This window comes from Paramormyrops kingsleyae, chromosome 6 (assembly GCF_048594095.1).
Source record: "Paramormyrops kingsleyae isolate MSU_618 chromosome 6, PKINGS_0.4, whole genome shotgun sequence".
Taxonomy (NCBI): domain Eukaryota; kingdom Metazoa; phylum Chordata; class Actinopteri; order Osteoglossiformes; family Mormyridae; genus Paramormyrops; species Paramormyrops kingsleyae.
The window spans coordinates 14,584,575-14,652,039 of NC_132802.1; the positions used below are offsets into that span (position 1 = coordinate 14,584,575).

The 67,465-nt window shown below is 42.7% G+C and overlaps 3 protein-coding genes across 9 annotated transcripts in view; all 3 read left to right on the top strand.

Annotated features, from left to right (window-relative positions):
- Positions 1-8,415, top strand: part of c6h21orf91 (chromosome 6 C21orf91 homolog) — a 15,944-nt gene extending 7,529 nt beyond the window's left edge. For all 5 annotated transcript variants that reach the window (XM_023832935.2, XM_023832938.2, XM_023832936.2 and 2 more), the window contains 3 exons: positions 4,355-4,888; positions 4,990-5,052; positions 5,353-8,415. In XM_023832935.2, coding sequence (XP_023688703.1) covers positions 4,355-4,888; positions 4,990-5,052; positions 5,353-5,519 — 764 coding nt within the window. In that variant the 3' untranslated portion in view covers positions 5,520-8,415. The remainder of the gene's footprint in view (positions 1-4,354; positions 4,889-4,989; positions 5,053-5,352) is intronic.
- A 7,080-nt stretch (positions 8,416-15,495) lies between these two features.
- btg3 (B-cell translocation gene 3) lies at positions 15,496-22,786 on the top strand. 2 transcript variants are annotated; one of them, XM_023832920.2, is made up of 5 exons: positions 15,496-15,652; positions 16,869-17,076; positions 17,405-17,542; positions 18,270-18,471; positions 21,720-22,786. In XM_023832920.2, exons 1-5 carry the CDS (start codon positions 15,625-15,627, stop codon positions 21,924-21,926), a joined length of 783 nt encoding a protein of 260 aa, XP_023688688.1. In that variant the 5' UTR covers positions 15,496-15,624; the 3' UTR covers positions 21,927-22,786. The 2 variants fall into 2 exon arrangements, with proteins under 2 accessions (XP_023688688.1, XP_023688689.1); XM_023832921.2 differs by lacking the exon at positions 15,496-15,652 and adding an exon at positions 15,932-16,706.
- Positions 22,787-25,432: 2,646 nt separating this feature from the next.
- cxadr (CXADR Ig-like cell adhesion molecule) lies at positions 25,433-60,460 on the top strand. Of its 2 annotated transcripts, XM_072713728.1 has the most exons (8): positions 25,577-25,691; positions 34,836-34,939; positions 52,042-52,211; positions 55,153-55,357; positions 56,692-56,847; positions 57,061-57,183; positions 57,274-57,412; positions 57,976-60,460. In XM_072713728.1, exons 2-8 carry the CDS (start codon positions 34,933-34,935, stop codon positions 58,250-58,252), a joined length of 1,077 nt encoding a protein of 358 aa, XP_072569829.1. In that variant the 5' UTR covers positions 25,577-25,691; positions 34,836-34,932; the 3' UTR covers positions 58,253-60,460. The 2 variants fall into 2 exon arrangements, with proteins under 2 accessions (XP_023688909.1, XP_072569829.1); XM_023833141.2 differs by lacking the exon at positions 34,836-34,939 and having other exon boundaries at positions 25,433-25,691.
- The last annotated feature ends 7,005 nt before the right edge of the window (positions 60,461-67,465 follow it).

Below are 67,465 nucleotides of genomic sequence, written 5' to 3' on the forward strand. Positions count from 1 at the left end.
TCCAGGCTTAGGCTCAGCAGGGCACTCAAGGAAAGTGGACCACTTCTGTTGGCGTGCCCATTACATAAACCCTCTCGTCGCTGTGAGCCGCTGCATTGTCCGGGCTTTCTGGTTCCCTAATGAGCCCCCAGATTGTGCTCTGAAATGGAAATCTCCTCATCTGTCCTTTGGCGTCGGAAGGTGGAGGGGAAACAGCCTGTGCGTGGCACTAATTGCAAATCGTGGCGAGGTGCAGAAGATGAATTGCCAAGCAGATAAAACAGGAGCGCTGAGCACCAGTGGAAGTGGTGGGCTTTGATGTTTCCGGGCCCTCCAGCCAGCGCCTAAGCCCCTCATCCCAGCATGACAAAAGGATCTCGTTAGGCTTTCTCCTTGATTAACATGCCAGCTAACAGAAGCTTACACGGTTGGCTCAGCCACATGCTGGCCTGGCTTTAGGGTACCCAGAATCCCTAGCAACCCTGGCACTTTGCTCTGCTGTCCTGCAATTTCATTGAACGATTAGCACATAATTTGCCTTCATTTGAATGTTCCCTATGTATAGGACATGCAGGTATTCTAAATAGATGGATGAATTTTCCCTTTCTTACTCTAAACTCAGCCCGTGTAATTTGACATTGCAGTCATACTAAAAGTTTTGAAGCGATGGCACTTCCCTGGACTGCCAGTGTGCTTAGCCCATTCATCATGGCTGACGACTGCTGATAAGGATGAATGTGGAATAAGACCCTGCAGGTGGCTTTCAGACTTACTCCCTGTGTGTCCTCTGACTGCTAGAAACGACCAAAGTGCTCAAAGTCAGGCACAAACACCAAAATCAGCAAGAGGTACTCTTGGAAAGATGAATAATAGACCATTCAAGAGAACCGTTAACATGAAAGTTGGATGCTGTTTGCAAGCATAGGCAGTCTCCTGAGTAAGGAAGTTGTAACTTACTAATGCGTGGTCTCGTGTCTCGTCAAATATGGTTTCGGTTGCAGTCAAGGCTCATGGGTATTGTTTGCTCCTCTGTCTTTAAATGACCAGCTTCACTGATGCATGAGCGCTGTCAGCCACCTCTGGAGTAGTTTTTTCATGGCACTAAACAAGTGGAAATTCTGCTGAACACTAGTGCTAGCAGTATAGAGCAGCTGGTGTGCTCAAGGGATACCTATGGTCCTGGGAACACCCCAGGAAACGGGCCTGTTTGGGGCCTCTGCCAGTGTAAAGTTGGGGTCTTTTGATTAGCACAGGTGGCTAGAACATTGTTTATGAACTTTTCTCCTCATGGTAAACAGAGAGGGTTTTCATCAATATTGTCATCTCTAGTCAAGCTGTAGCACTGGGCCGAGAGCCCCATCAGCAGGAATCAAGAAATGCTGACTCTGCCGCTGAGAAGCTTAGGCTTTGTAAATGATTGGAACCCTCTTCTATTCTAGCATTCCAGTGACCACAGCTAATGCTGTTAGCAGATATAGCTGCTGTTGCAAGTTATACATCTGTTTTAGCACACCATTGCTCAGGAGAACTGTTATTTTGGAAAATCTGAATTTGTAGTGTAGAGAGTAAATGACTACTTTGTTTATGGTGCAGAATTAGTATCATACAGACACATACAGTTTTGGCTGTAAGGGGTTCTCAACTACTCATACCATTAAATCACAATTTCCCCAAACGACAGGCAAAACTTTGTGTAAAGATTGCTGACGGTGGGTGAAGTAGCAGGTTGCTTTCACTTCCAGTGGAAATGGATCATTCTCAAGTTTACTGGGGCAAAAAGATCAAGGGTCTGTACTGTTGCAGTGCTTGCCGTTTGAAAAACCCATTGCCTTATTGCTGTACAGACGGGAGGGCAGATCTCACACAAATGTATGAAGGGATACCGAACATCTTGGCCAATTAAATATCTTCATATCTTGTTACACTTGGCAAATGAGTCAGCGGTGTCCTGCCACAGTCTCTGTGGGTATTGACTTGATTGCTGTCTGTAGAGTGGCTGTTAACCAGCAGTTATTACTGATCACCTTATGTCATCACAGCTGGGCATAATGACTTTCTGAACAATTTACCAGAATTGTAAATATTAAATTGGTTATGATTTTCTTAGTGAAATTACAGCCTAACCTATGCTTGTTCTGGGTCATATATTCCCCGATGTTCCCATGGCCAGGTCTAGACAAATGAAAGTTAAGAATGAAGACCATGCTTAAACTGACTTAACTCCACTCTTTATAGCAACTAGTAAATTAGATATAATTATATAGTATTCCATGGATCTTTTGGATAATCAGTGTGGAATCCATGCACAAATCTTTGACCTGTTATGATGGAAGTTATATGTAAATCATTATTGATCCTTGATTGCTATTTTGTTTTCAGAAGACCATTTTGTTTATATTCACTGTTTTACACAATCTATTATGCACAGTTAATCCTATCATGTGTCTAGCTCAAAGCAAGGTCACCCTGTCTGATTTTCTGTCGTAATGCTAGGCTAGTTTTCTAGATAAATTTCTTAAATTTATTTTAACGTGAACCCAGATGATGGAAATGCATTGAACCTGGTGACATAGGAACAAAAAGCAAGGTGTGGATATTTCCAGCAAGTCAGCCTGCTGAATCCCTCCCCCTCCCCCAAGGAGTTTAGTGTACAAATGTGCGGTCAGTTGACATCACTGAGTGACTCACGGTGTTTCAGAAATTAGTTTCACATCCAGCTTGGCATCCTGTGCAGCCTCCTGCCTATTCTGTCTGTGAAGCCATTCAAGGCTTTCTTAGTTTTTGTCTGTAAAATTGCTCAAACATAGCTATACATTTCCTTTGAATCTAACACAGGCAGTGAGAGGAAATGGGGCCCACATGGGCTAACTAGACGAAAGCCTTTGTTTGAAGTTTTGCTGTTGGCAGAAATCTGGAAGCTCCTGTTCTGCCATGTGCCTGCCAGCATGAAGTTAAAGGCAACAGTCATTATGCGACCAACCATACAGAAGCTTGTTGCTCATTTATCCTTCTGTGGCTCCGCGGTGCTGGAAGCAGTGTCACTATTTTATTAGTTTTAATTAAAAGATATCATGCTGTTTGATTTCTGTGTGTTTTCCAGTATGCAACTGGTAGTTCTAAAAAAAAAAAAAGTACTGTGACATTCCTGCCAAGAATCTGATGGTGTTGATTCATATACTGGCAGTTTATGGTGGCAGAGCCATACTTGCTCCATATGCCCTGGTTTGTCCATATGCGCTTGCTGAAATTGCCCTAAATGTGAAAGCATCTAGTCGTGAGATTGGTTTTACCCAAACAGTGCTTTGTTGGGCTTTCTTAATGCCGAACCCCCTTCTTTTCTCACTTGTAGGTTAGTGAGATAATAGCACCTTGGCACAATCTGCAGGGTTTAAAAACTTTCAACAACCTGTTTATTTGTCCCACAGCAAGGTGACACGAGCCTCCCACCTCATCGTGCCCCGTTTTTGTTCTCCAGTAATTCATTTTTCATCCGCTGCCTTGTTGAACTGGCCGCAGGCCTCGCCAGAATGACGTATTTCATTTATGTCAAGTGAGGACAGGGGCCCTGCGGGGAGGGAGGCACAGATTACTAATGTGGAACAGTTGGCATTGAACTTGAATCCCTTATGTAGGAGATACACCTTCATTTAGCTGCACCACTTAGGAGGCTCCTGCTGTTATGAATTGTGGGCGTGTTTGTCTTTTTCTTGCAATGTGTTTTTGTTATAGGAAATATGAGATCAGTTCTTTACTAATGTTGAATCCTTTTATAACTATATTGCACCAAAATTTTGAACTGGAAAATATTAAATATGAATAATTTATCCAACTTTGTTGATGAATCTCCCCCCAAATTTTTCAGGAATGTTAAATATTGTTTGTCAGACTTTGAACCAACATTGAAGTTTTGCAATCAATTTAGCAGTTTTGCAACTCTTTCCTAGCCTCTTTGAGCTTGAGCTAGGGTGACTGTGATAAGCCCTTGTGTATGCAGTAAGGGGTCACTGAGGAGGAAGGCACAACATGGCTTGGTTCAAATACCATCCCATAACACTTGGAGGTATTAGTGGTAGCTGGGTGGGCTGATGCACCATTGCAGTAGACATTTTGAAGTACGTTAGCTGTACTGTTGTGTGTGTTCAAGTTTTAAGATGTTTTCTTCATGATTTTTGGATGGGTATATGTGCCAATAGGTTTTTCCATTTATGGTTTTGGGGAAGTGATCCTCTTTTAAAGCAGCTTTTGTGGAGTGATCAGGATGTCTGCTTGGCCTCACTGTTTGGATTTTGAACACTGTAGTTTGCGTGCATCTATATTTATCAAAAGTCTCAGTTGAAAGCTTTATCAAAGTCTCAGTTGTCCTTCCCTTTTGCAGGTGTGACCAGCTCTGCCCTTTTACACTCCAAGTCCCTGCGTGGTCACAGAGACTGCTTCGAGAAGTACCATCTCATCGCCAACCAGAAGTTGTCCCGGACCAAAGTATCCCGCAGCACTTATGAGGGTGTGAAGAATGTTCTGAGCCAAAAGATAAGCCGTATTATCCAATATGCTCAGAACAAGGATGGTTCGGCAGATGCAAGCCGCCGTGGGGTCAAGCACCAGCTCCTTTGCTGCAGCCAGCAGGGTGACCGCAAGCTGGTGCCCCGGACAAGCTCACATGTACCCCGCTATGCCCCCCGCTGGGAGGAGGGAGCAGCCTCAGGGGTCCCGGACCACTCCCAGGGCATTCTCAGATGTCACTCTGCGAAACAGCTGGGACTGAGTGTCCTGGAAGATGAAGGCGCCCCGTTCCACCCCGGGGCTGGCCTGTGGCCAATGGGCAAGAATGGTGTACATCGGGCTCAGCAACAGGGCAGCGAGCCAGCTGGGGTTCGACAACGCAAGCCTCAGGGCCATAGCCAGGAAGAGTGTGAGTTTGATTTCTGTGCCTCCATTCTATATAGGTTAAGAGCACTCGTTTAGTGGACTGGGTGCTAACTGTACAGACCCTTTCTCTGTCTTTCATACCAGTGAACAGAATGAGTGTTGATGAGCTCTGTCAGCTGAAGGGACAGCTGCGACTGCAACTTCAAAGTAAGTAATTCAGATGTCTCTCGCGTGACCATCCGCCCCAATTCACACCATTCTTGCGAACAGATGCTGACCGGTTTCGCTTTTCATTTATTGCAAGGACGCTTTAAAATGGACATCTTTTCACACAGTGAAACTAGATATAAATTATGCATAAGGAATTGTGGTTCAAATCTTTAAGCTGTCCCGGCAGAATAATTATAATAACTCTGTGTGGCATGTTTGCTGTTCTCTTTATGACTTGCATTCTCATTGCTTGCATGTAATTGACTCTTTTTTTTTTTTTGCCTTGCATCTCCACAGAGGTGTTTGAGGAACTGACGACGGCCGTCCAGGAGAAGGACTCCTTGACCTCAGAGCTGCATGTCCGTCACATTGCAATTGAGCAACTCTTCAAGAACTGCGGCAAGCTCCCCTGGCTGCAGGTTGGCAGGGCAGGGGTCAAGGCGAGCAACACGCCAACGGAGTGACCGCTTGGCTTGGGACGTTGTCTCACCCCATCCACCTCATTGGCTTCTGAACCACCTGACTGGACTGCTCCAGCCACTTTTTTTAACCCAAGAAAAATATCTGGTTCTGTTTCAAAGTATTATTTTATTACATTTGGATAGATAAGGTTTATAGGTGTGTGTGTGTGTGGTGTGCGCGCGCGCGTGCAGGCATGTAAGGTTACCATGTATGGGTGAAATCATGATTCGGGTAAACCAGGTGATCTGTGAGGCAAGCAGAGACTAGGGCTGAATGTATAACCTTCAGCATTGATCTGAGATGTCCGCAGAGAACATGCTTCATCTATGCAGAAACAAGAATGAATTCTGTGGTTCTCATTTAAGAGCACACCTATTTGTGCTTTTTTAAAATATGCTTTAAATGTACACCGAAACAGGAAGTACATGTTTAATATTAATTTGCCGTTTTTAGTCTGTTTTATGTTATAACCATTACATTTTTGTCCAGATTCACACTTGATGGTATTTATTCTGACGTTTTCTATTTATTGCGCTAGCAGTGTGGCTCTGATGCAACATCTGTCTTGTGGTCAGATCTTTTTAGCACCTCTGAGATTTCTGTTCTGGTAACAGTACAGTGCTTTCACCAAGCACATCAGCAGTGGTTTATGGTATTTGGTCCCCTGAACTGGGTTTACAGTTTGGCTTTTGGATGTGGTTTTGCATCTCTTGGCTTATCGTTTCCGCCCGGTTGACAGTTTCCTTGTTGCTGTGGTAACTTGCAGTAGGGAGGTGTATCAGTGCAATGGAAGTTCTTAATTGGAGCTGAGGGAACCATGCCAACAATGCCATCTTTTGATGGAATAAAAAGTGGCTTCGTTTTCACGTAGCCAGTGTGAAAATGCACAGTGAAATTTCATAGGCTGTTTAAAAATGTCACCCCCATGTTGTACGCCAGTGAGGTTTGTAAGATTTTGAGTCTATTTGAAATGCATACCACTATAGACTATATATCATTTTAAATTTATTGTAGTTGGTTTTTATTCTGCTGTCATTCTGATCAGATGTGCAGCTACATGTCATTGGCACACAGATTCTACCGTCTTGACTTGGTTCATGCTCATCAAAAGGTGTTTTCTGTTTGAACTTTGTTGTCCGTTTTAGTTGCATTATCATAGTACAGATGTGATAAGTAATTGAGGTGTTAGGTTTAGCTGATGTTTTTAGTTCATTGATGTTTTTATGATTATGCATTTCAAATAGGAAGCATAGCTCCTCCTGCTCTTTGGTTTTTGGTATGACAATCTTTTTGTGCTTTTGAGTGAAACATAAAGTGTGCCTGCCCCCTGCTGGCCATTCAAGGTGTATAGGACCCAAATACATATACAGTGGTACCTCAGTTCTCGAACTCATTAGAACTCAAATTTCTTAAGTCGAACCAACCAGTTCGGAAAAAAATTGCCTAGAACTCGATCTGAATCTCAGAAGTCAAACCAACCTAAGACAATTTGTATGCGCGGGGAAATGAGTCACACCGGCACGTCTCTCAGCAGAAACAAAGGGTAAAGCTTCAGTCTCAGCCTCGCATTCGATGTGATAGCATCGTGCATGTTTACACTAGCGGAATATGTATTTAAACAGTAAAAATACATTTAGACAATGATAGACAGTAACAGTAATTATCATTACATAATAAAATACATTTAAAAATAAAGATTTCTTATTTTAATATTAATAATAAACCATTAATACATTTATAATAATATTGTCGTGCCAAGCTGGGACGGAACGGAGACAAAGGCGCAGACGTCAGGGTATCGGGGAATACGGGGTTTAATTACAGGTAAGGCAGGCAAAACGCAGACGGACAATACAATGACCGGACTGGGGAAACAAACTGAAACGCAGACGAAATACAGAGGACTAATGACAAGAACCAGAAACAGCTGATCACAAGGGGATTCCACACGGGGTTAACGAGGGGGCGTGGCACACGGAAGGCGTGGACGATTGGGGCAGGACACATTGTTTGGATACATTTTTCTTACTTTACACATTAGTGTTTTGATAAATGTGCTTAGATGTGTTTAGTACAGTATATGCTCTTCTTGTTTTATCCAGTTCATTTTGTGTTTAAATGCTTAAAAAAACACATTTAGGTGTAATTTTTTTGGGGCCGGGAACCAATTAATTGGTTTTTCATTATTTCTTTTGGGGGAAAATTCAATCAGAACTCGAACTTTTTAGGATTTGATGTGGAGTTCTGAACGGATTAAGTTCGAGAACTGAGGTACCACTGTATATATATATACTGTATATTTTTTTTGTGCACTGCTGATTGCTGGAACACAAGAAGTAATGAATCATTGTTTGTTTTTCTCCCTTCAGACCATGCTATTGCAATAAGACTGCTTTGCTTTTATTTGGATGCCCCAAATATTCTTTCTCTTTATAAGAGCAGTATTTGCCCCTACTGGGGTTTTAAGGGAAGGTTTTTCAAACTGAAATAGATCTGACCTTAGTTTGGTTTTTGGTGTGCAGCTCAAGCATGCTTTTGATTTAACCGAGTGATGCTTTACTAGACATTGTATCCGAGGTGTTGGGTTCAAGGTTGCCCACGGTGAGATGTTACCTTAACTAATGACTACTTGTTTGAACTGATGCCTTGCTGCCTTACAGGAAATGTGCTCTATCACAGATTTCTGTACGTTCACAGTAAGTTTGTGTGTGTTTATCTGTGCTGGGACACCTGCAACCCACATCTGGCATTTATAAATATGTGTAGCCCTGTGGGCTACTTATTGTGATACGTACATGGAGAAAAATGCAATAACTTTCAGCTCACTGCATTTGTGAATTGCCTGTCCTGTGATTTGTATTTTTACAAAAAATTAAAATATTTTCTTATCTATTCTAACAGTTTGTTTTGATTGGCAAATAGAATGAGTGTGTATATGTGGAAAATGAATGCCTACTACACAAAGGTAAAACTAAATGCAAGCAAGAAGCTCATTGTACTGTAGTCTGCAACTACATTTTTCCATTTTGTGGGATCATATCAAATTTGAACACATGACATACAGTACAACAATGTAGGCAAAACAACGTATGTCCTTTTGATTCTGCATCCAAATATACCTAAACTACACACTAAAAATGTCACTCCAACATCCAGAAGAATTCTCATGTCATGCTACAGAGAGTGTTCATGCTACTTAATGTCACATTTCCACAGATTATAGTCCATCAAAGTTTTTACCATAATCATTATGTTGTCATCACTTTATCCTGCTTTAAGGTGATTGGCAGTCAATATGTTGGTTCACCTACATTTATTGCGCGCTCTCTACTTCTCAAATTGATTTAAAATTAAGAGAATTAACATTTAACTGGTTGCAAAATTAAAATTCTGCATGAAACCAGACACCTGCATCTCCTGCCATCTCTGAAATTCATTCTTAATCTTCATTATTTGGGGGGGGGATATCATTTTCAGGTCGTATTGACCCAGAGAATTTGAATATTCTCAAGAGTCACATCAAACTTTGTTTAGACTTTAAATAGCACAGCATTTATTTCAAATATTGTGTTTGACAATGGCTGATTTGAATAGAAGGTGACAGGTTTCCTTTAATAATTCTGTCTTTTGTAACTGTTCAATCACCTTAAGGTGTGCACAGTCAGGCAATTCCAGAAATCCCTGCAGTTGTCTAAGCCCTTGGCCCTTTTGAATGGGGTGGACCTCTTGTCTTCCTTTCACTCACTTTACACTCCACACAATGGGCAGGATACTTGAAAGGACAACGCATTAATGGAACAAGATGTCCATCTGCTGGAAAACAAAGGCCTACATTGTACGTGAGGAGTCTCATGTGTGGGATCCCCATCTCTTTATCTCTGATTGCAGACATCTCGTCTCTTTCCCATGGCTGATATTACAGTTATCTAAACAAATCACCCTAAACTATTCCTGTGGTATTCTTACTGGAAGAAAAATTCTTTTTACTTTTTGTGTTCCAGACACTGGCAATTGCCTCATCTTCTGATCTCTGAACTCCACCAAACTGCAACAAACCAATATATGCAAGTATATGCCTAATTTCCTGAAACTTGGCTGAATCCGACACAATCTTCTCTGTCGCTTGAGGTATAAATGATTTAAATGCAGATTGTGCATCAAGTATTTCTGTGGCTGTAAGATCCTGGTACAATTTTGATTACACTGGAAGCTGCCGGGTTTGCCTATTTTTTTTTTTTTCTCCAATTTTTGGATTTTCATTTTCCTACTTTTGGATTAGAAATTTTATCTGACCGTTTTCACAAGATATGTGCGCTCACATAATTATTATATATTCTCGGTCGGAATCACTGATCTCTTCTGTCTGGAACCTCCTGCCCAAAATCAGGATTGATACTTTATTAACTCTGAATCTTCTGGATCTGTCTGCATTCATTCAGCAATAAGCAATGCACATCCAATTTTACACATTAAGATATTCATACAAGTACAATTTGACATGCTACAATTTGAATAACAATACTGTTTCAAAGATGCTTTTTTTATTTTTGAAAATATTTTCCAGCACATAAGGTGGCATGAATGAGTTCATGGCCTCAAACTAAAAATTCATTTAATAATAATGAGAAACGAAGAGCCAAGTTAATACTGCTGCCAGTTTAAAGATTGGCATGGGTCAAGTGAAGTGAAAACATGCCGAAATGGATACATATCTTCCTCATCAATTTGAATGAACATCTTGCAAATTAATGTAAATGTAAGCCGCTGTTGAATGACAGCAATGACGCCTCTTCATGGCTCAGCAAGACAGCCTACCTGTGCCTACCTTTATTCTGCTGGCAAAAAATACACCCAAGGAGTAATTAATAACTAAATGGTTATCAGCTGAGGTGGCCCCGGGCCAGGGGTGGTTTGGTTGTTTCTGTAACCCTACTCAAAAAGTCCCTGATTCTGGCCAATATAGGGCCCCAAAAAAGTGGTTTGAGTGGTAGTAAATACCACTTAAGTGGTTGAAGGATCAAATCTAGCCCTGACTTTTGTATATATGTGTGTGTGTGTGTGTGTGCGTGTGTGATTCCTGGGATAGGCTACCTGAAACCCTATACCAGATACTGGATATTGTTAGTGACAACCTCAAGTAGTAGGTTATCACTATCTACAAAGGGGGGCAATGCTCTGACTGACAGACCTATACACTGGAGAAAACCATGCTTAACCTTTAGACCACAGCTCATTCAATACAAACGTCTACACATAATGCACGACCCACAACGGTATCTCCATTGGAGAGGATGAATCACAGAGTAAGTGAATAACTTCTAGGGTTACCAGATGCATGCACACGATTTGACACTGACCTCTCGTGAGCCCCTTCTAGGGACGAGGTAACTTGCAATCATCATGAATTTTTGTTGATCCCATATATCACTGGCCTCCATCTTTTTGGGGGAACTCATTTTGCACCATTCGTAGACACTTGACAAAACTAAACACTACAGTTTTCTGTATTGTTGACAAAAATGTCTTAAAACCCCCTAGGCAGAGTTTGATGTTTGCATTTGGGGGAGGGGGGGGCAAGAAATTGCATCTTGCTTACTTTAATGCACATATCTGATGCATATCCATCCATCTTCCGAAATTACTTGCAGGGTCGCGGGGAGGTCCAGAGCCTGTCCAAGAGATTACGGGCACAAGGCAGGGAACAACCCAGGATGAGGTGCCAACCCATCGCAGGGCACACTCACACGCTATCACTCACCCAAGCACACCTATGGACAATCTGGTAACTCCAATCAGCCTTGGCATGTTTTTGGACTGTGGAGGGGAACCAGAGTACCCAGAGGAAACCCCACGATGACACAGGGAGAACATGCAGACTCCACACACAGAACCGAGGCAGAGACTTGAAGCCAGATCTCAGAGGTGGGAGTGCTGACCACTGCACCAACATGCCACCCCCTCTGATGCACATATAACCTATTATGTTGTCTACCTATATGCAGCGCTTAAGTTGTGCAGGAGCCTGGCACCTCTCAGGTGTGCCGTCACCTCAAACGCTACTCCCAAAGTAATTAAACTTAAAATTCATTTGATTTCAACTAGGGAATAAATGAAAATTGAAGTAAATACATGTATGTTTTTCTAAATCTTTTGTGTTTTTTTAAACCTTCATCCGCCAAAATTAGTAGCCCTATGTTTCACTTATCTGACTCTTTTGAAAGGAAAAAAACCGGAGCACAAACGCAGAAAAATCCACCTTTTCTCCTTTAAAACAAATGAGGTTACATGCCAGGTTGTTACAGCAAAATAATTCAAAGGAAATGATGAAAAGGCTATAGAGTAATATGTTGAAGTTTCTCTAGGCTTATAGAATAACAGCTTAATCTTGTCTTTTCCTAGATACCTCAACAAAATAGTTGTCTTCCATTAGCCAGTGGATATATCTTAGGTTAGCATAAAATGTTCTGTAATTCTTGAATTTTGTGACACTGCAAAAACAATTCAATTGGCCTACTTTACCAATATCTGCACATTAAGAATATTAGTTACTAGGGAAAGTAACTTTGTGTTACTTAAACTCTCTTATTAATGCATACATGCCTGGACAGCACACATACATTGCTGAGGCGTTGGATTAAGATCGGAACACCATTAAATGATCATGTTCCATTTAAGCCTATTAAGAATATAAAAAATATTACAAAAGCTATTGCGTGTTTCAGCAAGCGCATATTTAAAAAAAAAAAATTTGCTTCAATCAGTTCAACATAACTGATAGGCCTATTGTGATTGTTTCTGTCATGTTTTCAATATTTTAAATAATAAACAAATAACTTTTAATCAGTTAAATTGTTTGTGTGACATGCGGGATGAACAGAACAAATCTACCCTATAGTATATTGGGTCTACTCTAGAGCAAACCTATTGTGGGTTATAATATAATCCAATTGGGAAAAATAACAGTAGGCTAAAGATTGCATAGTGATTTCATTAACATCGTATTGATTAAGGTGAAGCAGGAGACACTGGGAACGACCAGGAACCAGCCAGGTAGAGGGAAGACTTTCTAATGTCAGAAATGGCCGTTAACTTATCTGACGGTTTCTCATGAATCGTAGGATGACATCAAGTGACCTTCAAAAGGAATGGGAAACATTAAGTGCAGGTGTGAAGTGCACTGCTAGGACAGTCCGTATCAGGCTCATAGAAGCAGGACTGAACCCCCATAAAGCAAGGAAGAGGCCTTTTATTAATGAGAAACAATGAAGAACCAGGTTGCAATTTGCAAAAAAATTATATTATTCACAGACGCACTCATAAATTGAGAAATCACTGAAACAAAAAATTGTGTTGTGGTCTCTTAATTTTTTCCATGGCTGTATATATCAGATAATCAATAAAACTGCAAGGCGTGCTTCATTTTGTTTCCTAAGACAGAGTAAAAAATGTTTTAGGGTAACTTATTGATGGTCTCAACCCAGCTGACTACTGCAGTCCATACAATATATGAGACATGAAATTTGTTACATAGGTGTATTTTAGGTGGTAGCCTGTAATTCAACACTGTAGCGTAGTGTTCAGGCTTGCATGCATTATTAGCTGGACCACATCATTATACTAACAGCCAAAAAAGTGAATCATGCAACTTCATGCACTAATAGACAGTGAAGTAATCACTGCAATGTACTGAAGTGCAGCCAATAGTCAGGGGTTTGGATGATTGATTCCAGGTGCCCCTGAGTGAAAGAGGTCCTAAAAAATTGGAACATAATTGGATTGGTCTGTGTTGGGGGCCCAATATGATATACTTTCATGGGGCCCAAAATCTCTAGCAGCACTCTAGATGCCATTAACAAGAAAAAAAATTAGCATGCCATTTTTATTTATTTATTGGATTTATTGAACAAGGGCAGCACAAAAGACAATGTTACATGTGAAAACAATGGGAATATATGAAAATTGGCAGTGTGTTAATGCTGACCCTGTAGGAAGAGCAGAATAGGTAAAAGATAGAAGAAAGGTTAAAAATAAGAAAAAGACAGATCATTAAGCAATTTGCTGTGATCTAATTGTAGTTAGCTGGAAAGGGCTGGATAGGATATTTTTAAAGGGCAATGTAAGAAATATAACATAAACATGTTAAAAACACACTGAAGCCCAGAGTGAATCAAAACGAGCCGAATGATTTGTTCAGCTCAGATGATTTAACGACTATGCTCTCAGTGTGAGAACCTGTTTTGTGGTCCTGCTTAAGCAATTTCTTGATCCTGGGTTCATGGTCTTGAAGTTTCATGGTGCACTGGGCCACTGGTGTCTTGTGCATGACCTTTTATCCAACTGAACAATCAAATGCTGCTGTATCACCAGATTCACTGAGGTGTCTTGTGTCATGCCCCGGTTGTCCGATCCTCCCGTAGTTGCCAGCTGTTTCTCATTGTTGTTAATTAGTCTGGTGTAGAGCAGGGTTCTTCAAATCTGGACCTCGATTCCAAATCCAGGCCTTGTTTTCAGTTCTCCCAGGTAGTCAGTTTAATAATTACTGATTCTGATTGGTCAGAGGCTTCACACCTGACGGACAGGTAAAAGAAGGCTGGAAAACCAGCAGTGCTCGGACCTCGAGGACCGTGATTTGAATAACCCTGGTGTAGAGTATGTTTCCCCAGTCCGGTCATTGATGTCTGTCCTTTGTGCTGCATCTTGTTCCTTGTTGTTCTCCAAATAAATCCCTCATTTACCTGACCCCACGGCTTCTGTGCTGCTTCCCCGCTCCGTGCCCCCGAAGGCTAGACATCTTGTAAGATCTTCAGGGTATCATTTCTTGAGCCAGGATCTGAGGACATCCACATAATCTTCAGTAGTCTTCCACAATTCCTTGCTCTTTTCCATTATGCTACTGGCTCCTCCATTCAGCAGTAATTTTGAACATTCGTCTTCTGCTGTATGGAAATACTTTAGATTCCATATAGACCAGGGGTGCCTAATACGTACGTCGACCGCGATCTACTGGTCGATCGCAAAGGTAGTCTGGGTAGATCGTATGGCATAAAAAGTAGAGGATGGATTACGCGTTCAACCGCGCCCGCTGCTGCAGAAGTCTAGAAAGCTACGGAGTCGCCTAGTTAGCCTCCAATTTATTTCTACTAAACTTTAGAAAGGGTATAAAATGAATGGGGGAGCTGGACCAAGTAAGAAGTCAAAAACCTACCACTTCAATACGGAATGGGAGGAGGATTTTTTCAGAATGTCTTATTCGAAGTGCGTTTGCCTTTTCTGTCAGTCTACAGTTGTTATTCCGAAGAAGGGAAATGTGGAGCGGCATTTTCGGACTGTTCAAAAAAACTACGACATTAAGTTCACTCCGAAAAGCGAGCTGAGAAAGAGAAAGGTGAAGGAACTAAAATTCCAGTTCAATTCAAAAATATTTTATTTATCCCAAAGGGAAATTAATAATAAGAATAGTAATAATAATTATTATTGTTATAAATAATAATAAAAAAGAATACTCAATATTTTTATACATAAATATATGTTTTGCATTTTTATAGTAGATCATTTTGACTTGGTCATTTATAAGTAGCTCGCAAGCTGAAAAAGTGTGGCACCCCTGATATAGACGATAGCAAAAATAAGAGCTTTGTTGGCACCAGCTTCTGCTGATTTAAAGACTTTTGGTAGATAAGTTCTCCTTGGGTATAGATTATTTTTGGGCAAATTTCCAGCTCCTTTTTTGTTTTATAAATATTGCAATTTTTATTGTAAAAAAAAACAAATATTGCGTTGTGATTTTTTCTCCCAGTATCTCCTACCCTTTCCATTTAATGCACACAAAAGACTTAAGAATATCGGTATTGACAACACCAATTAAATCACATCAGTCGTACCGCCCATCTCTATTGTGAAGGAGAGGCGACGCTTCCTTACGATAAAGAGCAGGTGGGCGTGACTAAACTCCTCGTGGTGCAACAACCCTGATGGATTGCCGCGCATTTCAGATGACGTCAGACGTCGCCGCAGCCCCTGTGTCCACAGACTTGTGCGCGCGGCGAGTGCGAACGAGAGCGGGATCATTAGCGGGAAGCGTCTTGGGCAATAGCTGCGGCAGCTCGTATGGTGACAGCGACGGCCGGTAGAAGCGGTGAGTGACGCCATGGCTTGGCTTAGGGGGGGCGATTAAGGCAAGCGCAGTTAAAACCAGCTCGCTTAAGCATCATGCGTAAGCGTGCTAAAGTATGGGCTAATAGACTACAAATAAAGCCAGCCAGAGCTCCTTGTTTATGATGCGTGTGTAGCCTTACTTTGTATTTAACGATGGGCAATGATGATTTAACGAACTGTTTATTTATAGAAACAAAAACGATATCTCCAGCGGCATAAATGAGATAAAAGGGCATTGTATTCTGGGAATTTCGCGTGTCTTGATGATTCATTAACTTGCTGCACGTGACTTGCCACCGTACTGCTCCTAGATGGTGAATTTTTAATTAACCTGGCATTCTCCTCTATGGCAGTATGACCGTACTTTTCTAAAAAAGTCGAGCTATTACAATAGTGTGCTGGGAACTGACCCAGGACTGCCCAATGAGCCGAGATCCCATCGCTGCCCTGTCTGCGACCGATGTTGGAACTGATTCAGGGTCAGCAATGCGGTATCAGTGGAAGGAAACCCCATCTCATATCGTGTGACTAAGCCCGCCTTTCCAGAGGAAAGTCCCGCCGGATAAGATGTCGTTAGGTTTGAAAAAGAACTCAAAGCGGGAGCCTTTATTTATTTTACTATATATATTGTAATATCATTCGCCTACTTGTAGACAGCCTGTTGAATAGTCACAAAATCTGTGTTGCGTTCAGTTGACTTTTCTGGAATATTTAACACTCTTACTACCTTTGTATTTAGCCAGTTAAATGCGGCGTTATTTGTGTGAAACGAGATATTTGCATTTTGCGTTCCAGGTCCTGCCATATGTTTCCGTTTCGCGTTAATGCTCTCTGACTGCGTTGACAGATGTGATAGGCGCGGTAAACAGGACTGTCAATACGGGTTTTGTAAACGTCGGCCCGAGTTTAACGCTCAATTAATTTATTTGAACTGGTCGATATTTCAGAACCGTAGTGTTTTTGGCAGGATTTTCAGCGCGTGCAGGACACGTGGTAGTGGATTGTTGTTTACGGCGGCGCGAGACCGCGTGGCAGTATGTATCGGTGATAGCAATCTGCTCTAACCACACTTGTAATTCAAACTCCATACTGCAATATAATACTTGGTTTACCTGTAGTGAAGTTTGAGAATATTTGTGTGATACGCACCCATTATATAAGTATAGTGTTTTAATTAGTTCTTTGTTCCCTGCCAGATTTATATTTTTACCAAGGGCATAGAGCATTGAACATGAGGAAGGAAATCGCAGCTGTGGTGTTCTTCCTGAAGCGTCTCATAAGGAAAGCGGAGAAACTGGAGGCTGAGCAAGTGGAGAAATTTGTGGAACGACTCACTGTGGCTTTACAGGAGAAATATAGGGGGCACTGGTATCCAGAGAATCCTAGCAAGGGTCAGGCTTTCAGGTACTGTATGTGGGTGTCATCCACTGAACTGCGGGGAGGGAGGGAGTAAGACAATCTCATGGGCCTGTGAGTAACGGGGGCCCTAAAAAATTTGGAAAATAAATGGATTGGTCTGGGTTGGGGGTCTAATATGAAATGCTTTTGTGGGGTGGCCCTGGGTACTAGCATAACAGTTTGTTAGCAAACTACAACTGGTTCCTTTAGTGTACCTTTTTTTAAGACGGTGCTATCTGTTTTTTGGTTATTGGTTCATATGGAGATGTTTATAAAATTAGTCTTGCTTATCTCGCTTTCCAGTCATGATGCACAGGGGCTGTGTCCGTTGCAGGTGTATACGAGTGAATAAGTTTCAGAGGGAGGACCCAGAGCTGCAGAGAGCTTGTGAGGAGAGTGGGATCCTCTACAAAGACTTGGGGCTCCCTCGAGAGCTTACGCTGTGGGTGGACCCAGGGGAAGTGTGCTGCAGGTGGGTTTCCACACAGTTCCCCACATGTGCTGCACCGAATCTACGCGGTAGTCTATTTGATTTCGGTTTCTCATATCCACATTATTTTAGTAGAGCATTAGTATAGCATTGATTATGTGTTCCACTTGAACTCAGAAGTGGGAATTTCAACTGGAACACCCTGAAGTCAGAGGTCCGACTCAAAGTTGGGGGAATCTCTTCAACCTCAACCTCAGAATTCAAGATGGCTGTGCCCTTTATCAGGAGAAGTGAAAACTAGTTATGTACTGTTTATTAGAATTTAAGTCTTATTTGTCTCATTAAATCCGTGGTACATACGGAACTGTCTAACCTCTATCTGTGGACATGTTGCTATGGTGTTCTTGTGTGCAAAATATCATCTAATGCACGATCAACTGGTGTTGCTAACGTTGGCTAACCATGAATTTGGCTAGAACTGGTATTGCTTAAATGGCTTTGCAACTGGAACATGGTTGACTCCATGTTCGCCAGTTTGCATTCCGTCTTTGGCAAAATAGCCAAATCTCCACCTGGCTCTTAATGCTCTAGGGGTGCTGGATGAAAGGCTGATGCTGAGCTCTGATCTCAAGCTTTGCTTTTACCCATATGTAACTTAAAAAAAACTGTTGGGATACATGAAAACTAAAGCACTCAGATGTCTCTGTACTCATTCTTGTGAAAATGGCAAATCAAGAATCACTTTTTAAATTTTACTGTATTTCACAAGGTATGGTGAGATGAATCTTGCCTTCACGGTGGCAAGTTTTTTGGGGGATGATGACAACAAGGAAGACGTGACCAAGGACGTGACCAGTGCGGTTGAGAGGGTTACGTCCGACTATCATTCTGGCTCCTCATCGGACGAGGAGAACAGCACCAGGGACACTTCGGCCATTGCTCCTCTCGTCCAGGGCCGGCCTCTCTATCAGGTACTGCTATTGCACACTTTACATTTTCTCATCTGCTGTGTGGGTTTCAGAGGTCATCTTCAGTCTGGACCCTTTAAAAGTTAATGATGCTTTTTCTGATTTAGTTTGGCCATACCTGGTTGAGCTTCCAGTAAATCATCATCATGCATATATAGTCTTAAGCCCAGGTCCATTTGCCTTGCACTGTCATGTGCTTTTTTTTAACACTTGTGGATGCCTCCAGTTATTGTCCTGTACTGTATTTGTATATCACACAGTGGTCCTCATCTCATGTAACACCAAACTTGTGTGTGAGTGACTTACCAATAAATGCCACTAGAATGGAGTACTGAGTTTGTAGTAAAGGACCCCCAAAACAAAAGCTGAGTAATATAGAGTTTCCAGTCACCATTAAAATCAGTCATCATCAGTAAAACTGTATTTTCTGAATATGGGACAGAAAGTCTTGCAGTTTCAGTGTCATGTAAAAATAAAACCATTCATGGTGCTGAGAAGTTAATGAGGGAAGTTTGCTCAACAAACCACTGGATAAGCGGCTGTGATCCCAGCAGTAGACAGGATGAGCAGTTAATTGCATTTAATGTATCGTTTTGTATTTGTCGTGGTTTTGCAGCATAATTTCCTCAACATACTTTCTCTGCCGCTGAAATTATCATGCTCACGGATAATTAATACATTTGTGACCTATGTGAGTTTTTGCTGGTCTCATTTGTCACTCTCTGCAGTTTGGCTGAGCTGATGATCCCTGAAATAATCTCGATAAACTCACATTTTAATAAACTCAGGATCAATAATTGACCTTCACGCATTGCTGGATTCTAGGGCTGCAACAATTCATCAAGTAATTCGAATAATTCGATTACAAAAAATCCTTGATGCAAATTCTTTGCTTCGTGTAATCCGCACGACTATGTGCTGCTTAGTGATCAGCGTGTTTCACTCGGAGGATTATTACTGTCGCATAGTGTGCTTTCGTTGTATTACATGTAGCAGGTTTGATTTGTTGCCGCGTTGAAAGAAGACAGGGAAAATAGCGAGGAAATTTAGAGAAAAAGACGAAAAATGTCTGGGGCCATTTCAAACAGAAGAAAAGCGAAAATACTGTACAGTGTGTGCATTGTAAAAAAGAATTAGCTTACCACAATAGCACAACGTCAATGATTCAACATCTCAACAGAAAGCACCCAGTCTATGCATCCATTCCACAGAGCAGAACAAATACCAGGTAAGCGCGAGCATTTCACATTTGTGGCTAAACAAAGACCTGCGATAGAAACGTATTTATGGACATATGTGTGAATAAAAAAGTATACCAAGAAGCAGCCCCTATTTTTCCTCAACAAAAACACTGATAATACAACAGCAGTGAAAATGATGCTGTTGTAGTTTAATTAACATGGAGCTGGAGCCTGTCTATACACTAACAGCAAAGAGCAAAGAGACGGTTCCGTTACAGAGATGGTGAACTCAGGTGGAGTGAAGGAAAACAACAGCAGTGCTTGTAATCGCTACTAAAGCTTTACTGGTAAAGAGCTGGTGAGAGTCCTTAATCAAACCAGCTGTTAAGCTGAAAGGTGAAGAAAAGAGATGCTTTCAGCTGCTCCCATCCACCGCCGTTTGTCTCCCACAGCAGCAAGGCTACAGTAAAGCTATACAAGTTAAAATAGAAGCTGTTCGTATGCAGATAAACTGTTAGCTTAGTTTGACACTATATTTAAATTTGGTAACTTGCAGCAGGCTGACAGCAGCCGTCACACTGTGTTATACACACACTCATTCTGTAACACACTTAAACACACACACACACTCACCTTCACTTACACACACACTCATTCTGTAACACACTTAAACACACACACACTCACTCACCTTCACTTACACACACATGTACATGCACACATCATTCCTACCTCATCCAGGAGATACAATCCTGTCAGAACTTTTTTTATGCCTCCTATAAATGTACAAGAATACAGAAAGTAAAGGCCATTTTAATTTATGCCTTAGTTTAGGATATATGTATACTTTTTTTCAATAATTTTATTTGACATTATTTTATTTTTTGCATTTAAGAAAGTGTTTTCTAAAAAAAAACAAATATCTACATAAATGCACTAAGAGTTTAGTTCAGTTGTTGTATGGAGTTCAATCATTAAAAATGTTCCTAAAAAGGAAACCCATGAGTTGTTCATTTTAAGAGACCTGTCTATTTTTTCTTTTTTGAATAGTTACTATTGCTCTTTAATAAAACAAAAGTATTTCTTATCCGATTAATCGATGGAATAGTCAATAGAATACTCGATTACTAAAATAATCGATAGCTGCAGCCCTACTGGATTCATTGGAGAGAGCTCAGTAAAGCTACAGGTTTACTGGAATTCTTATTACAAAGATCTGAGCAAATAAATTTAAACATAATATACCCATTACGTTATAAGGAGAAATGTTTGTTGTTTAATCAAATCATTTAGATTCTCTATTTAACCAGATAAATTAGTATTGTAAGACAAGCCTTTCTTGTTTTAACAGCATCATTTCTTATCTCGTAATGAGATATGAAATTCTCGTTATAACGAGAGTTTTAACTATACTTCCTTGTTGAAATGAAATACAGATCTCATTATAATGAGATTCTTATTCTGTTGTAACAAGAAACTGGGTAAATTTTATCGCGATGCCAGCAATACGCTACTTTAGCCTTCCACCATGTTTTCACTGATGCAAAAACAAACCCATGTTGTGTTCTGCGCCTATGCACCTATATCTGGGAGTGTGTTGCTAACTTTGGTTGATGCTGGACAGTAACGTGAGTTTTTCAAAGCGCGGTAATCAACCACGGTTTTAATAATAAAATAAAATTTGATACAGAAATACCGTCGGGGATTTTAGCGTGGTTTACTGTGAAACCAGTAATGTTTTATCCGTCCTTAGTGTGGCGTTAGTGTCTGTTCCCATTTCACATGGGTTTCCCTCTGATATTCCAGTTTCTTACTGCGGTCCAAAGACATACGGTTAACCTAATTGGTGTTTTTCAGTTTTCGGTTGCCCATCTAGGATGTACCCCCGCCTTACACCTTATGCTGCCTGGGCCCCCAGCCCTCTTGCAATTCTAACCAGGGTAACCAGTTAGAAGATGGCTGAATGGATGGATGCATGCCTTACCTGTGATTGAATGAAGTGCTGTATGGGTATAAGTGGTTTATGGTTCCACATTTTCTACTTTTTACATTCTTCTGGATCTCTTGCAGGTTGTCTACCCTGTGGTGCCGATGTGGCACCCGTCGCCCAGGAAAAAACCCGGGCCCAGTAAAGGGCAGGGCCTTCATCACCACGCCTATGGCTTCCGCTCGCAGGGCAAGCCCATGGCCTCCTTCAGGCAGAGTGCCTGGGCTCTGACGGGGCCTCGTGGTGGAAACAGTTACTGGGGCAGCACCCCTAATCTAGTGCACTCATAGAATCCGCGGCAGCCATCCAGTGTTGCAGAAATTAACCACTACTTAGTGACCCTCTGTGTTTTTTTTGTTTTTTGTTTTTTTTTTAAAAAAAAAAACCTCGAAAAATATTTTTGTAGAAAATGTTACTGTGGATTTTTTTTTTAAAGAAATGTTAAGTCTTTGCACTTTAGATAATTTCTAACAGAAAATTGTGTAAGGTTTCTGCATATAAACATAGTGAACTTAATATGAATTTTTAGATAGAAATATGTGCTGTATTTATAAAGGGATCATTGTTATTCTGATGTAACTTTGAGTCTGTACTGTTAAAAATGACCAAATGTTTTATATTTATTCACAGCAAACTATAATGTATTGTTCACAAAACCTAAATTATAAGACACATTAAACACATTTTCCCTAGGTAGTATTTTTCTGTTTTTGTATATCAAATGACATTTTTGCAGCTGTATTTTCATGTTGTTTCAAAGTTTCCTGAGACTAGTCGTAAAGTATAATAGATATATTTAATGGAACTTGGAAATATTAAATTATTGTGCATTAGTAATTTAGGGCAATTGCTTTTTCACTACCTTTTGTATTATGAGCCGTGAAATGTAACCACAGTTTCTTGTTTTGGTGTCAGAATATAGATATTTTTAAAAATATTGATTTTAAGGTGCTTTTTTTCAAGTCTTATGTAAGGAATCATATGCCCAAAGTTGACTGAAGTTACAAATTGATAACAGCCATTTTAGTGATGGCTCTCCACAATCATGCTGTTAGGAGAAAAAGTGCTTTAGATGGTAAGTTTTAGGGGCTGTGTAGAATTTGACCTGTATTTTCATGTTTGGAATAAAACAAATATTGATCAAATGAAACTTTTGTCGCAAAGTGGATTTGTCTTTTACGAACTTGCATGTATGTGATGATAGAACTTCTAAGTAAAATTATGTGAGGCTGGTAAAATGTAAATCAAATACTATTTTAGGAAGTAAAGAGGTTTGGCCTTGAGCAGGACAGAAATATTAGCAGATTGAAGATGATTGACAGAAACAGTACATGGAATTGGGAGGGGGTGGAATCTGACAGTTGTGGTGACCTGTAGTGTGCAATGCAGTACTCAAAGGCTGGAGGTGCTTTAGTTTTAGATACTTGAAGTGTTTCCTTCAACACTGAAAGGCTTTCTGGTACCAAAGTCTGTGTTAAGATGGGTAAAGCATTTTATTAAAAGCTCAACTCTTTGTTAAGGCTTCTGTATGATCAGAGTGCTATTCACTATTAAGTGGGCCTCAACACTTTACCAGTATGTAAAACATTCTGGAACCAATTGTGCTGTGGTGCAGAATATACTCTGGACGCTGACTATATAGCAATGAGGTGTGAGGATGATGTACTAGAATAACTAGATGATGGTGTAAACAACAGCAAGCATAACTGTGATCCAAACTCAGAAGTGTAACCAACACCAATGTACAAAAACTACTATGCAGCTCAGGCAGAGGAATGTTACTGGAAACCAGTATTGTGATTGTGGTAGAATGGGGGTTTCGCCTGGGTGAGTTTGCTGAACTGCCTAGCTTCAGTAAAGAGGCTGTGAAGATATGTGGCCCAGGTGGCAATGGACTTGTACCGCTTCTGTGGTAGTAGTTTGGCGATGGAGTGAGTGGGATCTGTGGCAATCTAGACAGCCCTCTTCTTAGCGTTGACAGCAAAGAAGACTTTTATCACCGCCAGCTGACAGGCAATGACCTCCTGAGTGGAGTGGACCACCCGCCACATTCAGGTCATGGGGAGGGAGGAGGTGGTAACTGATATGGTCAGGATACTCCAGGGATGGCTGAGTAGAAGTTTGTGGGGATGGGAAGTGAGGTTACGCTTCCTGACCTGGCAGAGGAAAAACAATGTTTACTGTGCTTTCATAATGACATCAAATCATAGATCAGTGTGAGTTTTCAGCGATTCAACTGATAAACTGTAAACGAGCAGACAGTTCCATTTCATACGCAAAAAAATAAAATAAGGGAAGAGCTTTTGTGTGCCAGTAATGATAGCTCTTTTGTATGCGGCAAAAAAATGCCTCGTTCGGTTAGCCGTAATTGCCTGCAAACACCAGTAGATGTAGCCATTTTACAACGCACGTTTACAGTTTATGAAACACATGGAAACTATTTTATAAACATTTGGACAACAAAAGCCGACACTTGTTAAATGTTTATTTTAGCATTTTAGCACGTGTTTAAAATTTCTTCCAGCCGCCTTTCTTTCACTGAAATACTAAAGGTACAGATTTTACATATCGTTTTATTAAAACCGATTTTCAGGACCAATAAAAAATTTAAAATGACGAAACACATTGCTTCCTTATCTAGGTGTGACATGGAATATAGCTTCCTAAACATAATGGTTATTCGCACGTCACTGACTAGCTCATTGATCCTCTAAATACAGATTAATAGACGATGAAATGCGTAATGTTGATATTCATTTTTGTTCTTTGTACGCTTCTACTTCAAATGTTGTTATAGCTAAACGATTTGTATCAATTAATATTTAATTTGCTCTGAAGGCACGATATCCAATGAAATTCACCTGTAATGCCAATTCTCTAATTCAAATTTTTTGGTGGTCGATTAAATTTAAGCATTAAATTTAAGGTTGGGGGTGGTTGTAGGTTTTATTATGTTACAGATATGCTTCCCAATGAAGCGAGGTTATCATAGGTTAATATAAGCTTATCAAACAAAAATGAAATATCCTCTGGCGTTGCCTTGGAAACTGTGTTGCGTCCTTTGGTGCGCACGCGCATTGGACTCACCTTTTGCAACTCAAGATGCTTCAGCGACCTGAATAATTTAATGAATTATTTTGTGAATAACTAAAAATAAATTCTATTTTAACCTGTTCATAGTTAATACGTTGCACGTGAATGCTATCAAAACCTTTGTCTATAGGTAGGAACGTCTATTCTCATGCTTCCTGCCGCTTATCAGGTACTGGGTCCAGGGGCGTAGGAAGGGGTGTACCCCCCAATATTTAATTTGGATTCATTCAATTCATTTAAAGTCGTTCAGGCAGACCCAACACTAGTTCATCGAATGGCACAATTAGCTTAAGTGCATGTTTTGAACTAGGGGGACTTTCATACGTAAAGCTCTAGTTAACAACTTCCATAATTGGACCCATTCAGTTGCATGGTTCCATCTATGCTTTGGAACTATGCTTTAGGGAAACGCACCTCAGAGCAGGGGGTGGATTTGACCGGTCCTCCTTTGAGGTGTGAGACAACGGTGCTACCCTGAGCCCAATGCCTCGTTCATTATACATCATATTCATTAACTCCGTGATTTACGTTCAGTTTGCCTGTTTTGTGAGAGTAGATTACAACTGGTCACAATCCATATTCATCCTCCGTGAATTTTTCTACCCTCCCTTTTTCCATCCCCAGCGGCTATTTCTTTCGGAGCTGAACAGACCACCTGCGCGTCGGGAGAACGGGCGGCAGGAGGCGTCGAAGGCATTCGCCGCCAAAAGATGAGCACGAAGGGAAGCCGCGCCAGTTACCTACGACCGGAAGTCACGTGGTCAGATTCCAGCGTCCGTCCACCTGCTGAGGCGGGGCGCGAGGCGGAATGTGGACAGAGAGCTCGTGCAGGGCAGTACTGGGCTTCTTCTCAAGTTCGGTGCGCAGCACAGCCTTGCGAGACACGGGAGCCGCTCGACGCCGGAGGATGGTTTTCTTAATGCTCTTCGTCCGCTTCTTGGTCCTTGGAGCTCTGTGTGCCAGTAAGTTTTTCCGAATATTTTTTCCCGCTCTGTCGTTTTTATATATTTAAGGTATCGGCATAGTAGAGTACTTCACAATGGCGTAGTAACCTATTTAAAACGTAATTACCTGTTACCATGAAAAACAAAAGTTTTTTTGCCCTGGTAGAAAGTCGACGAATTAAGTTGGAATCGAGGTAATTACTTGTATCAGTTATTCAACTTATATGTTGTTTAATCTTTTCATGCAGCACCTTTTATTTTCGAGCGTTTTTGTGATGCTATGGATCCCGTCGGTGCCTTTGTATCCAAACTAATTTTACACCTATACAAATACATTAAGGTTTACTGCACAAATGATGGGAAAATGTTCGGCATTTGACTGTGATTTCTGTACCGTGTAATTATATCTCAAGTCGCGACTCTTCTTTTTAACTTTATTGAGAATGTGGGATTTCAAAAGTCCTAAAATAATCCATGTTTTATTTACCCGTCATCCGTGTATTATTTTCTAGATATGAATTTGAATGGATTTTGCAATTAATAATGAATTGGTGAAACTTACACAAGACCAAATTAGACCCACTTTCGCCTTCTGAACCGACTAGTTTTCCTCAGTTTTATTCTGTTGACACAATTTCTAGTTGTTGAATATATATGAATATACATTTTAAACTTGTATAGTTCTGAGATTAACTTAATTTTCCCTTTCGTAACGTAATAATACGGAAATATAACAATTAACAGATTCCTTAAAGATTATTTTGGAGTTGTTATTGTGCTGATGATACATCGGGAAATTGGCAACTACGTTTTAAAACGTAGGTTTATGATTGGCAGTTATAACGTGAAAATCATTTAGTCAAATTGATTGGTATCGTGCACCAATGTAATTACCAATTGAATTAATTCAGCGCCGAAGCAACTGTATAACAGCTAACACTGCTACCTAATCTGATTTAAACCTTAACTGGGATTTAAAGTGTTATGTATGGTTTTATGTCTTGCCATCTGCCAGACTAAACTGAACACCCCCCCATACGACGAAGCGCTGTTTTCGAAATCGTATGAGAAAATGTCTTTCACATGCAATACGCTGCACATATATGGCGGTCCGCATAAAAGTGAATAGTGTGCGCGCGCGTATGAAATTAATAGGTGTAGGAATAAATGAAAGGGAAACAGTGCTGTAATGTGGTGCTGTTTGAAAGATGTCGAACCTAATCCGTGATTTTTTTTTGTGCAAATATGTGTGTTGTATTATTTTTTTATATATATAATTATAACTTATGTCTCTTGGCGCACGTTCAAACACAGTTGAAACAGAAGTTTTTAATCAGAACTGATTAATTTCTCAGGCATCCCTAGTTTATTTTTCTTTAAGTCGAAAGGTTTCCTACTTTGTGCTGGAATGAAATATGGGTTGTGATACTACAATGCTGAAGGTACTGATTTTACACTGTATCCATCTCTGCCTCAAGCAGAGGAATTTGTCACGTTAACATAGTGAGATTCGTTCAGTGATAAGTCACATTGTGTGTCCTGTTGTGTCTTGGTTACCCAAAGACCTGCTGGTCGGAATGGTAGGGGTGTTTGACTGATCACTTTTGTGAAGGTGAAATTGCTTTCAGTAGTTACCCACATCGAAGCAGCCGCACCATTACATTGATTCTCTATCAAACTGTAATGTTTTCCTTTTATGATACGGACCACAGTTTTTGGCAGATCAGTGTGCCTGTAGCCTGAATGCATTTTTAGCAATGCTGTTTTGTGGCTGTTCCACATAGCTTGGAATCTGAACTGAAACTGGCCCATCCCATTATCTGAAGACAAGCGAAACCGGGGTAGATAAGTATCATTAGTATCTGCTTGCATAGTAGAGGGAGCTGAATAACCAGAGTTATTGTTAGGCATTTGCCATTACAGTTTACCATTAACTAGTAAACTAGAAAACCAGAGTGTGTTGTGTTCACTCTACCTTTAGTGTTTTACAGTGTTTTTTTGTTGGGGAGGCAAGAATAATACAGAGCGTGGTTTATGGGCCTTGTTTTTCGTATTATTAGGATCTGGACTGTGTTTTCTCCGTTTAGTGTTGAGTAGGTTATATGAGCTCATTAACATTACAATGGTGCCTTGGCCTCGTTATCGCAGGCTGGCCCACTTCCTAAGGCAAGCAAGCTGTTGCTTCTAAAGTTGGCGTGCCATTTACTCTGTACGGCAGCGAATCGAGATTGCATGGAGTACTTGGTCTTAATGCTGTATCTATTCTTGAGTGGCTCGTTCAGTTCTCGTTTTGTATCAGTAGAACTTCGGCACATTCCCCAAGGTTAACGCTTGTACGTTGTCATGATTTGGATTGATGGTAAAATATGGTTGGCCAGAGGAGGATTTTAGTTGTATATCAGGGGATTCGGCGTCTTATTATCTTGTCCAGTTTACTGAATGTATTCTTCTTACATTGTTGTGAGTCTGCTTTATCAGTGTCTTTCCCTGAACTTTTGGAACTACTTTGAAATGAGAACATGCTGTTTGTGCTGTTACTTGATCCTGAGAAACTGGCGCGTCTGGGTGCTTTTATATCTGAGAGAGATTTTTAAATGTATGAATCTTGTTGATATTTTAAAACTATCCTTTTTAAGTAAATGTGCCCTTACCCAGGCTATAGAATTTGAACTTTAAATAGTAACAGTATGGTTTTGACATTTTTGTAATAGGAAGTCTGAAACGGTTGCTTTTATTTTCCTGTTAATATTTTACTGGCATGCGCAGTAAAGATCTAAACTTGTTCCCCAAGTTGTGTTTATCTTTGTTCAAAGTCTAAATAAGTCATTTATCAAGCCTGTAGATCTCCGTCAAACAGTGTGAGTGAAGAATGATAATGAAACAGTCATATGGGTCTTTTCCTCTTCTTGACAGGTGTATATTGACATTGGGCTCATATGCATATCGACCTTAGGCTTTCCCTTCATGTGGTTGATTTTTTTATTTTGTACTACCATTTCAGAGATCAGTAGTCCCCCCCCTCCCCCCCTAGCAGGAGGTAACGCTGAGCAGACTCCTGCAAGCTAGTCACTGTGTTACCTGATAAGGCTGTGCCTGTGTGAGTCCCCAGCCAGTCAATTTCAACAGGTATCCTAGCAACGGCTCCTGGCTAGCCACGAGGGTGTGTGTGGTGGTTGTGGGGGGGAGGGTGGCACTGGGCATGTGTGTCGAATGAGGCTGCCTCTGGCGTGAATTAACTCTTTGTACTTACTAACCTTTAGGCATCACTCAGGAATATGACCCAAGAGTAGCCAGTTGTTTTGCTATCAAAATTTAAACCTGAGACAGGGAGCTTAATATCTGACTTGAGTGTTTATGATATGCAGTCGTTTAATATTTCAGTGCAATGCTAAAGCAGAATTTTAAGTTGTTTTCAAACGCTGTTTTTGCATAATGCGAGTGCATTTAGATTATAGTAATCTGCTGCTGTATTGCTGATGTATTAATCCACATTGTTCTGAGCAAGCAGCCTGATGCAAGGTACAATACTGCTTGACTGTTCTGAGTCGTCTGTGTTGTGGACTGGGAGAACTTCAGGTGTCCACTGGTCTGCCTTTGATTTTTGAGTCTCCCCCAGTGTACTCATGAGGAGTCATTAATTGTTAATGTTTTTATGTTCCTGAAGTGTTGCTAGCTACTATGTGGATGTAGGATTGTATGACATGCAAGGCATAGTTGGGAACTTTTGTCTTTCATTAGGAAAGATTTCCTCCGTGAACTAAAAGAACCTCTAATGTGACCGGGCTGTAAAAACTGTCACCCCTGGGCTGTATTCTGCTTACAAGATGTCAGTTTGGGACCCCCCCCCATAACGTAATATTCTGTTAATGCAAAAAACAGACATTGACTTACAAGGAAGATTGTGGGAATTTCTGCAGTACTTCTCGCTCATATATTTTGTGCTAGGAATTGGAAGGTTGGTCCAGGAAACATGGTGCTTGTTGTACCTGGAAGACTGTTCACATCCAGGCTCTGAAATTAAATTCCCTGGTGGTTGCTGTGTAAGTCACATGATTGAATTTTAATTGAAGCTTATGTTGCCCGGTGCTTATCTTCACCTTCAAAGCCTATCCTTGGAAATAAAGCAGGGACACTTGGAATCTAATTACCATCCAGGACAATTTGATCGTCTCTGTATTGGCATGATGAAGAAATCAGTCTTGAATATTCTGCAGTGAGGCCACCTTAATATTTTAGCATTTTGATGCTGTGTTGCTGGTGGTACTTCAGTATGGTTTTCAGCACTGTTTCCCGTCTTATTCAGGTTGACAGAGGCACCCGATATCTGAGGGGCCTCAGTTACGATCCATTAAGATATGACCGGTGATTAATGGGTGTGCCTATTTCTCATTATGTCTGTGGAGAGACGCTTTCGGCTCAGAGCTCATTTTTCATCTTGCATGTATCCAGAGAAATGTAACAGGGGTAGACTGTACATTGTAGGTGATGAGAAGGGAGCATTGGTGTTGAGTTGGGGCAGACCGGGGGCACGCATGATATTCATCTTTGTTTACAGTGCCCCCAGTTAGTCTTTTTGTGTCTCCTATCAGCCAATCTGGGCCTGTTTTTTGTTCATCCTCATTCTGAGTGATCTGTCGCCCTGGGTTCCATGGCATCCATCAGACCCCATTTATCATCTTTGTGTCATTTGCACTGTTTTTTTGTGCGCATTTTTCTTCCTTGTGAGTTTTCAGTAGAAAGGCTCCACAGCATAGATGTATCCACGTGCATACAGTATCAGCCAAAAGTTTGGAGACACCTAACCAGAAAGATTTACTTGTTACTATTCTCTGCATCTTAGAATACTTAAGACTTAACCACTATAAAATAACACATTTGGAATTATGCGCTGACCAAAAAACGCATTAAACAAAAAAATTCATTTGGGGGTGGGGGGAGCAGCTCTGTGGGTTTGGACTCAGAAGTTTGCCGGTTCAAATCCCATGATCGGCAGAGTGATGTCACCACTGGGCTATTAAGCAAAAGCCTTAACCCCAGTTGCTTCAGGAACTGGCTAACCCTACTGTCTCCTCTATGCCTGTTTTATGAGGTGGCCTCCTGGGAAACTTTTCCACCTGTCCTAAAGGGGGTCCACCATATATGCTGAGCACTCATTGGCTACTTTTCCTTCACTTTCTGGTCATGCTCCTCCAAAGCCATCTCTACTGGGTTTAATCCTGCGTTCGATTATCTCTCTCCGAGTCGGAACTCGGATGATACAAACATCACGAAAAACGTCACTTCCCGTCGGAAACACGCCTCCTTGCTGATGTTGATGTCGGACAGAATTTTGTTGTCCGAGATTCCCCTGTGACGTCATTTCAACATGGCGGCTTACACAGTCAACATTAATTCTATTTTTTATAAATATTTAAAAATGTTTGTTTTGTTAAATGTATTAATAGTTTTAAATGTAATTGCACATGGTCGATTTAGAGAATACCATATCATGACCGTAAACGGTATCCTACCATGCAATAGATTTTTACCAGACTTGTTAGTGTCTTTTGTTTGTTTGTAGTTTGTTTGCCTCTCGAAAAAAGAATATCACTATGGATCTACTAAAATATTTTATAAAGCTTTTAATGTGGTTTGACTAGTTCGTATTTCTTGTTTGTTTGTCTCTCGGAAAAAAGAATCTCACTCCAAATCTGCTAAAATATAAAGCAACAACACACAAAAGCTTGTTCATGGAGGCAACCATGTTTGTTCCGAGATGTGTAGCTTGAACGGAAGATTGATCGGATGTGACGTCACGCATCTCGGAATTTCCGACTCGAACGCAGGATTAGACAGGTGGACAGGTCATGTGATGTGACACTATCACTCTCCTTTGCAGGTGACTTGGTATGTCTGAACTTTTCACTGGTACTGTATGAATGTACACTATATTTTCTTTGTGCTGGAGGACAGAATGTTCCCAGATTATAGTTTAATCTAGTTGAGACAGTCATATAGTTCATCTATTTGTTTTAATTTTCAGACCCAAATTAAGGTGCATCCCTGCTGAATCCACCTTTCCTTATTCGTTTACTTAGTGATCGACAAATATGCAAGTCAAATGGTGGTTCCATTGACTTTGTCCTGACCCGTGAAATGGCTGAAGAGCCGCTACCAGCTCTTAAGCCTCTACCATCTGCCCTCAGGGGCTGTCTGCCCATTTTGTGGACTTTTGTTCCTAAGATCCAAAATCATTTGGATTTGGGAGGTGTGAATTTGTTCATGTCAATATCAGCTCCAGTAGTGCTACTTTGGAAAGTCCACTTGCATGGATGATCTTCATAGAAGCATGGTTTTAAAAATAAATATGGACAAGTTTTGCATGTGTGCTATATGGCCTTTAGTCTTTCAGGAAGTTAGTGATGAGCAGATCTGATTTCTGTTATATGGTGCTATACTTACGGAAAGATTGTCCTGGGTTTTTTTCTGCGCAGGCAATTATCCTGCTGAGCTATTACCGAATTTGAAGCATTTTTATAGTTTTTGTGCCCCTCTTGAAAAAATTGTTCTCCCTAACAACTCTTTCCGATTTCCGAGAGATTTCTCAGAATCACTGACAGGTTATGCAATTAGCAGCCCAGAGGGAAATGCATCAGACAGCTAGAGTGGAATTGTCTGTGTGCAGCCTGACAGTCAGGCAGGTGAAACTTAGAGAAGAGGATCAGAATGAAGATCATAGAGGCTTAGAGAGGCGGTATGGTAAAATGTTTGTTTTCTTAGGAAGTCTTGAAATTTGCTGTCTTCAGGAAGACTGGAGATAATACCTCCACTTCTGTGTGCAGGCTGTCATTGTAATGAATTTGCTGTTTGTCTCCCAAATCAAGTGATTTATTCTAGAAATCGGGAGACAGCCAGTTGTAGTGGCTGCTGCTGTGGTGATTCCAGTGGACTGTCCTCTCTCGATCGTTTCCCCGCAACAGTCAGAGGGTTTCAAGTGGCAATATGGGAATGTCACGTGATGTCCTTTGTTCTGCACGGATAGGATGACCCAGCCAATGCTTTCTAGAACGTTCGCCTGCCACTTGATCCCATCTGGTAGACCAATCTGTGGCATCATGATCAAACAGTTTAACAACATTCTGAGTTTTGAAGTTAGCGCCTGTGGAGAGCTGTGGAGACGAACTATTGTTTTTCAGAGGTAGAGTCTTTTAATGTTTGTGTAGCCATTCCGCTCGTTTTTTAAAAATTATAAAAGGGTCAAAGACATACAACAAAGTGTCCTTAAATTGTGGAAAGGAAAGAGAACAGAAGAAAGGGGGGAAAAAGTCAATTTAAAAAGCAAGCAAAAAAAAAAAATTGATAAGAATAAAAGTACAGATATAGAGATTGTGAAAATTAATGTCCAAGTTAGCCCTGGTGCTTGTGGTCAACCAACTGGCAATATTTATCGCTATAATCCTCCCATTAGTTCTGAGTCAAATGAAAAGTACCTGCTCTGGATTGGGAACTTTAAAAACGAACAACTTCCTTGGGCCTAGTTCCTGTGGTGGGAACATGACTGAAGTTCCTGGTTCCTGAAAAAGGTTCTTAAATTGGGAAAACACTGTAATAAACACTAAGTTTGTTCTCCGAAGAGAGGTCAGTGCCAACCACTCCTACTGTGAGAGTAGGTACGGGCTGGGGTTCTTGGGCAGCGTTGCATGAGCCCCTTGGGGGGTAGGCCGGTTTAAGGTGTCTGTGTATACTGCTTGTTTGGGCTCTCTTTACTCGCCATGAAGGCCATGGTCCTGTGGACTTCCCTGCAGCTTCACCTGTTCCAGGGGGGTAATCATGCCTGTGCGTGGCATGGAGTTAATTCAGTGGTGCCAGGGCAAATTGGATCATTTTGTAAAACCGCTTTCATCAGGGATTTTTATTCATGAAAATTAATCTGCCAGGGGTCCAGAAGTAGGCCAGCCTGCTCTCCTGTTTATTGATCGTTGATGGGTTTAGGATGAGCTCTGCTGCTCTTGTGGTGTTAGCCTGTAGCTATGGGGATGGAGGGGTGGGGTGTGGGGACGTCTGATTTGATCTCCCAATGACTTGATACATCTTGTAAGACTTTGAACAAATAAACGGAATTGCTGTTTATTTATGCATGAAAGATGACTACATTTAACATAGAGGTATCGACGGTCATTGTTAAGGGAATGCATGTGACAGGTTGTTGGTGGCGTTGGTAGTTGGGAGTCTTGCTTAGTCATAATGGGAAGGGAAGTTTCGTCGTCTTTGAGCCAAATGAAGTTTTTCTGACATGCCTACCAGTTCCTTCAGCACCTGCACGTGTAACAATAGCACATGTTTATGCCACCGCCTCGTTGGTCCAGAGTGGTCGCCCCTCACCTCCAGCACCATGGATCTGGTGGTTAATTAAAATATTGTTGCGAAGTCGCTGACCAAGCAGGCAGGTGGCCCAGGGGGTGCGAAGCAGCTGTTGCTGAAGCCATGTTTAACAGCTTCAACTTACTGAGATACATCATACATTATCTGCTTCCGGCACGCGGAACATGGCCTGACGAGCCTTTGTTCATGCATCCCTGATGTTGGACTTCCACTCACCCAGTATGTTTAAATGAGGAATTGCAGTTACATGCATACATATGTTAATGGACTGAGTGTGTGATTTTAAACTGCATTTTTACTTTTATTTCATTTAGTATGTGTGGGCAGCCCTCCTCAAAGAAGCCAAAGAATTTGTAACCCTCATGATCATAATATGTTTGTGAAAAGCACTAATCCTTAGGCAAAACAGTGCCTTGTCAAGGGAATTCTGAGAGCACTGAATTAAAATGTTTGATTTCTTTTATATGTGAATTGGGGTGTCAGATGATCCCTCTTTAACCCCGACTGACTTCTCAGTACCTTTAAATAGCCGAAATATGCATGTTTATTTGGGGAAGTTAAATCTACCTCCGCCCTGTCACCCTATGGGCCCTGGCTGTCTCAGGAGGGCTAGGGTTTATCCCCCAGATTTGTTTTCACCTATCCCTTGTTCTCAGCAGGATGAGAAAAGAATCTCTGTTTCTTTCTCAGTATTCAGCCCTGAGACCGCCCCATGCCCGTTATGGTGTAGTTTGTCCCGCAGTCATACGCCCAAGTTGTTTTTGCCTTTTCTGGCTCACTGAAACTTTTTTTTTTTGTCAGTCAGTCCCCGCCCCATCCACATTCCCCAGGGACTCCGGTCCGGTTTGATGCCTGTGTATGTACATGACTTCATGTAGCCAGTCGGGTTGCATTCTCCATGGTAGGTATGTATCCAGGTACTTGGCCCTTCCTCCAGGGTCAGCCTGCCGTGTTCTGTGACTTAACCATTGATAAAGTACCATTGTTATCACAGTGTGATCCACAGGCTATATGACACTGTGCTGTATGTAAATAGTGTCTCACAGTTTAGCAGTCAGTGTGTAAATTACATGAAAAATCTAGCACCCTACTGACACAAGCTGTCATTAAAGCAAACATCTGAGTGTTTGTGAGTGCTGAGAAAGGTGTTAAGTGTGTTTAGTGACTCTGGTCTGTTTACGGTCTGTCTTGTCTGCAGTCCGTCTGGGTCCTAGAGCCAGCTCGTCAGGCACTAATGGTGCTAAGGAACTAATGCTGCGTTCCAACTGAATGAAAATTTCAATTCGAACGTCAGAATTCCAACTCAAGTCAGAGGAATCTACACAACCCCAAGCTCAAAATTTAGGGTGGCTGTACCCTTTATCAACAGAAGTTAAAGCTGTAGTTCTATACTGTTTTAGTACTTGCATCTTATTTGTGGCTCATTAAATTGGTTGTACACACAGTACTGTCCAACCGCCATCTGTGGACGTGTTGCTGTGGTGTTTTTTTTTTATGCGCAAAATACTGCGTAATGTGTTAACTACTGATATTTCTAATAATATTAAATAACTGGGGCCCATTTCATTAAGCAGGATTGCTTAAGCGGCCAACTTGTTGGACTTAAGGTAGTCTGGGCTAAATATAAATGAACGGAGATGATGGCCATTTTAACTGAATTAAGTAAAGCCGACAAGTCATCTAGCTAAGCTAGAAAACTCGCTTTTTGAAACGGGTCCCTGGTATTGTTAAATGGCTTTGTTACTTGCTGTACTGGAACGCTGTTAACTTGTGTGAGACGTCATTCCCAGTTCCGAGTTCTGACCTTCGAGGTTAATGGAATGCAGCTTAACTCTTACACGCTCCTACAATAATTTATGTTACTATGAAAAGTCACCTGACATGTGCCTTTGGGGTCAATTTGACCCCAGGGTGGGTGTGAGAGCAGGTTATCAAGGAACCCGTCTGATAATTAAGGCATGAGCCAACTATCTTCTGTTAAACTGGCACAAATCCAGTTTTTCTGTTAAACTGGGGCAGCACGGAGGCCTTGGCACCTTCAGAGTTGTGGACTCAATTCTTACTACTATGATCACGGTCTATTGAAAATGCCAAATACTTTGTTAAAGCAGTTTTATCAAATTTAAAGATTTAAAGGTTTATCAAATGAACTATTCAGTGTGTATATAATTGGTGTTTGATGCTGCGTTCCATTTGCTTGGAACTGGGAATGATGTCACACTCAATTGCATTCCAGTACAGCAAGTCAGAAAGCCATTTAGCAATACCAGGGACTTCTCAAAAACCAAGACTTCTTGCTTACCCGGATCAGATTTTATTTGCTCCAATTTAAATTACCTTTATCTTCTTCCACTTACATTTTGCCCAGACTACCTTAAATCCAACATGTTATCTGCCATGTAATAGCCTCACAGCCGCCTGCTAGCATGTCATTAGTGTGCAAGTTCTGCAAGTTCAAGATGACAGAAAGCTTGCAATTTGTAGCACATGTAAAGCCAAAGTAAACCATGGTGAAACCTCAGTGGTAAACCTTAAACTGATTATTAAATATATACTAGATAATCTTGAAAATGAGTAACCATTAAAATTGCAAAGCTAGCTAAGGTTTCAGCAGAACTTTAACCCTGATCTTAATCTAGCTTACTAGCGATGTAAGAATTGTATGTGCATTGCATGCAATGTTGGTATTAATATTACCCATCATCCATTATTATTTGGAAGAGTATATTACACTTCAGTTTTATTTGGAGGTTTGTAGCCTATGGACTTTAAAATGAGTTTAAAGAAAAAAAAAAAAAGACCAAAAAGGTCAGTGTTATGTTATCTGGTAAATTTAAACATACTGGAAAATGATATAAGTAACTCATTTGTTTTATTTAAATTTGTTGCACCTGTTTAGTAAAGTATGTCTGATAGGTGTACAGCAACTCGTTTTCAGTGAATTGTTATTTTGAACCTTGTTTAACGAGCAAGGATCCTGTATCTTAGTGCTATTTTGGGGTAATTGCAAGGCTTAGCAATTTTTTTAATGAAAAATTTGCATTGAAGAAAATTAGATTTTCATTTGAATATGCTGTTGATTATCGTTTTTAGAAAAAAAATCAGAATCAGAAAAAAACGGTGTCAGTAGGTCACACTCGCAAAAACATCGAAAGTTGGAATTGGCCAAGAAAGTGCAGTCGGTGCATGCGCAGAACACATTGTGTGTATAAAAACACTGGCCAACATAACAATATGTCCAAAGATAGCAGTTGAACAGTATTGTGTGTACAACCGATTTACTGAGACACAAATAAGACACATTAATAAAACAATATAAAACTACAACTTCTGTTGACGAAGCCATTTTGAATTCTGAGGTCGGTGTGGTGATTCATCCCAATTTCCAAGTCGAAATTCTGACTTCAGGATGCGTTCCCGTTGAAATTTCCAACTAGGAACTTGGAATTTTTGAGTTATGGGTTTAAATCAAAGGCAGTACAGCGGTACCTCAGTTCTCGAACTCATTAGAGCTCGAATTTCTTAAGTCGAACCAACCAGTTAGAAGAAATTACCTAGAACTCGATCCGAATCTCAGAAGTCAAACTGTGAACACAGACCTAAGATAACTTGTATGCGCGGGGAAATGAGTCACGCGGCACGTCTCTCAGCAGAGACAAAGGGTAACGCTTCAGTCTCAGCCTCGCATTCGCTGTGATAGCATTGTGCATGTATACAATAGCTGAATACATATATTTAGACAAGTAAAAATACATTTAGACAATGATAGACAGTAACAGTAATTATATAATAAAATACATTTAAAAATAGATTTCTTATTAATTATTTTAATAATAATAAACCATTAATACATTTAATTATTAAAATATTGTCGTGCCAAGCAGGGACGGAACGGAGACAAAAGCGCAGACGTCAGGATATCAGGGAATACGAGGTTTAATTACAGGTAAGGCAGGCAAAACACAGATGGACAATACAATGACCGGACTGGGGAAACAAACTGAAATGCGGACTAAATACAGAGGACTAATGACAACCAGAAACAGCTGATGACACGTGGATTCCACACGGGGTTAACGAGGGGGCGTGGCACACGGAAGGAGTGGACGATCGGGACAGGACGCATTGTTTGGATACATTTATTTTCTTACTTTACAAATTACTGTTTTGATAAATGTACTTAGATGTGTTTAGTACAGTATATGCTCTTCTTGTTTTATTTGGTTCATTTTGTGCTTAAACGCTAAAAAAAAAACGTATATGTATAATTTTTTGGGGCCGGGAACCAGTTAATTGGTTTTCCATTATTTATTATGGGGAAAATTTGATCAGAACTTGAACTTTTTAGGATTCGATCTGTAGTTCTGAACGGATTAACGTTCAGTTCTGAGGTACCACTGTATTTATAGAGGTATACAGCCCTGAATGGAGTTACATAGCTATCATAAATCCTTTACCTGCTATTCTTATTATGCTTTGTCTTGGCAGCTGTTCAATATTTTGAGTTTGCTTTGAATAGTACACTTTGTTGTAATGCCGTTTTGGTTCAGAAGAACCCAGGGCTCCTCAGCTGTCTGTGTTCAGTATTAAGATAGTAACTTCAGTTTTTTTCTTCCTGAAATGTGCATAGCATCAATTATGTTGGTTGTAGGAGTATTATATTGTACCAAGTTATACAACATCTGTGTCCGTCAAGCCTCAAGGAGACAAGTACTGAAATGTGTCAAGGTCATTTTTGTTTGTTTTTATTTTTGCCTACCTATCTTTTTTGGCCATTTGAAGTTCAAGGATTTTTTTTCAGTTGATTTATCCAAGGTATTTTCCATACACATCTCTTGGAGTATTGTAGGCCTCTCTTCTGTCATATGAATTTGCATGCATTATGTGTAATAGATTTGTCAATTTTAATTCTGTGTCTGATTTTACATGTTAGTCAGAGGTACAGTCTAACTCCTAATAAGGCGGATTATTGAGAGGAAGTATGGTGTGTTCTTTAGTAAGTCTACCAGTGTCTGAATCCATTTGTTCAAGTATAGAAACTTATTTTACCCTGCATTTTTTGTTTTCCCCTCCATAATATTGTACTAGGTTTCATTTTGTTGTTTTGTGTTTTCATAGTTATTGGTGGAAGAAAAATGGTAATACCTGCCCTTTTACCCAGGAGGATGAATGGAAGTTATTAGTCATGGTTATTTTCTTTTGTGTAATTGTTAATACAGTTCTTTATGTACTCCCACACCTATTGAATCCATTTTAAGTCACAGGGGCAATTTCTGCCACGTCAGCATTAGAGAACAAGGTTTTTCTGAGAACTATATTAAAGCTCATAGTAACTTTGATGTGAGTAAATGTCTGGTTAGACTCGCTGTGGTGCTGACACTATAGTTTTCTTTCTATCTTGTCTGTCTGGCTGTGTTTGTGGGTTTCAGATTTGGGCTGTTAGCAACTGACTGGTGACTACAGTAAGCTGTATGCAAAGGGTGCAGCTTTCCATGCAGTTCTGTGCCCTTTCTCAGTGTCTGTACCTGCGGCTGATTTTCTAAGATTGGGGGGGGGGGTCCTATTAGTCGTATTAGTTGTATTAGTCTGCTTGTGTGTGACCATTTGCTTAAAAGTGCTTGACCTGAAGGTGGCACCTTGCCTGAGTTGTGTTCCCGTGTGAAGGGCTGCTGGCACAGACTGGTTCTCGGTTTGTCCACCAACCTCTGTGATCGATGAAATGGTGAAGCTGGTTTTTCTTGTTGCTTCGAACTTTTTCTTTCTTGTTTTCTTGTTGCTGTGGTGTCCTCTGTCTCTGTGCAAATGACACTATGGTACACCACACACAGAAGGCCAACACGGAGTGCTGTGTTGCTTTTTGGTACTCCTGGATGGGAGGGGATGGAGGTTAATCCCTTATCAGCGATCCCGCTGCATGTTCTGTGGCTTTCTCTTTTTAAAAACCTGTTTTTGATATGACCCTGAAATCTATGTTATGGCATAACTGGGTTTTCTAATGTAACCTACCTGTTTAGGTATGCAAGCCTGTTTGTGGCTGCAGGAATTAACCTTTTTTCAAAGTGCGACATGGATGGTCAGAACATGCATAGACACAGATGGACAAGCACAGTAAAGAGATGAATGTACCGCAGTACCTGTAGCCATAGTTAGTGTGTTGTGTGTTAAGATGTTGCTAGGCAAGAGTAAAGTAATAGGTTATCAGTTTTGATAACTCTGACTGACATGGTATGTCATACATAAACTGCCAGACTCCCCTAGTACAGAGGCCTTGTAGCTAAAGGCTTTAGCACAAACATTACTTTATATGTATAACTAGATGACCGGTCTGTGACTTGAGCATATTATGTGGTTTGTAAAAGTATCATTTTATTAAGTGGATTTTCTTTCTTGAAAGCTAGTTTCTGCGGCTGGGGCATGCATGTGTGCTGTATCAGGGGGGGGGATGTGATGGACAGTTGGCCCCACCCCCTTCCGAGGTCTCGCCTAAGAAATTTAGTCCACATACCACCACCCCCATTCCAATAGAATGCTTAAGGGGCCAGTTTGGTGGGGGGTGGTGCCTGGAAGATCTGCACTTGATTGTAGGGCCTACACTCCTCTGGAACACTGACCTTTGAGTCCTGGTATTTTAGAAAGTGTTCATTAGGGATATTTATTATAGTGCTTATTGTTAAAGGCATGTACTTGGTGTCAGCTGACGTTTATAACGTGGTATTTGATTCCAAGCCCTCTTCTGGTGCTTGGGCTTGGTCACTCCAGAGCTGTGTTGGAGTCTTAAGTTGGTAACATGGCCTGCGTCCATTTAGTCTGATTTCGGAAATAGCTGTAGGAGTCAAAGCCACCTCCACACGCATGAGCATTCCTTTGCAGCACTTCAAATTAAGCATCCCCCTCACACACCCCCTCCCTTTTCAGAACCGGCCAAACTTCCTTTAGCCATTTAGGGTAAGAGGAGTGGCTTCTTTTAACCCTTTTTCAGGGGCAGTTCAGAGAAGATTTTATGGTCCGAGGTTACTTTAATGGCTGCTGTTATGGCTGAAGCAGTATGGCCAGATCACTGAGCAGCCTTGTGGTGCTGGCAAGGGATCCACTTCCCCTGGGTAAATTCAAGCTTTTATGGCTTGTTTGCTGGTCAGCTGCCAGATCAAATCAAAATAAGTATCCCAAATCAAAATAAGTAAAAAAAAAAAAAATAAAACATCTTCAAATAAGTAAACTATGGCTTGCATGTGCAGCTTTATAGTGTGGTTTGCCCTTTTAATAATCTTCGCTTAGCTCACTGTGATGCCGGTGGACATGCTATTTATGTATGTTATCAGTCTTTTACAATGTTTGCATGCAGTTTTTGTCTTGTCTGTGCGTTTCTGACTGTTTTTGTTTCTTATTACCGGAAAGCTAAAATGCTGCTACACCGCCAATTTAAGATCGGGCGGTGCGTCCATCCATCCATTTTCTGAAACCGCTTAATCCCAACTGGGGTCGCGGGGGGACCGGAGTATTTCACAGGAACATGGGGCGCAGACGGGAACCAACCCCGGACAGTCGCCTACACACCACAGGGCGCACACACTCACACAACTACAAGGGCAATTTAGACTTACCAATCAACCTATCCTGCACGCTTTTGGACCATGGGAGGAAACCGGAGCCCCCGGCAAAAACGGGGAGAGCATGTGAACTCCACACTAAAAGGACCCGGGACTGAAGCCAGGACCTTCTTGCTGTGTCAGCAGCGCTAACCACTAGGGGTGTAAATCACAGCTTTCCTCACGATACGATACAATATCGATTCCTTAAACCAAAGGTTTGATTTTTAATTATTTTTTTTTATTCCCACGATACGATTCGATTCAGTACGATACTGGGGATAGTAGTCGAAATTATGAAATTTCACATAATCCTTTACATTTCAATGAATTAAAAAAAGCAAATATAATTAGCATGTTATCATATTTTATTGGGAACTGTAAACAAAATCTAGTGTAGCCAAGTATGTCCCATAAATCAAGCAAAATAAAGTGCAATAAGGTAAAAATAAAAACTTTGGATGGATGTAGATTAACATGGTGACTGATTTTAATTTATTTTTTTAATCAAGTCTTCTCCAGACAAATACAAAAGTGTAACCAAAAGTATGTCCATAACTGTCATAACCTGCTCGTATGACCCTCTTGATGCTACGCCCCTCATTAACTTCGCGTGCAATCTTGATTCTTCCCAGCCGTTTCTTATTGTTTCGTCTAGTCCTGTGTATTTAAGTCCACATCAGAGTCTGTCGCCCAGATCTGTCACTGAAGTTTTCCCCGTGTGTGCTGTGCTGGGCGCCCCCGGTGTAGACCGTGTATACGTCGGAGTGGATCATGAGAACAATACTGGAACAGGTGCAACACATCTGCCGAACACATCGATGCATCGGATCGTTTGCCGTTGAATCAATATATCGATACAAATCGATGTATTGTTACACCCCTACTAACCACTGCGCCACCGTGCCGTCCTCAATTTCAAATTCGCTCGCCATCTCTCGTTCGGTCAAAACCAAAAACTGACGTGAATACACAGTGACATCTGACGTCGAACTCGCGTTGTGAAATCAAATGTAATATTATACCAGTTTTTCAGTTCAAGTACTGCGAAGTAGTGATTCATTTTCCACATCAGCCAGTTTAAATCGTCATACATTTGCATCGATATTTAACTGATTCGCAATTCATCGTTACATGGCTTTTGCTGAGTGAAGGTGTGGGCACTTCACCGTAGATCACATTTGTTTTCTCTGTATATGCATGCGCTGTCTCTTGTCTGTTCTGCGGGGAGGGAGCACCGCACCTCTTCTTTGATCTCCTTTGGGTTAATGTTAAAAGCAATGGTGGCTTTGACTCCTGGCCTAGGTTTGAACATAGGTTTTAAAAAAGAATATTTTAAAAGCCCATCTGGGATTCTGTATTTTCCGATTCTGAGTTTTGTGGTGTTAAATTATTTCAGTGTCATTTCAAACAGAAACAGGAAAGCTTGTAGTTGTAAAACAGACATCTCCAGTTTGAAATGGTCATCGTGCTTTAAGAGCTTTGCATATATTGTTTTTTAAAAAACTGAGCCTAATGCTAAAAGGAAGGACCTTGATCTACACACCCCTTCTCGTGTGTCCTACATAACTTCCGCAAACCATTAAATGAAAGGGCTGTGTTTATTTAAATTGCTGAGACCTTCTCAATGTCCCGAAGAGCTGCTACATGCCGAAGTCTAAATTTAGCAAGACATGGACATAAAAACATAGATAAAATTATCAGCTGCCCTAAAGCAGACCACACACCTTTCCCAGTGATTTGGGATGATATGAATCAAGTAAGACTGCAAAAAAAAAAAAAAAAAAAAAAAAGCGTGTTATTGGATATAAACCAAATGGTCAATGGAGGTGTGACCTCCCCCAGTCTGTAATCTACAAAGAGTATTTACATCTGTATGCTGGCCCTGTAGCTCTCCTGCTGTCCGGAAAGCCTTCCTGTTTGTGTTCAAAGTATCCAATAACTTCTGTTTGCTTGATTGTAAACGGTCAGAGGTGTGGGTGGAGTGTCCTGCCTGTTAGCAGTGATCACAGGATGAGCTGTTTGGTTATTACATTGCCTTAGAGACCCGCTGTGCGGCCTCCTAGTTCCATGCCGTCATGGTCCATCTCTGGAGATAGCTATTGATACAGCACATCCTCCAGATGGTACCAGGAACTGCTTGCTTATTTATTTATATTTATTTTAACCAGCAGTCAGCCCCCCTCCCTCCTGACTAAATGCTAAAGACAACCACCTTAGTGACTTTTTAAGGTAATTTGTTTTGTTAGTGAACTCCAATTATTAATGACTTTGAAACTTCCCTGGTATGACCCATCTATGTAATCTAATTGAGCTTTGCAATTCAAGACACAGTGTTCTGTGATATTCACGCTTCGCTGGCCTCAGCTTGCCTGCGTGTGTGCGCCCCTTAATTACGGACAGCCATGCAGACCAACCGCTCCGTTCATTTGGACTTCTGAAACCGCTCTCCAGAAGACCGCTGCTCATGGGTGCTTTAATTATGGAGTAATTTATTTCTGTTTGTCTTTGTGGACAGGCTTTCTCTGTGCTCTCTGGCTTGGGGGATGGGGGGTACGGCCCTCTGCTTTTTTAGCCCCCGTCCAGACAAAACCTCAGTAATCAGCAGTGACGCTCAGCATTTGATCAAAGGCTCATTGTGGCCTGACAAAGGCCACGGTCTGGGGTGTTGTGGGGGCCGCCATGCCTCTCTCCTCTGTGGGGGGTTGGCGGCTGCTCTCTCATCATGCACCCTCCTCTCCAAGCCTTGAAGCATGTCCTGCTTGATGTTAATTTTTGGTTTGCCTATATCAGTTTTGTGGAAAAGGCATTAAACGCGATGCAGTCACATGCACATGTTACGTAAATCTATCTTGGATTGGCTCCCTGTTCCAGCTGGTGTGGTGTGCTGCTCTTACGATGTGCTGCTCTGGGTATCTATGTCCCCCTTCTGCAGTGTTAGAGTGTCTGGCTAGAGACAGGAAGGAGAGCTCTGTAATAACATTTTTGTTGCCTGGGTCACCTCGCAGGCCCTATAAAACCGTGCAGGAGAGCCTGTTATTATGACACGTCTCTTCAACACAGGGTGTATTTACGCCTTTCTCTGTGCCGTTTCACATCGCTTCCTCTTGCACAAAGTAAGCTGGCATGAAAAACTTCATTTCACTCTCCGCTTGGCTGAGAAATCCTCGGTTCCTTGCGGACGCTGTGTGTCGCAGTTCAGCTGGGGTTTGCTGTTAGTTTCTCTCTCATTTTCAAGGTGCTTTTACACATCATTGTACAGTTTATAAAATTTCACCCAGGCTGTGATTTCGAGTGCAGTGGATGAGGTGGCTTTGTAATCGTGTTGCTAGCCTGCCAGTCTGAGAAGCAAATGGCACATAGGTCCGGTTTGCTGGCTTCATTTTGCAGAAGAAATATGCTGTATATATGTTTCGGGGGGGGGGGGGGGTGGCGGGGGACGGTGGATGTTTGGACAGGCAGGTAGAAATCGATTTTCATTTGCATAATCCAATATCAGTTTTATAAAACCCTTATATTTTAATATATACCTTTTACAGTTTGTGGCCTATTCAGTGTAAGTGAAGCTTTAACCCCATTGGTCTCGCGTGACCAACCTCGCGCAACAAAAACAGATTTAAAAAATAAATAAATATGGGTGACGCTGTACTGACGGCGCCGTCAAGCCTAAAGGCAGATGTCTGGCTGTTTTTTGGATTTTATAAATATCAATGCAGTGAACAGGCGGACAGAACCAAAGTTATACGCAAGATATACCAAATGGAGGTGAAATAGTGTGGAAAGACCACAAATCTCTGAAACCATTTAATGTGATATCATTCAGATGCGCAATCTGCAAAAACATTCAATCCAAAGCTTATTGGTCATGTTAAACAAGTTCATTCATGCAGCTGTTTTGGGGTCAATTCTTAAAGCACATATTCATATTTTTAGTAATGTTAGAGGGTTCCTTGTGTGATTTACAGCATTAGTTCTCTAAGAATCTTTACAATACCAATTTTGCTAGATAGGAATCAAAAGATTCCTAATTGAATTGGTATTGAATCAGATTAAATCAGGACCTTATGAATCAGAATTGAATTGATTCAGCAAATCAGTGGTGATACCCTGTTTTCAGTAAAACTGAATTTTTTCCCTAAATTGTAGGTTGACAATTCTTTCGTGTTCACACAGAAATATTGTATGGCGTTCATGGTGTTCTGGTTGATGCAGTGGTGTCGCGCCCAGCCGTCTCCCTTCCTGTCACCATGATTACAAATGGCACCTGAGTGTCTCTGTCTCCCCCAGGTTCTCCTGCAAGTAGAAATGTGGTGTTCAGTGACCTTTGTTAGATTTCCATTTGCAGTTCTGTGCTTAGGGGAAGCCGCACACAGCCGGCTTGCTGTTCCACCTTTTGTTTTATCCTGGCGTTTGAATTCCGGTTTCCAGATTGTTTAATTTTTTCGGAATACCAACCCATGTCAGAATTTTAAATGAAATGAAATGCCCTGACCAGTGAATCTCATTTTTGCCTTATGATTCATTCTCCCCATATTTCCCAGTTCCGTATGTTTCTGTAAACCACTCTTCCCCAACGTAATCCCTTTCCAAAGCAGCCACCAGTGTATTTTCATGTGACAACAGGTAGGGTACACCGAGGTTACCAGTGTATTAATGGCTATGTTTATACTAACGTGGCGATGTGCCAGTGTCTTCTCTGTTCAGACTGAACCACCTAAGAGGGAGATAGTTGGGTTTTTCCTTTCAGTAATAGTTTAGCTATACGGATATTGTTCAGCTTCTCATCTGCCGCTCATCACTGTGAACTAGCTAAATGAAGGCTTCCCTAGAAGGTCTGAAAGTCATGGAACCACACTGCTGTAGATCCTGCAGATCCAGTGGACTGTGCCCAGCCTCCATGGCTGATTTGCAAGGAAAGCCTTGTGGGTACTTTGCATGGTTGCCCTGGACTTCTTTAATTGGCTTTTATTTCATTCATTTGATTGACTTTGCATTGGCAATACTAGGAGCAGAGTTGTAAATCTGGGTTATTGAGTTATAGCTCTCCAGCATACCATTTATGTCCACTTCATCTGTAACTAGTACCATTACCCAAAATGTCTGTCTTTATCACCCCATGTCCAGGGATTCAGTGACTTGTATATTGTAACGTCACTTTTTTATACAGTTGGATTTCTGTCTTCTTATTTCTTAAAGACTTTATGATTCTAAATGTTCAACTTTGCTCGAAAGGTGTGGAAACCTTAGCACCCTTTTGATTTGGGGTGAATGTGTGTTACCTCACTGCCCTCAAATCCCTAAGATGAATTTTGCATCTACACATTCTGTTAGCCATTTACACAGCAGGATACTGCAGAACCTTGCTGTGGAGCTCGCCTGCGCTTTACCAGCTGGGTTACGCTCCACAGTCACCACTCTCACGTAGCACCTTCAGCTAGCTCATCTATGCTGCTTTCTGGCTTTATTTGAAATGTTTCAGTGTATGGACATAGACTTCAAGTCCTCTGGATGGCTTTCACCTGTCTTGCAGCAAAGTGTGTTGGGAGTTGAGATGAACAGGAAACCCGCTTTGAATCCATTCTCCTAGTGTTTTAATGTGGCTTAGAAGGGTTTGTGCTTGTATGTCCTCAGCAAATGAAAACGACCCCTTCTGGCCCTCGGCCACAGTAAAGGATGCCGAAACGCGATGTGTGGCAGCTGGTCTCTCAGTCCCTAAGGAAATAGAAGCACAGTTGAATTTCGAAGTGGGTGCCAGGTCCATCAATTGCAGGAAGGCTTGCCGATAAAAATGTGCACTCATCCTGAGCGCTTCATTCCATTTACTGTAATCGCATACGTTTGAAATGCGCATTAATTATGATGAGGTGTTGTGCTTAATCGAGTGAGTCTTCCACACTGAGAAAAGGGTTTAAAATGTATGAATCTGCTGGGGGAAGAGAAGCGTTTTATCTTTAGACGTGACTTTAACATATATACTTAAAATACCTCTCCTGACAGCTGTTCAAAACAGAGCAGCTTTTTTCTGGGTGCTTAAAGCGAGGATTTAAGTCTTCATTTTGGGGGGGGGGGCAAACTTTAATGTCAGCACCTTAAATATTGTGTAAAGGATGTACCGACAATTTGTCAGGAGCTGGAATTTTTTTAGTAGAGGAATGAATGAATGTTTAAAAGATGGGTAGAACATTAGGGGAGATGGATATTTTTTCAGTAAAACAACTTCAGAACTGCTGCTGAGCCTCTTATATTACTGCTGGAAATGAGCTAATGGATGCGTTTGCCTGCAACCCTTGGGACTGCTTTGATAGGATGCTCAGCATGTGACAATTGTTAATTCAGAAGCTCTGCTGCTTTTCTCTGGTACTTGTGCCTTCAAATATGTTGCTGATACAGATCAAGATTATGAAAGCACAGTCCTCAAAACCAGTCAAAGCCACGGGATTCGTTCTCATAGATTTCAATTAGGAAATGCATTGTGTGGATGTTTTCCGGCTTAAACCGCACTGCAAGACCTGGGCCATTCTGTTGGGTGGTTCTCAGACTGGAAGGAATGTTGAGATCTCGGCTCTCAACTTCTGGGATCACCTTAAGTGCCCAGGGATCATTACATCACCAAGAAATGGTTTGAAGGGTGAGGTCATTCTGTTTCCGTCCAGGTCCAGCTGCTCTTAATTATGCCCTTAAATATGGCTTCTTTATACTTTAATCGTGCTAGTGACCAGCTTGTAGTGACTAGCTGGTTTAAGTCTCTGTGGAATGGTGTCATTCCCCCCCATTTCTCCTTGTGCTCTGCCTCTCCTGCTCCTTCTCCCTCCCTTGATCACTGCAATGACATTCTCAATAGGATCTGTTGCCAGGAGACAGGATTCTCTCCCCATTGTGTTGTGACAAAGGGGTTTAGAGGCATGCCGACCTGGGGCAAGGGACTGACACGGGCTTAATAGTGCCGCCATCCACGGGGCCAGGGCCCCAAGCCCTGTTCCATCACGGGTCCTGTCGGACATATGAGGGCTCCTAGCCATCTAAAGGTCTGCACTCTAGTGCAAAGGAGGATGGACAAAGAGGGGCTCTAGGCATCAAGTCACTCAACCAGCACCCCAGAGGCAGTAATTACCCACTCTCACTACAGGCATTAGAAGAAACCCTGTTCTTCATGGTGTAAATGTGACATGAAAGGTGCCACATGTTTGGCGATTATGGGTCTGCAGTGGTTACTGAGACAAACTGAACCATCACAGTCGCAAAAACGTTTTAATCCTCTGAAATGTCAGCACTGGCTGTCGGCTGAATGATTGTTAACATGGATGGAATAAGTAATGAAACTTATCACGAGAATCTTTTTGTTGATGTTTTTTGGGCTTGTTTTCCATTCCACTGGTGTCTTCAATCTGCCATAATAAATTCCACCTAGTTCTATCTGTCAAACTGCTGCTCTTTTATTTTCTGAATTGATCTGATTCTACTCCTTTTACCTTTACTACCCCCTCAAGGGTAGATAAGTTGTGCAGTCAGGGAAGCCTTTCTGCACACCACTGTTGGTCTTATGCTATTTTTGCACTTGTGCCCTTTCTTAGTTGTAATGAGTCTGGCTGTTCTGTTATGATCTCTCTTATAAACAAGGTGTTTTCAACAAGAAAATTGCCACAAGAAATTTGAAATTAAAACTGATTTAATCTGGATTTCATATCAATGATTTACGCATAGTAGTACATAATGTGGAAGTAGAAAAATCTAGTTTTCAAAACAATTAAGTATTCTTATGTATGGCACTCCTTGCTGTGGAACCTCTAACCTTGAGTTTAACCAACTGCCTTCAGAAGTCACATCGTGAGTTCTACTTGTGAGCAATTAAGGTGTGACATAAACCCAAAATAAATACAGCTGTTTCTGGAAGACCTCATAGTTTGTTAGTGAACATAACTGCAACAACATCATGAAGGCCCAGGAGCTGTCAAAACAAGCATCATGTCCACAGCTGAGGTGGGAGGAAACATCCACCGGACAACTATAACCCAGACACTCCACAAAGACTGGGAGAAGAAAGTCGTTTGTCGTTTGTGAGAGACCCAACAAACATATGCGAAATGGTCTCATCACAGCGGAAAACTAAAGTGTTTGGCCATGTTGTGGGGATGCTTGTCAGCAGGGACTGGGAAACTGGTCTGGGTTGGGGTAAGACCAACAAAGTTATGCACCTACAGAGTGCTGGGTGTTTCATATGAATGGTAAAAATCCCAGTTAAATGCAATTTAATTCCAGGTTGTAACCATGCCAAATGTTCTGGGGGGAGGGGGTGAATACTTATGCATGACACTGTAAATTAGGGGCATTGCAGGCACTGGTGAGGATTTAAGTTAGGTGATTTTTGTGTGCATTACTTCTGCTTATCGGAATGAAGCCAATCATCCACACAGAAATGTGTGTGACAGGTCTTTAATGCGAGTGGTGTCAGGGAAGCCAGAGACATCCTGTCCTGTGTGGCTGAAAATAAATCACCTGTTTTGAAGATGGAAATAGTTTGCGGAAATAACCTGCATTGTGGCTATATGTGTTCCCCTACAGACTGTTTTTTGTTTTTTTTTTTTATTTTGTTAACTTGTCCTGTTGTAGGCAGTTGTGTAGTTTTTCTTTGCTTGGTTTGTTGTAAATTCCTGGACACTGTATAGATTTAACCAAACCTAAAGCCATATTGATTTTGTCAGCTTCCTTGTTTAGAGCACCGGTCTCATGAAACCTGAATTTCAGGTCCGACTGGATGACACGTGATGGGGTATTTTTTTACTGACACACATGCCTGAAACAGTGATGTGTTCATTATTGAATGTGCAGCGATTGGTCATGTGTGAGTCACCAGTATAACTCTGTAAACATGGCTTGGTGGGGCAGGTTTTACTAGGCTCAGCCAATGGCTTTTATGTATTTTGGTTCTTTCTTTTTTGTTTTTAATTAAGCTGTTGATTCTCGTAAACCTTGGTTTGTTTGGGTTTAATAAAATGCCCATTTGTCTTTTGATAAGTGGAGTATGTGGGGACTTGTGCGATTTCTGAGGAAATGTGTGTTGCATAACTTCTGGAATAAATTTCCTGGTGTGGAATCAACCTGCTCCGTGCCGTATGCTGCAGGCACCGCGCGTCACGTTTCTGTCACGTGTGTGTGGGCGTGTGTCTACACATACTGAGTGCCTTTTATGGTTCAGCCAGTAGTTGGCAAGTATTGTATACAATTGCTCATAATTGGAATTTTTCTTTTTGTTTTGCAAAAGGTTTCTGTCTTCCCTATAATTAATTATGAACACTTAGCACGATTACAGCATGCTTTGTTACCATCTGTCTTAACCCCAGTGAAGTGGGAGAGCCAATTCGCTCATTTCGCAGGCTTGGTTTAAGCCGCCCACCTGGATTATTGGGATCATTCTTCCATATTTCTAATGGCTGTAGGGTGGGAATGTCTGTCACACATTGCATAGACGCACCTCACAACGAGGCTTTGAAGGTGACTCTAGTGTCTGTCTCCTGTGTGGAGATGGATGGACATTTAAATAGATGCAGGTGGATATGTTTTGACTTCTTCCTTGACACTTTCTGACTGCTGTATAAATCAGCAGACCTGGAGTGACGTGATGCTGGGAGATGAGAATAAGTTCATTTGTCATGCAGCCGCAGCCTGTTTGGCCGATAAAGGTGCTGCAGAAATCGAGTCTGGACTGTGTTAACATCTCAAGCAGTGGCTCCTTTGTTAGCAGCAGAATAGCTGCACATCTTGGGCTATTTGACTGCCTTCAGGGCAGCGTGTTGAAGGCAGGTTCACTGACAGGGTTAACATGCTGTGAAATGAGCAATTGCCCCATGTTGCTGACGCTAGTTAACGCTATAGAAGGTTAGAAAGGTAAGGTTGTGTTGAACCATTTAAAGAGATGTTTCAATACCAGATGTGTGCTGAGCCCCCCCGCTTTCTGTTTTAGATACTTTAGATACTATTGATTCCTTTTATGCCGCCTCCAACTTGCTCTCTTTAGGTAAGAGCAAGCTGGCCATGAAGGGCAGCCACCCATAACCGCGCCCAGGGAGCTGGGGGTTAAGGGCCTTGCTCAAGGAGCCGCAGATGTGGCGGGGCTGGGCTTGAACCGGCGACCTTCTGCTCTCAGGCACAGAGGCTTTGCTCACTGAGCCACACACTGCCCCCTCTAGAAGAATCCATGCCCTCCAGTGATTTTACTATGAATGTGAATAAAGTAGGCACTTGAATGGTAGTGATCTCTCCATCATTGGACTGCAGCCGCGTTTCCCATTTCATCTTCCCCTTTAAAAACCTCCCGCTGCATTTGCATAGCCGTGATGCTGACAGATGTTGACGTGGGACCAGTGGTGTCCCAGGATCTCATCAGGTAAACGAGACTAACCGCGGTCCTTGTTTTATGCACTCAGGTGTGAGTCATGGCCTGGACATCACCTCGACCGGTTCAGCGACCTTTGAGAAAGCCAGCGGGGAGGCTGTCATGCTGAGCTGCCAGTTTAATCTGGCCCCCGAAGACACAGGACCCCTGGACATCGAGTGGAGCCAGCTAGCCTCTGACAACCAGAAGGAGGATAAAGTGGTTAGTGCGTGCATGCGTGTGGGAGAGAGAGCGAGAGTTCAGTTTCTGTATTCCATTTTTCATATCTTCACGCCCTGCTCGTGTTCGTCACAATTAACAGGTTTTTCCGTATGAATGTTTAATCTTCCTGATGTATAGAAACATTTTTTTGGAGGGGGGGGGGGAGCAAAAGGGTGTCAAGTTTTTCCCAAAATAGAAATGGCTCTCGATTAAATGTCATTCTGCCATGAATGGGTTCTCTGTAGCTGCCAGCCACATCTGTGGTCTTTTTGGGAACTGTGCAATGAATGCCAATGTCCTGTGGCACACGCCTCTTAAGCAGCTGAGAGGGCGTCTCCCATGGTAACCTGGGCTGCAATCCATACAATGCATAGCTGCGTAAATTACCATCATCTTATTTGCTTAGTGTCACACTTCAGTGATGCCTCCCATACCAGCGTGAACAGAATCCAGCAGACAACAGGGTCCTGCCATTTGATAGCCGCTCTTGTGATTTAAAAAAAAAAATAAAAATTATTTTTTTGCGTGACACCGGAGACTTGTTTTTTTTTACCTTCATTTGAGCTTGGCGTGACGATTGTGTGACCTGATGCACCTGTCCTGTTTGTGCTGCCGGTGGTGTCCTACAGGGGGCAGCATACAATCTTCCTGCTGCTATTGAGATAGTGTTGCCCTTACCGCTTGTGTAATCAGGTAGAAGAGGACATTGTTGTTGCTTAGTTTTGAGCCGGTTCCACTGAAATCCAGCCTTAACTGTATAATTCTGTACTCCGGTTTATGCACTAGCTGAATAGAAACGTAAAGTCATTGTCATCCTAAAATCCATATGCAGCTGAAAGTGAATTACGTCAGTGGCATCCTGTAGTATATGGGGTGTTAGAATATGTGCCTTAAAATGCTGCTCTTCCTAGCAGGTGTACAGCTTCCCTTGCTGGGCAATGTGGTCCAGTGGTATGTTGCTGTGCTCTTGCAGCCTGACTGCATCTCTGTGGCATGTATAAATTAGAGAGGCGAATGTGTTTGTGTCAGGAAGTGACAGGCAGGAATGCCGTATTTCCATACAACATAAAGAGTTCATTTGTGTACGTGCTCTGTCCCCCCCACCCCCCTTCTCGGAATTAGTCACGTTAGTGAGTTTGCTTTGCCCTCGCCGAGCGGCAAGTCTTTGTGGCAGATTGCGCCATTCCCATAATATGCTTCTGGGAGGTGATGAACCCACCGGCAGCTTCGGGATTTGTGATGGGGCTGGGGGGGGGGGCACCTGGCTTTGAGGCCATGCGCTGTGGGGGTGGGGAGGGAGGGGGAGGGAGAGGGAGAGAGTGAGGATCTGCGCAGCCATTTGCAGGCTGGAATGGGGAACAGCTCCTGTAATGAGCTGTTCTGCTACGCTGAGAGCACCACTGTGGCAATCAGCTTTGACGAGTGGGCAGCTGGGGGCTGGGGGTGGGTGTATGTGACTTCCTTCCAAGCTGCAGGTGTTCCCTGAATCAAAACCATTTTCAGATCACCTCACACTTGGTGTGGATGGTGTGTTTTCCTGTTTGTTTGACTGAATTTCAAAGTGTGTGTTACTGGCGTGTTGTTTAAGCACAGTGACTGAATGGTGCATCTGTAAACACAACAAAGCCTGTTTAAAGCCCGATTCATTTTGCATGGGGCCTATATAATGAACATTTCTCTGCTATTCTAGTACAAAGATTCACTTTCAACTCAGTGGTCTCACAGTCCCAGGCACAGTCATTAGCATTTTTATCAGAGCATCCCAGTGTGTCCATGAGGTGCGTTAATAGAACGTGGCAGGGGCTTAAGCTTGAGGGGGGTGTCCCGTCTGCTCCCATGCTCATCCCTACATGCTTGTCCACTTGGCATCTCAAAAACACCGGCCCCCTTTCTTCCCCCATGCCATTCCCCGGCCAGGCCCACAAGCACCCTGTCTGCAAATAGACACTGTGGTTTGTGTTTAATACCTCTTCTCCTGGTCTGGATTGTTCTGTTCCTGCTGGTATTTCCTCCAGGTGACTGCTGCTTACAGGCTGGATAATTCCATAATGTCCTTTTATTTTGCAGCCTGGCACACCGGCTACAGAACTTCAACCCCATAAATAATATGATCAAAGCCCCCCACTTGTTCGTGTTCTGCCCTGTGTTCGTGTGCCCCCTGGTACCTCCTCACTTCCTCCTCATTTTTGCTGTTACAGTAAAGCTGTTTAGGTAGTAGTGATTGTATGCCACTACTCAGTCACACGGTTTTAGGTTGGACTTTTTGAACTCAGTCTTACACTAATCTGACAGTTTTCCCAGCTGGTGCCTTCGGGATCAGTCGCTGCAGTCTGTACCCAGTACTGGAATTCCGATGTCTACCTCTGCCAGGAATCTGTGAATCTGCTCATCTGAGGTCATCTGAATTCCATCGTTGCAGTTTCGCTCGCCTGCTGCTTCCCCCCGGGGGCCTTTGGCACCATGTCTGGTGGAGATTGGTGCTGTTTAATGCCTCTGTGGTTATGGAAGACTGGGTGTGTTTTGTCTGGCATTTGCTTGTCCCCTGTACTAAGGCGTTAGCATCTCCTGCCCATCCCGGTTCCTAACGGTAATGACATTGACGATTCAGAACAAAGTTGGCGGGGCTGTCCTGTCCTGCCCGTGACGTGGCCTCTCCATGCAGCAAGTGTTGATTCAATTCAACAGACGTTCTTTTGTTTGCCTGCACTGGCTCGCTTGGGAAGGCTAATATTAGTTCCACAACCAAGGTCGTTTGGAAGATAAGTTCCAACTCCTACTGAGATGAGGCTGTTAGGACACAATTTGCACTGTAATATGGACGCCACTCTTGGTTTGAATTTGTAATGTAGATGCCAGCCTCCTGATCCCCTGCCTCAGTCATGCAGACTGTGCAGGTCTCCATGCCTCCTCCATTGTCTAACTCCACATCCTCCCTCCGCAGATCATCCTGTACTCAGGGGACCGGGCATATGAGGACTACAATCCTGCCATGAAGGGCCGGGTGCACTTCAACTCGCCCGACCCCAAGAATGGTGATGCCTCTATCAACCTGACCAGCCTGCAGCCCTCAGACACGGGCACATATCAGTGCAAAGTGAAGAAGGCACCAGGCATCCGCAGCAGGAAGATGCAGCTGACTGTCATGGGTGAGGCCCTCTTAGGAACCTGGCACCAGGTCGCCTGCTCTATCTCTACAGAGTCTGTGCACCACATCATCTGCCGTACCCCTACCATCAGTAGACTTGGCCACCTGCTGAAGCGCACGCACTGGCCGACAATTCATATCAAGTTCACCGACTGATCATGTCGGAGCGCTTAAACATTAACCATACCACTAGCATTGTGCAGTGTTCACCTGGACAGGTTTAATAGTTGGGCTATAAATGCATGGATGATGAGTGGTGCCTTGTAAAGAAGTAAACATTTGTAACTGCTTCCTGCTTCCTGCTTCCTTCTGATTGCTATTAACCCCATGCAGTGGAATGTACCCCTGGCTGTGCTTAGCAGCATGTGCAGGAAAAAACGATTTTATGTTTGAGTTGACACCCAGTGTACTGCTGAAGATGTTTTATTGTGCATTTACATTTTATTTAGCAGTCATGGTTGCCCACAGCAACGTACAAGTGAGGCAAATAGCACATTAATGTTTTATGTGAGGGAAGACGTATAGAAGATTACATCATCTGGTCAGATCTGCGTACGAGGGCAGTTTGATCACATGACAGCCTACACCTCAGAATCGCTCTGCTGATTCTGGATGGTCAGACACAGGGGACCTTTGGGGGGGGGGGGGATTGGCGACAGGATTACTTAGCCACGCGGCCCACTTATTGAACTCCTCACTGTCCATATACTGTCTTGCTCCTGCACACCAGCTGCTGCCTTTGGCTCTCCTGGAGTTGCTATACCGACAGCTGGCAGGAGATGGTGTCCACAGAGTTACCGACAAATGGGTAGCAGCCCTAGTACACAGGAACCTTCCCTGCCTCCTGACGGAGTGACTGGCAATAATCCGCGCCGAGCGTATAAACCACTGTCGTCCGCAACGCGGCCCCAAAGCTTGTCTTTACTGCCACCGGTCCACACAGTGATGTCAGCATGTGTGTCTCTGATCCCGTGGCTTCTCATATGACAGACGATACACCGTTAGACTCCACCCCGTTGATTGTCTTACTGGGTTGTGTTTCCTTGACTTCCAGATGGCCTGGGGATGGTTTTAATTTGGGCCGTAGGAGTTCGTTTAAATCTGGTCTATAAGGGTTCGCTAAAGCTCCGTGCTGTCTTGTGTTTTTGCTTAATTTCCGTTTGCGTATCGTGATTCATGAAGCTGTTACACCATAAGCTCTGGTGCTTATTAATGCATTATTAGTGTTCCTTCTGGACGACGCGGTGACCATCTCAGATTTCAAATTGTCTCTGAAGTGAGTGCTTCGGGCCCATGTGCTACATTGTTGGGTGACTGGCGTTTCCCCCCCTGCAGTCCGGCCCTCCAAACCTGCATGTTCCACCGTTGGACCTTCCCACTTGGGCAAAGATGTGCAGCTAAAGTGTGTGTCGTCGGAGGGCACCAACCCGGTGCAGTACACCTGGGAGAAGACGAGCGACACCAAGGTGCTGCCTGCCACCGCCGTGATGGGTGAGCTCTCGCCGTCCTGCCCCTCACTCACCCCACTTCTGCTCCCCCATCTCCTGGCTCCCCCATGTTATTCGCCCGTTTCCGCACCTTCGCTGCATGGATACTTCCTTGTCTCACTCTGAAACTTCTAAATTCCATTCTTTGAAAGGTTTCCCAAATGTTGAAGACTTTGCTCTCATTGTTCCCTTCCCTCCTTTTGATGTTATGCCTCAGACTCCACCGGAAGCACCCTAAACGTCCGTAACGCCTCAAACAGCGCTTCCGGCACGTACCGCTGCACAGCCAGGAACCGCGTGGGGATGGATGACTGCACCTTGAATCTGCGCGTCGTGCCCGGTGAGTAACCACCCCCCCCCCATGCTTATGGTGCCACTTGTTTTCAGTGAAATTGTCAGTCTGTGATTGGCTGTTCCGTGTGCCCCACAGCCCCCAACACAGCCGGCATCATCGCCGGCGCCGTCATCGGCGTCCTCCTGGCCCTCATCCTCATCGCTATTATCCTGTTCTGCTGCTACCGGGCCCGCAACAGGAAGAAGTACGAGAAGGAGATGTCCTACGAGATCAAGTGGGTACCTGGGCCAGTCATGGGGTCGAACCGCAAACTCACTCAGATGATATTCTAAGGTGATACTAGTGCAGACTGGCAGGGTCCAAACGGGTTCAGAACTTTCTCACACTGCACTCCATAACTCAGCTGCACTCAAGTTTTTGGAACCATACACTGGGTTTGTAGAACAGGGCATGCAGAAGCCGTCAGACTCTTCTGGGATCTTTGTCTAGTCAATGGCTTATTTATAAGGAATAAACCAATGCGAGTTATAATGAATAAGTAGCACAAAGTAAATGTCAGCTTTTTATGAATTATAATTAATCACAGTCTGATCATGGTAAATCCCCAAATTATTATTTGAGGTCATTATTATAAAACATTTCTGACTGCTCACCGTCAGTCACGAACCACGTGATGTGAGTGGTCCTGTTGGGGTTTAAGGTCCCCTACGGCCTGCGTCTGACCCGGAACAGCTCTGCTCAACTGTTTCTGGTACAGACCAAGTATTAGGAAGTGCGGGAGTGTCAGCAGTCACCAGCATGCAGCTGCCCATTATAATGCTCCCCCCCCCCCCGCAGGGAGGACGTACCCCCCCCGAAAAGCCGAGTGTCGACGGCACGGAGCTTCACCAGCGTGGGGAGCCAGCGCTCCTCCGTGGGCTCCATGTCGCCCTCCAACCTGCACGAGTACGCCGCCAAATCCATGTACAACGCGCTTCCCTCAGAGGAGTATGACCGGCCTCCCAGCCAGGCCCCAGTGGCCCCCCTGTCCCGCACGGCCGGCCCCAACCTGAGCCGCATGGGCGCCGTGCCTGTCATGGTGCCGGCGCAGAACAGGGACGGCTCAATCGTGTAATGGGCCGAGGGCCGGGGCTCCCCAACAGCCGCCACGGTCGAGTCGCAGTCCGACGCCAAATGAGAACCACCATGCGACTGTAGCAAACAGCAACTCGAGAATTGGACCGGAGGGCAAGAGGGCAGCCGGCCCCTCGTGTCTCTGTACATATGGGAACGCATGAATACTTCATCTGCCTGCTCAGTAGAGCTCATGAAATATTACATCCAGCAATTTATATCCATGTTTTGCATATTCAAGGACTTTTCCACGGTGGAAATGGGATGTTATGTATGAGTAATTTTCTACCATCTTTCTCTAGATTGCTCAGAGGTACCCCTCCCTTAAAAGATGTTACCACATCTGTGGTTTTAAAAAGCTGTTCATATATGTGATTTCTACAGGGTATTAAGGGAAAACAGATTGGTTTTTACAATGTTTTAAAATTTAAACAGCTTTAAACGCACCCTCACGTTAACAGCGAAAGATTCCATTTAGTTTGTACCTGAGTAAATTTATACAACATTTACTTTTGAGTTAACTGGAGTGGCCTCTATGCTCAGGACTGCATTTTAAGGGATGGTCAGTCTTCCAGAATTTTCTGATCACACGGTCATCACTCTGTTCTGTGCTATGAACTGTTTAAAGGTGGGTGGTGGTCAGGTCTGAGTAAATCCATGGAGCATCCCACACCGCCTGTCTGACCTCTGTACAACCCCCCCCCCCCCCAACTTTGTCTGCATTCCAGGGCTCAATCCTCTGATCCTAGGACAGTCCCAGTAATGAATCTGCTGCTTTGCGTAGAGCACAGTGGAAGGGGTGTCATCGCATTGTCCCGCAGGCGCAGTTTTAACCCTCTTAATAGAATGTTTGGTTTCCACTTTCCTCGGGTAATATGAAGTGCTTAGTAATTTGCACAGCTTCAAATTATTATTATTTTTTTTAAATGAAGCGTTTTTCAATCCACAGAAAATTATCTGACCGCCTCTGTAAATATCTTCAAATTAAGATGTGGGGTTTTAAGTGATTTTTCAGCTGGGAAAGTGATTCGGTCTGTGTGCTCCCCGCCCTCTGGCACTGTCCTGTTGGTGGTTCCATCCTGTGAGTAGACGCAGGATGGGTCTCTGCCCCATCGGTGAGCCGGCGCTAGGAGCTAGGCGCTGTCCCAGGTCACATGACCTTGTCATGGGACACACATTCTTTTCTAGTACTCCTGGCATGTGACCCCTGAACCCTTGAGACCTCGGATGCTCGGTTGTTGAATTTTAGCCCATTTGTTGGACACTTCATGTATATTTTTCACTTTGTGATTTGTATTGTACCTGGTATCTGCCTGTTGCCAATATTAGATCGATACTCCTTGGTATTTATCATCACGCAGATGGTTTGTTTAAATGAGCTCCACAGCTGATCACCAGCCCCAGTGTGTGTGTCTGTCGGCCACGACACTGCATGTAGCAGATGAGACTTTTAAATAAAACCATTAAGCCCCCCAACATTTTAAAGGACAGAGTGGGCTAAGAGGCAGTGTGGAGAGTCACGCTGAAGATCATCCAAGCTTAAAGTGGTGTGGGCCCCTCCCCCGCTTCCTGTCACTGCAGGCATGTCTTCAGGCTGCCCGGGGGGTCGCCATGCACAGAGCCGTCTACCCACCTGCCTGGCATGAGGCGGTGAAAGCCCCATGTGTTTCTTCAGAGTTACACCTTGTGGTTTCTTCAAGGTTTTGCATCTACCTGCTTAGTACTTGATTACACCAGCTAGCTCACAGAAGCACAGATGTTTCCAGACGCTTGTACCATGTGTTAAGGGCACCTTGGCTGATAGGCCATTTGCTGCAGTCTTTCTGGAGGAGGGGCAGGTTCTCACTGCTTAAGCCCTAGTTTGTCAAGATTGAGATGGAGACCCTTGATTGAGATGGAGACCCTTGATTGAAACCACTTTGGTGAGTAAATCTCCCACATTTGCCTGATTTGAAACCAAATGCCCCTTTTGTTTTAGCTTCTAGAATGAGCCACAAATTAGTTTCTAGTACAATCAACAGAGGACCATAAAATCATTTGTGGGGATGTGTAGCCTCACTTAGGAACAATATACTAACGATCTTTATAGTTTAAAATGTATACTAATATTATATAAAGGCTCTCTATTCTTCTGGTGTGTTTGCACATTGTCAAACCTTTTTTGCTTGTACTTCTGTGCTGTATTTTTAAATAAAACCGATAAGATGTATATTTTGTTGTCGTCCCTGCATTTCATTGCACCCTCTGCGGATACCTCTGTTTGAACACACCTCCCCCCGTCCGTATCCGCTTTTGTCAGGTACCGTCTGTCGCGTGCCTCTGCAGAGGCTTCCTCTGTTACCGTTTCAGAAAGCAGAATCTACTCCGATGATGCAGGCTGTGGAGCAGCCAGCTGCACGTCCAGTATCCTGGTTGCGCTGATCGAAGAGCTAATCAGTGATTATTTATTTAAAGGGTGTCTCAGTTAATGTTTCTGCAGACACCTGATCAATGGGCTTTAATTGGTGAGAATCCAGCCAGTGGTCGGTCAGCATAAAGCACCGAGTGGCGCTTGGAGACCCACGGCTCCCTTCTGGTGTCGATATTTCATTAGGCGTGTCTGTGAGAGCGGCCATTTGTAACTGATCACACACATAATTACCCGTCAGTAATGGGTGCCCTGTGCCTGGCCATCACCAACCGTTAATTAAACGTTTTCAGGGTGGTTAATGTGCGGCGGAAAACCGTGTCGTTAAAAGCGCATTACCGCGTCCTCAGAGTGCCGGGTCTCCGAGTGTCGCCTGGCCTTGCTCTGCCGTTTTGGTGAGATGCTGCTTTTGGGAGAAACACTCTGGAAATTTACATGGCTGCATATAAATCTGACGTGCGTGTATTCCTCTTCGACAGAGGCGAATTTACCTGGAGCACATCTGGAAAAACATGTTCTTCAATAGTCTGGTTATCCTGCCCCCCACTTAAATAATTCAATCATGTTTCCCATTTTCATGTGGTTAATTGTTTGCTCCCGAACTCAAGCCTACCTACTTATTGGCTCATGCTGTGTCTCCTTGGCAACCTTATCTGCTTGTACATAGTCTGAAGCTGGCTTTCTGCTTGGGGGGGTGGTTTCAGCATCTATTTTCTCCTTGGTAACAAAAGGACCCGCTCTACACCAGTCATTTTAATCAATGCACTTCCTCAATGGCAAAGGCAAGTGTCCTTTCATTGCAGCCTTTGTGAGTCTGAACCTCATGTACTTTGAGTCTAGGGCCTGCTGGATCTGTCTCTCTCTCTGTCTCTCTCTCTCTCTCTCTCTCTCTCACTTACTCACTCAATCCAGACATTCTTTCCATTGTGAATTCTTTTGCATGTTCTTAGAACTGCTCATCAAGACAATCACCTTGGTTACCTTGGTCACATGTCAAAACCTCAACTTGTGTGTCATGCTGGACTCAGGCAGGAGCCTCCACGTCAAACTCAAACCCACATGGCATTTCGCCCAAGTGAGCAACTCATTGTCAGTGTAAACACCACCGGCATGTGTAATCTCAGGCTGTCCTGTATCGGAAGGTACAGTAATGATCCCCTGCCCTGTGTGTACTCCTATGAAATAATGCAGTAGACCTTCCATTTTTCTTTCACAGGAAAGGAGATCAAAACATTTATCTCATATAATTATACAGCCAGAACTGTAATTTAGACGTAACAGTCAAGCCGGGCTTCTTAATTGGGAGTTATGGATAAATATTGCAGTTTAGATGCCTGTGATGAGCCTCACCTGTCACAGAACAATTGGGGGGGGTTGTCTTTTAGGGAGTTTCTGGGATCCTGCGGTGGAGCTGTTTGGGAGGCTAGCCTGGGCCGCATCTCATAGCAGGAAGGTCCTTGAGAAGGTTAAGGCATCTACTGGGGAGAGTTAAGTATCCTCTGTGGTCTATGGCCACCAGGGTGGTGCTCCTGCGTGTCTGTGGCCCCCCTCCATAGGCTTGTATTCCTCACTGCTCCGCTGTTCCCTGTTTCCAGCTGATAACGGAGGTGCGTACCTAGTCGATATTATTTAGAAATTTAATGCAGTTCAGTTCTGCCTCTTGCCGTAATGAGAACCATCTGTGTGATGTTACCCTGTCGATGGCGCCATGGTTCTTCAGACATCAGCCTGGATCTCATTGGGGGGGGGGGGGGGTGTCTCAGGTTGGATTCGTTAGTGAGTACTCTGCTCCCCCTCCTCCATCACCCTTCACAGATGTCTGAGGCTCGTGGCTTTGTGCTATTTCCAACCAGCCAATTAGAGTGCCCTTCTCACTACTATGCACTGTCCGGATGAAGTGCCCTCCCGCCGCCACCTTGGTGCTCATGTCCGCTCCGATTGGCCGTGAAGGAGCCTGCGACTTCCCTGTTCCTTCAGTCAAGGAACACATACACTCGTCTTCAATCGTCAGCACCACTCTAGTCAAAGGGCAGTCATAGGATTGACGTAAAACAGCCAATTGGCTGACAGGGGTAGACTGGCGTCCACTGTGTGGAAGGCAAGGTACCACAAGGGGGCAGTGTCTCCTTTGCTGATGGCAGACGTCATGCAATCATTCATCACAGCTCATGCCTTTGTATCCCATTCGATAAACGACGGACCTCAGTTTTGTTTCACATCAATAAGGGCTGCACCTATCATGGAGGATTATAAAAAGTCAGAATGGTGCAGCACCCTGTTTAACTGAAGATTTACGTTCTACAGGGTCTTGTCCTGGGCAACACTGGTTTACCTCATAGTGTGCCCAATTCTCCCTGTGCCATCCACTTCCACCCAGCTTCTCTAGTACAAGGTTCAAGGTCCTTTATTCTCCTGTGCATAAAATAATGACGCAACAACAGAACCTTATATTGCAGTATCCTTCTTCATTCCCTCAACATACAATCCACAAGCTGTTATTTTCATTGTGTGAGCGAGAGGTGCGAACAAAGATACTCACTTTCCAGTAAAACCGCAGGCTGCTTAAAAAAAGCACCGCCCAAGCAACTAAATGTAAACTGTATAGTCGGCACTGACATTCTGCAGCAGATGATGGGGAATCCTAGTCTTGGCATCTTTGTTTTTCATTCTTAATCTCTTCTGCTGTAAACCCAAGATCAGAGATGGACAGGCTTATTAATCTGCCTCAGAACCTGCTTCCGCCTCTGTGCTTGGTTGGTGATTTGCTGCCGAAGGCAGCCAACAGGGATACAGATTCGGTTTACTGTAGTTAATTGGTTTTCCTAAGATGATGGACTGAGCTGCATTTTTCCTCAGAAATGTGTGCATGTGCTGAGCAGTCACACTGTGTTCAGACGGAGCAGGGCTGGATTTCTGGGCAGTTGTGGGAGGCCAGTTAGATGCATGGGGCCCATGGAACATTAAAAACCACTTGTGTTTTGTGTTGCAAATTACGTAGGGGAACAATGGTATTACCATGGAAACAATAATTGAGAGCAGGATCCCCACCCATTGAGTGTGTCTGGAGGAGTGTAGAGGTATGCTGATGCCGCCCACTCACGCTGGGACCCTGTTCTGACCGTGGTGTGCTGTGTGCGCTGTGCTGCGGCACGTCAAGGACACTCAAGCCAAGGCTGAATGTGATCAGGCGCAGTGTGTCCCATGTAGCTTTTGGACTTGACTGTGGCACTCGACAGCTGAATAGTGTGTTACCCACAATCTCCGCTGCCATCTAACAACCTTGCCGTGATGATTAAGGGTGTTCCTGCTTGGAGGATATTCGGTTTCTAAAGTATTGTGAAATGTTTCAGGGTCAAATATTATTAAAACAGCTGACTTTCTATCAGAAACACTTTGTGTCCATTTTGATATCTCTATTTTTAAATTCATCTGTCAAAAATGTTGAATTTTGATCAACAGACTAGGAGACACAGTAACTTCTATGTATCTGTATAGACATTGGATTTAAACTTGAGAAGACATCAGTTAAATTGTGTGTGGAGAATTCTTGAATGGAAGGTATATACACAGATATTCATGTCAGAATAAGCCCATTAGGGGGCAGCATGTGGCTCAGTGGGCCAAGCCTATGTGTCTGTAATCGCAAGGTCGCCAGTTCAAATCCAGCCTCAGCATATCTGCAGGTCCTTGAGCAAGTCCCTAAACCCCCAGCTCCCTGCGCACTGCTACGGGTGGCTTACAAAGAGTACGTTGAGGGAGGCATAAAGACAATTTGCCCACGGGGATTAATAAACTATCGATCATTATTATTATCATTATTTCCAGAGAACTGAAACAGCGAAGACGGCTGTCAAACAGGATGATGAAACCGACTCGACCACATTGCACACATTAGTATTCAGCTTTGAAAAAATGCCTCAGCTTTCCGCGTTGTTGTAGTTTTGAAACACAAACGCTTTGTCGCCATCTAGTGTTACACTGTAAAATATACACATGCGGACATGGATCGATCTATGTAGCCTATATACACACATTACTGCAGTCAAAAACCAGGTGTTTGTTTCATTGTACAACCCCTATACATACATAGTATTTAAATTTCTCGTCTGTGCTTTGAAAAAAGAATCAAAGCTATATACATTGTATTTTAGAAACAATTTCCATGCTTGACTGGCACACATGATTTCTTAAAGTTTGTATATGTGGCTTATATTCATTGTGGTTACATTAACTTTAAGATTAAGATTTCACACGCTTCATTTCAAGCTAGAGATGTGTAGTACTTTGGCTCACATGAAATGTCACATAAGTGTCAAAATCTTTTTAGTCATATTGTTTAACCGCAGGTAGTCTGAATTTTGTTCCAACTGCTGTTTTCGCAAATTGGTTTTATTCAGCACTTCGTTAGGTTCGTCCGTTTTGTTGTCTTCCATGAATATTGCTCTTGTTGCAATCCATCATTTAATGAGTTTACTGAATAAGGATCTAGGTCTTGCATGAACACGCTGAAGATCTCTGAAGAATAGAATTGTGAAGACACCCTTGCTTTAGTTAATTTATGCACGTTAGGAACTCGAATAAATTGGTATTAAATATGACTGTCCATTCAGTTATGCAAAGGGAACTGTTATAACTCAAGCAGTTAGATAATAACACGTTATACGTATTATTAACACTAATTGCTATTCATCCATTTTAGGAACACGGGGGTCTAGAGCCTCCCACAGAGGCTACAGGAGGAAGGCAGGGAACTAGCCCAGGATGGAGCACCAACCCATCACAGGGCACACACATACATGCCGCTTGGTAACTCCAATTAGTCTCATCATGTTTTTGGACGGGGGGCATCCGGAGTACCCCGAAGAAACCTCACGACGATACAGAGAGAGTATGCAAGCGCCACACACACGGCGAGGACTCGAACCCAGGTAACAGAGGTGTAAGGCGACAGTGCTAACCTCTGCACTACCGTGCCACCCCAAGCGTCATGTATGTTGTTTGAAATATTTGTTTTTTTAAAACTGATAACCCGAGGTGAATTTAAAAGTTTAACTCGGATAGAAAATGTACGACAGCGTCAGTACGAACACGGTACACGCCATGCTTGTATTTGTTTAATGCTCGTTTTACCTTTCCCTGCACCCTGCATGCCCGGCGGCGATGCACCCCCTCGTTTCTCTCCACAGATAAATTTGTTTGCTTTTCCGCTCCTGGATGCATAACAAACATACACTGCAGGTTTACTTTCTCCCTGTCCTTACCCCTACCTCCCCCCAAAATAACGTTTTCCTCCTGTTATTTAATTCCTTGCTTTGTTTCTTAGTAACTCACATGCAATGGACTGCTGAGAGTATCGGCGCCTCTACCTATACTGTTGAATGCGGAGTCACACTGCCCAGCCCTCAGTACTAATCCAGCACCTGCTAACCAATATACAGAAGGTGAGCTAAAGTCCATATTGTCAGTGTATTACAAGGTCAGCTGTCAACGTGGTGGTTAAGGGTACAAATTAAACATGGCCCGGAAACACGTATAGTTGTTTATTAGACTTCCTTTCGGCTGCTCGCAAAGAGCCGCCCATGATCTGCGTTAATCACAGATAAGAATGGGGCCCAAAAGTGCTACTTAAGAAAATACCACGCAGAGTCATACTTACAGACGGATTCTATTAACCGTCTTTCCCTCTGTGTTATTGTTTCGAAAAGTATGGTGTCTCTAGAGACGTGTATCATAGCAATAGTCCATTGTTTAACATCAACAGGAAAAATTAACTTTACCTACAATTAGCCTTTAAATGTACACATTTGTACTGATACAGACTAGTTCAACAGTGACCACTTCAAAGATTATATTTAGGTTGTTGTAATTTTAACTAATAAAACATTTTAAAATGGAAATCCATGTGAGAAGTGGGCGTTGGAAAATATTTTTTGTATTATAGGTTTAGCGACATCTGCTGGTAAATCAAGGAAAATGTCGGCTTACCTCATCTCACGTCGAATCGTCAAGTGCTGGCAGTGGCGGTTCTAAACCATTTCAACGGGGGGCAGACTGGGGATAGCTGTTCTGTTAGGGGGACCAGGTGCATTTGATCTTAATGTCCATATGCTAGATTGCCAGCATTAAGAAGCAAAAGACAAGTTTGAAACCCGATGTTATTTATTCAATGCTTTGCGGTCATATTTTACCGTTTTTACAAATATGTAATTCTCTCTGATTTCTTGTTTAGACGGTCTTACTTCCACAAGCTTGATTGTTTTCTGTTGTTAACTTCGCTTCGCACCTACTGAAGCGACTCGTCCCGCTTGGTGCACCAGTTGTGTTTTGCCTGTTTCAGGGCACAAACTTTTAACCCATGTATATAAATGTACATAAAATGTATTATTTTTAGTATTATTAACATTTATTTCAGACACAACTAGCATACGTGAGGGTGGGGGGCGGGGGGCATACATGTTACGGGAGCACTGCCTGTGATCGTCAACCTGTCTGCACACAGACGAGCGTGACCATGGCAAAATGTTTTTATAAAAACAAATACTATATATAGTCTACCTTTTATCACCGTGTCTGTGGTAAAAGAAAATAGCATTTTGATTAAAACATCCGTCATTCTCCATACTACTAAAGTGCTACATTCTTACAAAAATGGATAAAATACTGTGATAACATAGGATAATCACCGATTTTATATCAAGAAAATCAGGAAAGTGCGGCACAGAGGTTAGGTGTACCGAGTCCAAAGAAAGTTGCCTAACGTCAAGGTGCACGCAGCATGATTAATACCATAGCTTTGTGCTGCTGCCG

Coding starts and splice junctions, on each gene's coding strand:
- btg3 (XM_023832920.2), top strand. CDS start 15,625: ATGGTGACAGCGACGGCCGGTAGAAGCG. Junction 17,077..17,404: donor AGCAAGGGTCAGGCTTTCAG/GTACTGTATGTG, acceptor TGTCCGTTGCAG/GTGTATACGAGTGAATAAGT. Junction 17,543..18,269: donor CCAGGGGAAGTGTGCTGCAG/GTGGGTTTCCAC, acceptor GTATTTCACAAG/GTATGGTGAGATGAATCTTG.
- cxadr (XM_023833141.2), top strand. CDS start 25,538: ATGTGGACAGAGAGCTCGTGCAGGGCAGTACTGGGCTTCTTCTCAAGT. Junction 25,692..52,041: donor CCTTGGAGCTCTGTGTGCCA/GTAAGTTTTTCC, acceptor TTATGCACTCAG/GTGTGAGTCATGGCCTGGAC. Junction 57,413..57,975: donor GAGATGTCCTACGAGATCAA/GTGGGTACCTGG, acceptor CCCCCCCCGCAG/GGAGGACGTACCCCCCCCGA.